Genomic DNA, 70337 nt, shown 5'->3' with positions numbered 1-70337 from the left:
CTGCAATAAACAATGCAGAGAGAGTGGGGCGAGACTTCAATAAAGAGTGCGGAGAGAGAGGGCGAGACTGCAGTAAAGAGCGTTAAGAGAGAAGAGTGAACCTCCAATTAATCGTCTGGAGAGAGAGGGTGAGACGTCAATAAAGAGAGAGACAGGCGACACTGCATTAAAGAGCGGAGAGAGAAGGGTGAGACTGCAATAACGAATGGGGAGAGAGAGGATAGAGGCTGCAATAAAGAGCGCGGAGAGGGGGGGTGTGACGTCAATAAAGAGCACGATGAAGAGAGGGGTGAGACTTCAATAAAAAGTGCGCAGCGAGTTGGCATGACGTGAATAAAACATAACGGACAGAAAGGGGCGGGACTGCAAGAAAGACTGCTTAACAACCTCCTTACCTTGCAGGTCAGCTGGGAGCGGGAGAGAGAGAGAGCCGGGACTTTGGAAACAGCGCGGGAGATTGAAAAAGCGCGGGAGCTGCGAGGCAGAGCGGACAGTTTAAAAGGTCGCGGCCTGGTTGAGGTAAGTGCTGCTTAACAACCTCCTTCCCTTGCAGGTCAGCTGGGAGCGGGAGAGAGAGAGAGCAGGGACTTTGGAAACAGCGCGGGAGATTGAAAAAGCGCGGGAGCTGCGAGGCAGAGCGGACAGTTTAAAAGGTCGCGGCCTGGGTGAGGTAAGTACTGCTTAACAACCTCCTTACCTTGCAGGTCAGTTGGGAGTGTAGAGAGAGAGAGAGAGCCGCGACTTTGGAAACAGCGCGGGAGATTGAAAAAGCGCGGGAGCTGCGAGGCAGAGCGGACAGTTTAAAAGGTCGCGGCCTGGGTGAGGTAAGTACTGCTTAACAATCTCCTTACCTTGCAGGTCAGCTGGGAGCGGGAGAGAGAGAGAGAGAGCCGGGGCTTTGGAAACAGCGCGGGAGATTGAAAAAGCGCGGGAGCTGCGAGGCAGAGCGGACAGTTTAAAAGGTCGCGGCCTGGTGAGGTAAGTACTGCTTAACAACTTCCTTACCTTGCAGGTCTGCTGTTAGTTTCGGGAGATCAGTTTCGGGAGCAGGCCTATTGGCTGACTGTAAATCAGGAAGGATACAAAGGGTGTGGCTTACGTGCCTTTAGAAACAGAGTGCTGGAGGCAAACAGAGTGTATCTGAGTTTGGGTAAGGCTGAGTTCGGGTAAGAGGTGAGTGAGGGCTGTGTTTTTTGGTGTTTGCGGGTGAGTTTCCAAAAAAAAAAATCCAATTAATTAAGTAAATTAATTAACTAGTTAATGGAATTTGGTGCTCATCTTAAGATGGTGCAGAGAAGCAGACCTGTGAAGGAGTCTCGGGAGCAATTACACCTCAGCCAGCAGGTAAGTGATTGGCTTGTGACTGGTAGGTGATTTCTCTCTCTTTGACTTTCTCCTAGCTGTGTAGTGTAGTTCAACTTTAACTTCAGGTTTAAGCCATGGCAGGAGAGCTCAGACCAGTGTCATGCTCCTCTTGTGAGATGTGGCAAGTCAGGGACCCTTCTGGTGTCCCTGACTCCTTCATCTGCAAGAAGTGTGTCCAACTGCAGCTCCTGTTAGACCGCTTGACGGCTCTGGAGCTCCGGATGGATTCACTTTGGAGCATCCACGATGCTGAGGAAGTTGTGGATAGCACATTCAGTGAGTTGGTCACACCGCAGATTAAAATTACTGAAGCAGATAGGGAATGGGTGACAGAGGAAGAGTAGGAAGGCAGTTCAGGGAACCCCTGCGGTCATCTCCCTCCAAAACAGATTTACCGTTTTGGAAACTGTTGGGGGAGATGGCTCACCAGGGGAAGGTGGCAGCAGCCAGGTTCATGGCACCGTGTCTGGCTCTGCTGCACAGAAGGGCGGGAAAAAGAGTGGCAGAGCTATAGTGATAGAGGATTCAATTGTAAGGGGAATAGACAGGCGTTTCTGCGGACGCAAACGAGAATCCAGGTGGGTATGTTGCTTCCCTGGTGCAAGGGTCAAGGATGTCTCGGAGCGGCTGCAGGGCATTCTGGAGGGGGAGGATGAACAGCCAGCTGTCGTGGTGCATATATGCACCAACGATATAGGTAAAAAACGGGATGAGGTCCTACAAGCTGAATTTCGGGAGTTAGGAGTTAAACTAAAAAGTAGGACCTCAAAGGTAGTAATCTCAGGATTGCTACCAGTGCCACGTGATAGTCAGAGTAGGAATGACAGGACTTCTAGGATGAATACGTGGCTTCAGAGATGGTGCAAGAGGGAGGGTTTCAAATTCCTGGGACAGAGGGACCGGTTCTGGGGGAGATGGGACCTGTACAAATCGGACGGTCTGCATCTGGGTGGGACCGGAACCAATGTTCTCGGGGGTGTGTTTGCTAGTGCAGTTGGGGAGGGTTTAAACTAATGTGGCAGGGGGATGGGAACCGATGTAGGAAGTCAGTGGGGACGGAAACAAAAGGCAGGAAGGGAGAGTGTGTAAAGCATGACCAGAGAATGCAGGGCAGAGAGCAAGGAAAGTCTACATTAAACTGTATTTATTTCAATGCAAGGGGCCTGATGAGCAAAGCGGGTGAACTCAGGGCATGGGGATGGGCACATGGGACTCTGATATTATAGCTATGACTGAAACATGGCTAAGGGAGGGACAGGACTGGCAGCTCAATGTTCCGGGGTACAGATGCTATAGAAAGGATAGAACAGAAGTTAAGAGAGGAGGGGGAGTGGCGTTTTTGATTAGGGAGAACATCACGGCAGTACTTAGAGGGGATATATCCGAGGGTTCGCCCACTGAGTCTATATGGGTGGAACTGAAAAATAAGAAGGGAGAGATCACCTTGATAGGTCTGTACTACAGGCCCCCAAATAGTCAGCGGGAAATTCAGGAGCAAATATGTAAGGAGATTACAGATAGCTGCAAGGAAAGTAGGGTGGTAATAGTAGGGGACTTTAACTTTCCCAACATTGACTGGGACAGCCATAGCATTAGGGGCTTGGATGGAGGGAAATGTGTTGAGTGTATTCAGGAGGTATTTCTCATTCAGTTTGTGGATGGACCTACTAGAGAGGGGGCAAAACTTGACCTCGTCTTGGGAAATAAGGAAGGGCAAGTGACAGAAGTGTTAGTGAGGGATCACTTTGGGACAAGTGGCCATAACTCCATTAGTTTTAAGATAGCTATGGAGAATGATAGGTCTGGCCCAAGAGTTAAAATTGTTAATTGGGGCAAGGCAAATTTTGATGGTATCAGACAGGAACTTTCAGAGGTAGATTGGTGGAGACTGTTGGCAGGCAAAGGGACGGCTGGTAAATGGGAGGCTTTTAAAAATGTGTTAACCAGGGTGCAGGGTAAGCACATTCCCTTTAGAGTGAAGGGCAAGGCTGGTAGAAGTAGGGAACCTGGATGACTCGAGATATTGAGACTCTGGTCAAAAAAAGAAGGAGGCATATGACGTACATAAACAACTGGGATCAACTGGATCCCTTGAAGAGTATAGAGATTGTCGAAATAGAGTTAAGAGGGAAATCAGGAGGGCAAAAAGGGGACATGAAATTGCTTTGGCAAATAATGCAAAGGAGAATCCAAAGAGATTCTACAGATACATAAAGGGGAAAAGAGTAACTAGGGACAGAGTAGGGCCTCTTAAGGATCAACAAGGACATCTATGTGCAGAGCCACAAGAGTTGGGTGAGATCCTGAATGAATATTTCTCATCGGTATTCACGGTGGAGAAAGGCATGGGTGTTAGGAAACTAAGGGAAATAAATAGTGATGTCTTGAGAAGTGTGCATATTACAGAGGAGGAGGTGCTAGAAGTCTTAAAGCGCATCAAGGTAGATAAATCCCCGGGTCCTGATGAGATGTATCCCAGGGTGTTGTGGGAGGCTAGGGAGGAAATTGCGGGTCCCCTAACAGAAATATTTGAATCATCGGCAGCCACAGGTGAGGTGCCTGAAGATTGGAGAGTGGCGAATGTTGTGCCCTTGTTTAAGGGCAGCAGGGAAAAGCCTGGGAACTACAGACCGGTGAGCCTAACGTCTGTAGTAGGTAAGTTGCTGGAAGGTATTCTGAGAGACAGGATCTACAAGCATTTAGAGAGACAAGGACTGATTCGGGGCAGTCAGCATGGCTTTGTGCGTGGAAAATCATGTCTCACAAATTTGATTGAGTTTTTTGAGGGGGTGACCAAGAAGGTAGATGAGGGCAGTGCAGTAGACGTTGTCTACATGGACTTTAGCAAAACCTTTGACAAGGTACCGCATGGTAGGTTGTTGCAGAAGGTTAAAGCTCACGGGATCCAGGGTGAGGTTGCCAATTGGATTCAAAATTGGCTGGACGACAGAAGACAGAGGGTGGTTGTAGAGGGTTGTTTTTCAAACTGGAGGCCCGTGACCAGTGGTGTGCCTCAGGGATCAGTGCTGGGTCCACTGTTATTTGTGATTTATATTAATGATTTGGATGAGAATTTAGGAGGCATAGTTAGTAAGTTTGCAGATGACACCAAGATTGGTGGCACAGTGGATAGTGAAGAAGGTTATCTCGGATTGCAACGGGATCTTGATCAATTAGGCCAGTGGGCCGACGAATGGCAGATGGAGTTTAATTTAGATAAATGTGAGGTGATGCATTTTGGCAGATCGAATCAGGCTCGGACCTACTCAGTTAATGGTATGGCGTTGGGGAGTGTTATAGAACAAAGATATCTAGGAGTACAGGTTCATGGCTCCTTGAAGGTGGAGTCACAGGTGGACAGGGTGGTGAAGAAGGCATTCGGCATGCTTGGTTTCATTGGTCAGAACATTGAATACAGGAGTTGGGACGTCTTGTTGAAGTTGTGCAAGACATTGGTACGGCCACACTTGGAATACTGTGTGCAGTTCTGGTCAACCGATTATAGAAAGGATATTATTAAATAGAAAGAGTGCAGAAAATATTTACTAGGATGTTGCCGGGACTTGATGGTTTGAGTTATAAGGAGAGGCTGGATAGATTGGGACTTTTTTCCTTGGAGCGTAGGAGGCTTAGGGGTGATCTTATAGAGGCCTATAAAATAATGAGGGGCATAGATCAGGTAGATAGTCAACATCTTTTCCCAAAGGTAGGGGAGTCTAAAGCTAGAGGGCATAGGTTTAAGGTGAGAGGGGAGAGTTCCAGAAGGGCCCATGGGGAAATTTCTTCACTCAGAGTGTATTGAGTGTCTGGAATGGGCTGCCGGAGGTAGTAGTAGAGGCGGGTACAATTCTGTATTTTAAAAAGCATTTAGATAGTTACATGGGTAAGATGGCTATAGAGGGTTATGGGCCAAGTGCGGGCAACTGGGACTAGCTTAATGGTAAAAATCTGGGCGGCATGGACTGGTTGGGCCGAAGGGCCTGTTTCCATGCTTTAAACTTCTATGATTCTATGATATAGAGAGGGGCGAGACTGCAATAAAGAGTGCGGATAGAGAGAGGCATGACGTCAATAAAGAGCACGATGAAGAGAGGGGTGAGACTGCAATAAAAAGTGCGGAGAGAGAGAGGCGAGACGTCAATAAAGAGCACGATGAAGAGAGGGGTGAGACTGCAATAAAAAGTGCGCAGAGAGTTGGCATGACGTGAATAAAACAGTACGGACAGAGAGGGGCGGGACTGCATAAAGACTGCCTATAGAGAGGGGCGAGACTGCAATAAAGAGTGCGGAGAGAGCCAGGCGAGACTGCAATAAAGAATGCTTACAGAGAGGGGCGAGACTGCAACAAATATCGCGGAGAGAGAGAGACGAGACTTCAATAAAAAAACGCGGAGCGAGGGAAGAGACTGCAATGAGGAGTGCGGAGAGAGAGTGGCGGGACTTCAATAAAGAGCGCGGAGAAAGAGAGGGCGGGGCTGCAGTATAGAGCCCGGAGGGAGAGGGGTGAGACTGCAATAAAGAGCGGAGAGAGGGGCGAGTCTGCAATAAAGTGTACGGAGAGAGAAAGGCGACACTGCAATATAAAGAGCGTGAGAGAGGGGCCAGATTGCAATTAAGAGCGCGGAGAGAGAGGGGCGTGTCTGCAATAAAGAATGAAGTGAGAGGGTAGAGACTGCAATAAAGAGCGCGGAAGGGGAAGGGCGAGACTTCAACCAAGAGCGCGGAGAGAGAAGGACGGGACTTTAATAAAAGCGCCGAGTGGGAGGGGCCAGATTGCAATAAAGAGTGTGGTGATAGACGGGCGCGATGTCAATAAAGAGCGCAGAGAGCGAGAGGGGCGAGACTTCAATAAAACTGCAGAGTGAGACGGATGAGACTGCAATAAACAGCGCGGAGAGAGAGGGTGAGACTTCAATAAAGAGCATGGAGAGAGAAAGAGCGAGACTTCAATAAAGAGCTTGGAGCGAGAGAGGGCGAGACTTCAATAAAGAGCGCGAAGGAAGAGTGGGCGTGACTTCAATAAAGAGTGCAGACAAAGAGAGGAGGGACTGCAACAAAGAGCGTGGAGAGAGTGGGGAAAGACTGTAATAAAGAGTGCAGAGAAAGAGAGGGCGGGACTTCAATTAAGAGCGGATAGAGAGTGGGGCGATACCTCAATAAAGAGTGCGGCGAGAGAGGGCCAAGCCTTCAATAAACGCGCGGAGAGGGAAAGGCCAGACTGCAATAAAGAGTGCTGAGAGCGAGAGGCGGGACTTCAATAAAACGTGCGGAAAGAGAGACGGCAAGACAGCAGTAAAGAGCGTGGAGATGGATGAGACTGCAATCAGGATTGCAGAGAGAGAGGGCAAGACTTCAATAAAGAGTGTGGAGAGAGAGGGGTGAGACTTCAATAAAGAGTGCGGAGAGAGAGGGGCGACACTTCAATAAAGAGTGCTGAGAGAGAGGGGTGAGACCGCAATCAAGTGCGCGCAGAAAGGTTGAGAGTTCAATCAGGAGTGCGGAGAGAGATGCGCGACTTCAACAAAGAGCGGTGAGAGGGACGTGGCTGCAATAAACATCGCACAGAGAGAGGTGCGAACCTGCAATAAAGAGTGCGGGGAGCGAGGGATGAGACTTCACTGAAGACTGTGGAGAGAGAGGGGTGTGACGTCAATAAAATGCACGGAGAGAGAGAGGAGCGAGACTTCAATGAAGAGTGCAGAGAGAGAGGGCAAGACTTCAATGAAGAGTGCAGAGAGAGAGGGATGAGACTTCAATAAAGAGTGCGGAGAGAGAGGGTGTGACTTAGATAGAGAGTGAGGACAGGGAGGGGCGGTATTGCAATAAAGAGTTCGGAGGGAGAGGGGCGAGACTGCAATAAAGAGGGCGGAGATAGAGGGCAGAGGCAGCAATAAAGAGTGCTGAGAGCGAGAGGCGGGACTTCAATAAAAAGTGCCGAGAGAGAGGGCGAGACTTCAATGAAGAGTGCGAAGAGAGAGTGGCGAGTGTTCAATTAAGAGTGGAGAGAGGGGCGGGAGTGCAATAAAGAGCGCGAGGGGAGCGGCGGGGGCACAGTGAAAGAGCGCGTGGAGAGCGGCAGATACACACGATAAAAGAGCGCAAAGAGAGCGGCGGAGACACAGTGAACGAGCGCGAGAAGAGCAGCGGAGACACAGTGAAAGAGCGCGAGGAGAGCGGCGGGGGCACAGTGAAAGAGCGCGAGAAGAACGGCGGGGACACAGTGAAAGAGCGCGAGGAGCTGCGGAGACACAAGATAAAGAGTGCGAGGAGAGCGGCGGGGACACAGCGGCAGGAGAAGCGGCCTTCAGATTTTAGGCGGGAGCAGGGTTTGTCGGGAAGGTAAGTTTACCTCTTTAAAACGTTTAAGAACTTACTTTGCGCAGTGACATCACAGCAAAGCAGTGGACTGATTGGCTGGTAAGTAAAGTGCTCCAATTGGCAGTAGCTCGGAGAAATTTAACTCTTCGTGTTTTGGTAAGTATTGTGATTGGTAAGTAAAATCTTTTTTCCTTTCACTTATTCATTATTTGATATTGTATTTGTAATCAGTTAAGGTAAAGTGTACAAATGGCAGGAGATCCCAGACCCGTGTTATGATCCTCGTGCTCAATGTGGGAGTTCAGGGACGCGGCCGATGCCCCTGACTCCTTCATGTGCGGGAAGTGTGTCCAGCTGCAGCTCCTGTTCGACCGAATGACGGCTCTGGAGCTGCGGATGGACTCACTTTGGATCATCCGCGATGCTGAGGAAGTCGTGGATAGCACGTTCAGTGAGTTGGTCACACCGCAGATTAGGATTGGTGAGGGAGACAGGGAATGGCTGACAAAAGGCAGAGAAAGAGCAGGAAGGCAGTGCAGGTGTCCCCTGCGGTCATCACCCTCCAAAACAGATATACAGGTTTGGATACTGTTGGGGCCGATGACTCATCAGGGGAAGGCAGCAGTAGCTAGGCTCATGGCTCCGTGGCTGGCTCTGCTGCACAGAAGGGCTGGAAAAAGACTGGCAGGGCTACAGTAATAGAGGATTCAGTCGTAAGGGGAGTAGACATGCGCTTCTGTGGTCGAAAACGAGACTCCAGAATGGCATGTTGCCTCCCAGGTGCACGAGTCAGGGATGTCTCAGATCGGCTGCAGGACATACTGAAGGGGAAGGGTGAACAGCCAGTTGTCGTGGTGCATTTAAGCACCAACGATATAGGTAAAAAACGGGATGAGGTCCTACAATCAGAATTTAGGGAGTTATGAGATAAGTTAAAATTAGGCCCTCAAAGGTAGTAATCTACAGGATAATCCCACGAGACAGTCAGAGTAGAAATGCAAGAATAGCCAAAATCAATACGTGGATTGAGAGAGGGTGCAGGAGGGAGGGGCCATTGCAAATCGGATGGTCTACACCTGGGCACGACTGGAACCAATGTCCTAGGGGGTGCTTTTGCTAACACTGTTGGGGAGGTTTTAAACTAATGTGGCAGGGGGGGGTGGGAACCAGATTAGGAAGGTGGAGGTCAGCAAAGAGGCATCAACTAAAGCCAGTAAGGTACTAGATAATAAACTCAATGTGACTAAGGGGAAGATTAGACAGGGAAGAGATGATGAACGCAAAGTGACAGGTGGTCTGAGGTGCATTTGATTTAATGCGAGAGCTGTAGCAGGTCAGGCAGATGACCTTAGGGCTTGGATTAGTACCTGGGAATATGATGTTATTGGTATTACTGAGAGTTGGTTGAGGGAAGGGCAAGACTGGCAACTAAATAGCCCAGGGTATGGAATGAATATGAAAACGCGTACTGTCACAAGAAGGCTTCAAATGAAGTTACTGTGAAAAGCCCCTAGTCGCCACATTCCGGCGCCTGATCGAGGAGGCTGGTACGGGTATAGATGGTTAGAGGTGGAGGTAAAAGGGGTGGAGGAGTTGCATTACTGGTCAGAGATTATATCACAGCTGTGATTAAGGAGGGCACGATGGAGGATTCGAGCACTGATGCAACATGGGTGGAGCTAATATAAAGGAATGGTGCAGTATCATTGTTGAAACATTACTACAGGCCTCGCAAAAGCGAGCGTGAAGTAGAGGTACAAATATGTAGACAGATTATGGAAAAATGTAGGAGCAATAGGGTGGTCGTGATGGGAGATTTTAATTTCCCCAACATTGAATGGGACTCATGTTGGAGGCGTAGATGCAGCAGAATTAGTAAGGAGCATCGAGTAGAGTTTTTTTAGAGCAGTACGTAAATAGTGCAACTCGGGAAGGGGGCCATACTGAACCTGGCATTGGGAAATGATCCCGGCCTGGTGGTTGAAGTTTCAGTCGGTGATTAGTTTGGGAATAGCGATCACAACTCCGTAAGTTTTAGAATACTCATGGACAGAGATCTATCCACATTTGGAAGAAAATAGACTTATCAGTGATAGGCAGCATGGTTTTGTCCAGGGAAGGTAATGTCTTACACACCTAATAGAATTATTTGAGGAGGTGACACAGTTAATTGATGAGGGAAGGCCTGTAGATGTCATATCCATGGGCTTCAGTAAGGCGTTTGATAAATCTTTACATGGCAGGTTGATGGAAAAAGTGAAGTCGTGTGGGGTTCAGGGTGTACGAGCTAAATGGATAAAGAACTGGCTGGGCAACAGGAGACAGAGAGTAGTGGTGGAAGGGAGTGTCTCAAAATGGAGAAAGGTGACCAGTGGTGTTCCACAGTAATCCGTGCTCGGACCACTGTCGTTTGTGATCTACATACATTATCTGGACGAAGGTATAGGTGGTCTGATTAGCAAGTTTGCAGATGAAACTAAGATTGGTGGAGTTGCAGAAAGCGAGAAGGACTGTCAGAGAATGCAGCAAAGTATAGATAGATTTGAGAGTTGGGCAGAGAAATGGCAGGTGGAGTTCAATCCAAGCAAATGCGAGATGAATGCATTTTGGAAGATCTAATTCAAGAGCGGACTATACGGTCAATTGAAGTGTCCTGGAGAAAATTGATGTACAGAGAGATGTGGGAGTTCAGGTCCATTGTACCCTGAAGGTGGCAACGCAGGTCGATAGAGTGGTCAAGAAGGCATACAGCATGCTTGCCTTCATCGATCGGGGTATTGAGTACAGGATTCGGCAGGCCATGTTACAGTTGTGTAGGACTTTGGTTCGGTCACATTTGGAACACTGCGTGCAGTTCTGGTCACCACATTAACAGAAGGATGTGGATGCTTTAGCGAGCGTGCAGAGGAGGTTCACCAGGGTGTTGCCTGGTATGGAGGGTGCTAGCTATGAAGAAAGGTTGAGTATATTATGATTGTTTTCATTTGAAAGACGCAGGACCTGTTTGAGGTCTACAAAATTATGAGTGGTATGGACAGGGTGGATTGCAACAAGCTTTTAACAAGAGTGGGGATGTCAATTACAAAGGGTCACGATTTAGAGGTGAGAGGGGGAATGTTTAAGGGATATGTGCGTGGTAAGTTTTTTATGCAGTGTGTAGTGGGTACCTGGAACGCTTTGCCAGCAGAGGTGGTAGAGGCGGGCACGAGAGCATCATTCAAGTTGCATCTAGACAGATATAGAAACTGGCGTGGGACAAAAAGAAGTAGATACTTAGAAAATAGGCGACAGGTTTAGATAAAGCCTCTGGATCATCGCAGGCTGGGTGGGCGGAAGGGCCTGTTCCAGTGCTGTAATTTTCTTTGTTCTTTTGTTCTTGCCGTAAAGAATACTAAGCGAAAGGGGCGCGACTGCAATAAACAATGCAGAGAGAGTGGGGCGAGACTTCAATAAAGAGTGCGGAGAGAGAGGGGCGAGACTGCAGTAAAGAGCGTTAAGAGAGAAGAGTGAACCTCCAATTAATCGTCTGGAGAGAGAGGGTGAGACGTCAATAAAGAGAGAGAAAGGCGACACTGCATTAAAGAGCGGAGAGAGAAGGGTGAGACTGCAATAACGAATGGGGAGAGAGAGGATAGAGGCTGCACTAAAGAGCGCGGAGAGGGGGGGCGTGACGTCAATAAAGAGCACGATGAAGAGAGGGGTGAGACTTCAATAAAAAGTGCGCAGCGAGTTGGCATGACGTGAATAAAACAGTACGGACAGAAAGGGGCGGGACTGCAATAAAGACTGCTTAACAACCTCCTTACCTTGCAGGTCAGCTGGGAGCGGGAGAGAGAGAGAGCCGGGACTTTGGAACCAGTGCGGGAGATTGAAAAAGCGCGGGAGCTGCGAGGCAGAGCGGACAGTTTAAAAGGTCGCTGCCTGGGTGAGGTAAGTACTGCTTAACAACCTCCTTACCTTCCAGGTCAGCTGGAAGCGGGAGACAGAGAGAGCCGGGACTTTGGAAACAGCGCGGGAAATTGAAAAAGCGCAGGAGCTGCGAGGCAGAGCGGACAGTTTAAAAGGTCGCGGCCTGGTGAGGTAAGTACTGCTTAACAACCTCCTTACCTTGCAGGTCAGCTGGGAGTGGGAGAGAGAGAGAGCCGGGACTTTGGAAACAGCGCGGGAGATTGAAAAAGCGCGGGAGCTGCGAGGCAGAGCGGACAGTTTAAAAGGTCGTGGCCTGGGTGAGGTAAATACTGCTTAACAACCTCCTTACCTTGCAGGTCAGCTGGGAGCGGGAGAGAGAGAGAGAGCCGGGACTTTGGAAACAGCGCGGGAGATAGAAAAAGCGCGGGAGCTGCGAGGCAGAGCGGACAGTTTAAAAGGTCGCGGCCTGGTGAGGTAAGTACTGCTTAACAACTTCCTTACCTTGCAGGTCTGCTGTTAATTTCGGGAGATCAGTTTCGGAAGCAGGCCTATTGGCTGACTGTAAATCAGGAAGGATACAAAGGGTGTGGCTTACGTGCCTTTAGAAACAGAGTGCTGGAGGCAAACAGAGTGTATCTGAGTTTGGGTAAGGCTGAGTTCGGGTAAGAGGTGAGTGAGGGCTGTGTTTTTTGGTGTTTGCGGGTGAGTTTCCGCCAAAACAAATCCAATTAATTAAGTAAATTAATTAACTAGTTAATGGAATTTGGTGCTCATCTTAAGGAGGTGCAGAGAAGCAGACCTGTGAAGGAGTCTCGGGAGCAATTACATCTCAGCCAGCAGGTAAGTGATTGGCTTGTGACTGGTAAGTGATTTCTCTCTCTTTGACTTTCTCTTAGCTGTGTAGTGCAGTTAAAATTTAACTTCAGGTTTAAGCCATGGCAGGAGAGCTCAGACCCGTGTCATGCTCCTCTTGTGAGATGTGGCAAGTCAGTGACCCTTCTGGTGTCCCTGACTCCTTCATCTGCAAGAAGTGTGTCCAACTGCAGCTCCTGTTAGACCGCTTGACGGCTCTGGAGCTGCGGATGGATTCACTTTGGAGCATCCACGATGCTGAGGAAGTTGTGGATAGCACATTCAGTGAGTTGGTCACACCGCAGATTAAAATTACTGAGGCAGATAGGGAATGGGCGACAGAGGAAGAGTAGGAAGGCAGTTCAGGGATCCCCTGCGGTCATCTCCCTCCAAAACAGATTTACCGTTTTGGAAACTGTTGGGGGAGATGGCTCACCAGGGGAAGGTGGCAGCAGCCAGGTTCATGGCACCGTGGCTGGCTCTGCCGCACAGAAGGGTGGGAAAAAGAGTGGCAGAGCTATAGTGATAGAGGATTCAATTGTAAGGGGAATAGACAGGCGTTTCTGCGACGCAAACGAGAATCCAGGTGGGTATGTTGCCTCCCTGGTGCAAGGGTCAATGATGTCTCGGAGCGGCTTCAGGGCATTCTGGAGGGGGAGGATGAACAGCCAGCTGTCGTGGTGCATATATGCACCAACGATATAGGTAAAAAACGGGATGAGGTCCTACAAGCTGAATTTCGGGAGTTAGGAGTTAAACTAAAAAGTAGGACCTCAAAGGTAGTAATCTCAGGATTGCTACCAGTGCCACGTGATAGTCAAAGTAGGAATGACAGGACAGCTAGGATGAATACGTGGCTTGAGAGATGGTGCAAGAGGGAGGGTTTCAAATTCCTGGGACAGAGGGACCGGTTCTGGGGGAGGTGGGACCTGTACAAATCGGACGGTCTGCATCTGGGTGGGACCGGAACCAATGTTCTCGGGGGTGTGTTTGCTAGTGCAGTTGGGGAGGGTTAAAACTAATGTGGCAGGGGGATGGGAACCGATGTAGGAAGTCAGTGGGGACGGAAACAAAAGGCAGGAAGGGAGAGTGTGTAAAGCATGACCAGAGAATGCAGGGCAGAGAGCAAGGAAAGTCTACATTAAACTGCATTTATTTCAATGCAAGGGGCCTGACGGGCAAAGCGGGTGAACTCAGGCCATGGATGGGCACATGGGACTGGGATATTATAGCTATGACTGAAACATGGCTAAGGGAGGGGCAGGACTGGCAGCTCAATGTTCCGGGGTACAGATGCTATAGAAAGGATAGAACAGGAGGTAAGAGAGGAGGGGGGGTGGCGTTTTTGATTAGGGAGAACATCACGGCAGTACTTAGAGGGGATATATCCGAGGGTTCGCCCACTGAGTCTATATGGGTGGAACTGAAAAATAAAAAGGGAGAGATCACCTTGATAGGACTGTACTACAGGCCCCCAAATAGTCAGCGGGAAATTCAGGAGCAAATATGTAAGGAGATTACAGATAGCTGCAAGAAAAATAGGGTGGTAATAGTGGGGGACTTTAACTTTCCCAACAGTGACTGGGACAGCCATAGCATTAGGGGGTTGGATGGAGGGAAATTTGTTGAGTGTATTCAGGACGTATTTCTCATTCAGTTTGTGGATGGACCTACTAGAGAGGGGACAAAACTTGACCCCGTCTTGGGAAATAAGGAAGGGCAAGTGACAGAAGTGTTAGTGAGGGATCACTTTGGGACAAGTGGCCATAACTCCATTAGTGTTAAAATAGCTATGGAGGATGATAGGTCTGGCCCAAGAGTTAAAATTGTTAATTGGGGCAAGGCAAATTTTGATGGTATCAGACAGGAACTTTCAGAGGTAGATTGGGGGAGACTGTTGGCAGGCAAAGGGACGGCTGGTAAATGGGAGGCTTTTAAAAATGTGTTAACCAGGGTGCAGGGTAAGCACATTCCCTTTAGAGTGAAGGGCAAGGCTGGTAGAAGTAGGGAACCTGGATGACTCGAGATATTGAGACTCTGGTCAAAAAAAGAAGGTGACATATGACGTATATAAACAACTGGGATCAACTGGATCCCTTGAAGAGTATTGACATTGTCGAAATAGAGTTAATAGGGAAATCAGGAGGGCAAAAAGGGGACATGAAATTGCTTTGGCAAATAATGCAAAGGAGAATCCAAAGAGATTCTACAGATACATAAAGGGGAAAAGAGTAACTAGGGACAGAGTAGGGCCTCTTAAGGATCAACAAGGACATCTATGTGCAGAGCCACAAGAGTTGGGTGAGATCCTGAATGAATATTTCTCATCGGTATTCACGGTGGAGAAAGGCATGGGTGTTAGGAAACTAAGGGAATTAAATAGTGATGTCTTGAGAAGTGTGCATTTTACAGGGGAGGAGGTGCTAGAAGTCTTAAAGCGCATCAAGGTAGATAAATCCCCGGGTCCTGATGAAATGTATCCCAGGGTGTTGTGGGAGGCTAGGGAGGAAATTGCGGGTCCCCTAACAGAAATATTTGAATCATCGGCAGCCACAGGTGAGGTGCCTGAAGATTGGAGAGTGGCGAATGTTGTGCCCTTGTTTAAGAAGGGCAGCAGGGAAAAGCCTGGGAACTACAGACCGGTGAGCCTAACGTCTGTAGTAGGTAAGTTGCTGGAAGGTATTCTGAGAGACAGGATCTACAAGCATTTAGAGAGACAAGGACTGATTCGGGGCAGTCCGCATGGCTTTGTGCGTGGAAAATCATGTCTCACAAATTTGATTGAGTTTTTTGAGGGGGTGACCAAGAAGGTAGATGAGGGCAGTGCAGTAGACGTTGTCTACATGGACTTTAGCAAAACCTTTGACAAGGTACCGCATGGTAGGTTCTTGCAGAAGGTTAAAGCTCACGGGATCCAGGGTGAGTTTGCCAATTGGATTCAAAATTGGCTGGACGACAGAAGACAGAGGGTGGTTGTAGAGGGTTGTTTTTCAAACTGGAGGCTCGTGACCAGTGGTGTGCCTCAGGGATCGGTGCTGGGTCCACTGTTATTTGTGATTTATATTAATGATTTGGATGAGAATTTAGGAGGCATAGTTAGTAAGTTTGCAGATGACACCAAGATTGGTGGCACAGTGGATAGTGAAGAAGGTTATCTAGGATTGCAACGGGATCTTGATCAATTAGGCCAGTGGGCCGACGAATGGCAGATGGAGTTTAATTTAGATAAATGTGAAGTGATGCATTTTGGCAGATCGAATCAGGCTAGGACCTACTCAGTTAATGGTATGGCGTTGGGGAGTGTTATAGAACAAAGATATCTAGGAGTACAGGTTCATAGCTCCTTGAAGGTGGAGTCGCAGGTGGACAGGGTGGTGAAGAAGGCATTCGGCATGCTTGGTTTCATTGGTCAGAACATTGAATACAGGAGTTGGGACGTCTTGTTAAAGTTGTACAAGACATTGGTACGGCCACACTTGGAATACTGTGTGCAGTTCTGGTCAACCGATTATAGAAAGGATATTATTAAACTAGAAAGAGTGCAGAAAATATTTACTAGGATGTTGCCGGGACTTGATGGTTTGAGTTATAAGGAGAGGCTGGATAGACTGGGACATTTTTCCTTTGAGCGTAGGAGGCTTAAGGGTGATCTTATAGAGGTCTATAAAATAATGAGGGGCATAGATAAGGTAGATAGTCAACATCTTTTCCCAAAGGTAGGGGAGTCTAAAACTAGAGGGCATAGGTTTAAGGTGAGAGGGGAGAGTTTCAGAAGGGCCCAGAGGGGCAATTTCTTCACTCAGAGTGTAGTGAGTGTCTGGGATGGGCTGCCAGAGGTAGTAGTAGAGGCGGGTACAATTCTGTCTTTTAAAAAGCATTTAGATAGTTACATGGGTAAGATGGGTATAGAGGGTTATGGGCCAAGTGCGGGCAACTGGGACTAGCTTAATGGTAAAAACTGGGCGGCATGGACTGGTTGGGCCGAAGGGCCTGTTTCCATTCTGTAAACTTCTATGATTCTATGATATAGAGAGGGGCGAGACTGCAATAAAGAGTGACGATAGAGAGAGGCGTGACGTCAATAAAGAGCACGATGAAGAGAAGGGTGAGACTGCAATAAAAAGTGCGCAGAGAGTTGGCATGACGTGAATAAAACAGTACGGACAGAGAGGAGCGGGACTGCAATAAAGACTGCAGATAGAGAGGGGCGAGACTGCAATAAAGAGTGCGGAGAGAGACAGGCGAGACTGCAATAAAGAATGCTTACAGAGAGGGGCGAGACTGCAACAAAGATCGCGGAGAGAGAGAGACGAGACTTCAATAAAAATACGCGGAGCGAGGGGAGAGACTGCAATGAAGAGTGCGGAGAGAGAGGGGCGGGACTTCAATAAAGAGCGCGGAGAAAGAGAGGGCGGGACTGCAGTATAGAGCCCGGAGGGAGAGGGGTGAGACTGCAATAAAGAGCGGAGAGAGGGGCGAGTCTGCAATAAAGTGTACGGAGAGAGAAAGGCGACACTGCAATAAAAAGAGCGTGAAAGAGGGGCCGGATTGCAATTAAGAGCGCGGAGAGAGAGGGGCGTGTCTGCAATAAGGAATGAAGTGAGAGGGTAGAGACTGTAATAAAGAGCGCGGAGAGGGAAGGGCGAGACTTCTACCAAGAGCGCGGAGAGAGAAGGACGGGACTTTAATAAAAGCGCCGAGAGGGAGGGGCCAGATTGCAATAAAGAGTGTGGTGATAGACGGGTGTGATGTCAATAAAGAGCGCAGAGAGCGAGAGGGGCGAGACTTCAATAAAACTGCAGAGTGAGAGGGATGAGACTGCAATAAACAGCGCGGAGAGAGAGGGTGAGACTTCAATAAAGAGCGTGGAGAGAGAAAGAGCGAGACTTCAATAAAGAGCGTTGAGCGAGAGAGGGCGAGACTCCAATAAAGAGCGCAGAGAGAGAGAGGCGGGACTTCATTAAAGGGCGCAAAGAGAGAGGGGCGAGGCTTCAATAAGGAGCGGAGAGAGAACGGCGGGACTTAATTAAAGAGGGAGGAGAGAGAGGCGAGACTTCAATAATGTTTGGCAAAACATAGTAAATGTTGACGCAAGCCGCTCTGAAAGGCAACAGCAAACTGCGGACAATGCTTAATTACCCGCGAAAATAACGTTTTATGCAAAATGAATGTTTGGCTAAAAGTAGTCAATGTTCATGCAAGACGCTCCGAAAAGCAACTGCAAATTACTCAAAATCCTTAACTCAGCGAAAAAAATAACTTTATTTCCAAAGTCAATGTTAGGCAAAAAGTAATATATTTTCATGCAAGGCGCTCTGAAAGCAAACGGCGAACTACTCAAAATGCTTTACTCGCAGAGTATAGGCCTCCGAAAAGTTCCAGAGATGTAGAGCAGAGGATTGCAAAGATGATTCTGGATAGGAGCAAAAGCAACAGGGTAGTTGTTATGGAGAACTTTAACTTTCCAAATATTGACTGGAAACGCTATAGCTCGAGTACATTAGATGGGTCCGTTTTTGTCTAAAGTGTGCAGGAGGGTTTCCTGACACAATATGTAGATAGGCCAACGAAAGACGAGGCCATATTGGATTTGGTACTGGGTAATGGACCAGGATAGGTGTTAGATTTGGAGGTAGGTGAGCACTTTGGTGATAGTGATTACGTTTACTTTAGTGATGGGAAGGGATAGGTGTATGCCGCAGGGCAAGAGTTATATCTGGGAGAAAGGCAATTATGATGCGATGAGGCAAGACGTCGGATACACCGGATGGAGAGGAAAACTGCATGGGATGGGCACAATGGAAATGTGGAGCGTGTTCAAGGAACAGCTACTGCGTGTCCTTGATAAGTATGTACCTGTCAGGCAGGGAAGAAGTGGTCGAGTAAGGGAACCGTGGTTTACTAAAGCAGTCGAAACACTTGTCAAGAGGAAAAAGAGACTTATGGAAAGATGAGACATGAAGGTTCAGTTAGGGCGCTCGAGAGTTACAAGTTAGTTAGGAAAGACGTAAAGAGAGAGCTAAGAAGAGCCAGGAGGGGACATAAGATGTATTTGGCAGGTAGGATCAAGGATAACCGTAAAGCTTTCTATAGATATGTCAGGAATAAAATAATGACTAGGGTAAGAGTATGGCCAGTAAAGGACAGTAGTGGGAAGTTGTGCTTGGAGTCCGATGAGATAGGAGAGGTGCTAATTGAATATTTTTCGTCAGTATTCACAGAGGAAAAAGACAATGTTGTCGAGGAGAATACTGAGATTCTGTTGTGGGACAAATCTTGGAAAGGTTTATAAGAGATAGGATGTATAATCATCTGGAAAGGAATAATTTGATTAGAGATAGTCAACACGGTTTTGTAAATGGTAGGCTCTGCCTCACACACCTTCTAGAGTTCATTAAGAAGGTGACAAACAGGTGGATCGGGGTAAAGCAGTTGATGTGGTGTATATGGATTTCAGTAAAGCGTTTGATAAGGTTCCCCATGGTAGGCTACTGCAGAAAGTACGGAGGCATGGGATTCAGGGTGATTTAGCAGCTTGGATCAGAAATTGGCTAGCTGGAAGGAGGCAAAGGGTGGTGGTTGATGGGAAATGTTCAGACTGGAGTCCAGTTACTAGTGGTGTACCACAAGGATCTGTTTTGGGGGCACTGCTGTTTGTCATTTTTATAAATGACCTGGAGGAGTGCGTAGAAGGATGGGTGAGTAAATTTGCAGATGACACTAAAGTCGGTGGAGTTGTGTACAGTGCGGAAGGATGTTACAAGTTACAGAGGGAAATAGATAAGCTGCAGCGCTGGGCTGCGAGGTGGCAAATTGAGTTTAATGCAGAAAAGTGTGAGGTGATTCATTTTGGAAGGAATAACAGGAAGACTGAATACTGGGCTAATGGTAAGATTCTTGGCAGTGTGGATGAGCAGAGAGTTTTCGGTGTCCATGTACATAGATCCCTGAAAGTTGCCACCCAGGTTGAGAGGGTTGTTAAGAAGGCGTACGGTGTTTTAGCTTTTATTGGTAGGGGGATTGTGTTTAGGAGCCATGAGGTCATGTTGCATCTGTACAACACTCTGTTGCGGCCGGATTTGGAGTATTGCGTGCAATTCTGGTCGCCGCATTATAGGAAGGATCTGGAAGCATTGGAAAGGGTGCAGACTAGATTTACTAGCATGTTACCTGGTATGGAGGGAACATCTTATGAGGAAAGGCTGAGGGACTTGAGGCTGTTTTCGTTAGAGAGAAGAAGGTTAAGAGGTGACTTAATTGAGGCATACAAGATGATCAGAGGATTGGATAGGGTGGACAGTGAGAGCCTTTTTCCTCGGATGGTGATGTCTAGCAAGAGGGGACATACCTTTAAATTGAGGGGATATAGATATAAGACAGATGTTAGAGGTAGGTTCTTTACTCAGAGAGTAGGAAGGGCGTGGAATGCCCTGCCTGCGACAGTCGTGGACTCGCCAACACTACGGACATTCAAATGGTCATTGGATAGACATATGGACAAAAAGGGAATAGTGTAGATGGGCTTTTGGGTGGTTTCGCAGGTCGGCGCAACATCGAGGGCCGAAGGGCCTGTACTGCGCTGTCATGTTCTATGTTCTAGATATTCGACTCTGGTGAGAGACCCTCATTCATTATAATTCTGCACTGACAGATGCTTTCAGTAATCCTTGTTTACTGCTGTCAGATATTCCACTCTGGTCGGAGACCCACACTCAGCACTATTCTGCACTGGCAGATACTTGCAGTAATATTGTTCACTGTTGTCAGATATTCCATTCTGTTTATGAGAACCACACTTAGTATAATTCTGCACCGACAGATGCTTCCAGTAATCCTTGTACTCTGAGGTCACATATTCCACTCTCGTTCGTGATCCACACTCGGCGTAATTGAATTTTTACCCACACTAAATCTTCGTTCAGAGAGATTGCCCTCATTGAGATCCAAACTAACATTTTACATGGTTCCACTAAATATAATGCCTTCATTAATCAGAGGTCCCGTGAGTTGAAAACATAGGTTTTAACAGTGGTAAATGAAGGGAAGAGGGGTATGGGGGAAGGAGGGGAATAGGGGAAGAGGGGAATGGTGGGAAGGGAGGGATTGGGGGAAGTAGGGGAAGGGGGAATGAGGGGTATAGTGGCAGGAGGGGAATGAGGGAAGGAGGGAATGGGGGAAGGATGCGATAGTGGTAGGTTGGGAAGGGGGAAGGAGGGAAATAGTTGGAGGTTGGGAATGGGCAAAGAGGAGAATGGGGGTGGAGGGGAATGGGGATATACGAGAAATGCGAAGGAGGGGAATGGGGGAAGGAGGGGAATGGCGAAGCAGGGGAATGGGGAAGGAGGGAAATGGGGAAGGAGGGGAATGGGGGAAGGAGGGGAAAGTCGGAGGGTAATTGGGGAAGGAGGGGAATGGGGGAAGGAGGGGAATGGGGAAGATAGGGAATGGGAGGAGGAGGTTAATGGGGGAGGAGTTGAATGGTGAAGGAGTGGAATTGTTCATGAGGAGAATGGGGGGCGGAGGGGAATGGGGAATGAGGGGTACGGGGAAGAAGGGGAATAGGGGAAGAGGGGGAATGAGGGGAAGGAGGGGAATGCGTGAAGGAGGGGAATGGGGGGAAGAGGGGAATGGGAGGAAGGAGGGGAATGGTGGAAGTAGGTGAATGGGGGAAGGAGGGGAATAGTGGCAGGAGGGAAATGGGAAATGAACGGAATGGACAAGGAGTGGAATGCGGGGGATGGAGGGGAATGGGAGAAGGAGGGGAAACGGGGAGGGGAAGGGAATGGAGATAGAGGGGAATGGGGCGAAGGAGGGGAATGGGAGGGGAAGACGGGAAAGGGGAGGGGAAATGTGGGAAGTAGGACTACGGGGGGAGTAGGAGAATGGGGGAAAAGTGGACTTGGTGGAGGAGGGGAATGGGGAATGAGGGGAATGGGGAAGGAGGGGAATGGTGGAAGGAGGGGATTTGGGGGAAGAAGGGGAATGGGGGAATGAGGGGAATGGGGAAGGAGGGGAATGGTGGAAGGAGGGGATTTGGGGGAAGGAGGGGAATGGGGAAGGAGGGGAATGGGGGCGGGGAATGGAGGGAGGAGGGGAATGGGGGGAAGGAGGGGAATGGGGTGGGGAGGGGAATGGGGGAAGTTGGGGAGGAGGGGTAGGTCAGAAGGAGAGGAATGGGGAAGGCGGGGAATGGTGAAGGAGTGGAATTGTTAAGGAGGGGAATGTGAGAAGGAGGGGAATGGGGGTGGAGGACGGGAATGGGGATGGATGGGAATGGGGAAGGAGGGGAATGTGGAAGGAGGGGAATGGTGGAACGAGGTGAATGGGGTAAGGAGGGGAATGGGGGAAGTTGGGGAGGAGGGGGAGGTCAGAAGGAGAGGAATGGGGAAGGAGGGAAATGGTGAACGAGTGGAATTGTTAAGGAGGGGAATTTGGGAAGGAGGGGAATGGAGGAGGATGGGAATGGGGAAGGAGGGGAATGGGGAGCGAGGGAATGGGGTAGGAAGAGAATGAGGGAAGGAGGGGAATAGGGAGGAGGGGAATGGGTGAGGAGCGGAATGGGGGGATGGAGGGCAATGGGGGTGGAGGAGAGGAATGGGGATGGAGGGGAATGGGAAAGGAGGGGAATGGGGGAAGGAGCGGAATGGGGACCGAGTGGAATGGGGATGGAGGGGAATGGGGGAAGGAGGTGAATGGGGAATGAAGGGAATGGGAAAGGAGGGGCATGATGGGAAGGAGTGGAATGGGGAGGAGGGGAATGGATGAGGATGGAATGGGGGATGGAGGGCAATGGGGGTGGAGGAGGAGAATGGTGATGGAGGAGAATGGGGAAGGAGGTTAATAGCGTGTGGATGGGAAATGGGGGTCGGAGGGAATTTGGGGAGGGGGAGGGGTATGGGGCGGGGAATGGTGAGGAGAGGAACGAGGACCGAGTGGAATGGGGATGGAGGTGAATGGGGCAAGGAGGTGAATGGGGAAGGAGGGTGATGTGGAAGGAGTGGAATTTGCGGAAGGGAATTAGGTAGGAGGGAACTGGGTCAGGAGGGGAATGGGGAGGAGGGGAATGGGGACGGAGCTAAAATGGGACGAAGGGGAATGGTGGGAAGGAGTGAAAAGGGGGAAGGAGGCGCATGGGGGAAGGAGGGGAATGGGAGAAGGAGGGGAATTGGGAAGGAGGGGAATATGGAAGGAGTTGAATTTGCGGAGGAGAATAAGCTAGGAGGGGAATGGGTCAGGAGGGGAAAGGGGAGGAGGGGAATGGGGAAGGAGGGGAATGGTGGAAGGAGGGGAATGGGGTGGAGGGATTTGGAGGAGTTGGTGAATAGTGGGAAAGAGAGGAATGAAGGACGAGGGGAATGGGGAGAGGAGGTGGGTTAGGAAATGGGTTAGGAAGGGAATGGGGATAGAGGGGAATAGGGCGAAGGATGGGAATGGGAGTGAAAGTCGGGAAAGGGGAGGGGAAATGTGGGAAGTAGGACAACGGGGGGAGTAGAGGAATGGGGAAGGAGTGGAATTGGTGGAGGAGGGGAATGGGGAATGAGGGGAATGGGGAACGAGGGGAATGGAGGAAGGAGGGGGATGGGGGAGCGGAATGGAGGGAGGAGGGGAATGGGGGGGAAGGAGGGGAATGAGGTAAGGAGGGGAATGGGGGAAGTTGGGGAGGAGGGGCAGGTCAGAAGGAGAGGAATTGGGAAGGCGGTGAATGGTGAAGGAGTGGAATTGTTAAGAAGGGAAATGTGGGAAGAGGGAAGGAGGCGCATGGGGCAAGGAGGGGAATGTGGGAAGGAGGGGAATTGGGAAGGAGGGGAATATGGAAGGAGTGGAATTTGCGGAGGAGAATTTGGTAGGAGGGGAATGGGTAAGGAGGGCCATGGAGATGAGGGGAATGGGGAAGGAGGGGAATGGTGGAAGGAGGGGAATGGGGTGGAGGGATTTGGAGGAGTTGGTGAATGGTGGGAAAGAGGGGAATGAAGGACGAGGGGAATGGTGAGAGGAGGTGAATGGGGGAAGGAGGGGAATGGGGGGAGGAGGGGAATGGGGGAAGGAGGGGAATGGAGGGAGGGGAATGGAGGGAGGAGGGGAATGGGGGAAGGAGTGGAATTGGGTAAGGAGGGGAATGGGGGAAATTGGGGAGGAGGGGGAGGTCAGAAGGGGAGGAATGGGGATGGCGGGGAATGGTGAAGAGTGGAATTGTTAAGGAGGTGAATGTTGGAAGGAGGGGAATGTGGGGGAGGAGGGGAATGGGGAAGGAGGGGATTGGGGAAGGAGGGAATGGGTTAGGAAGGGAATGAGGGAAGGAGGAGAATGGGGAGAAGGGGAATGGGTGAGGAGCGGAATGGGGAAGGAGGGGAATGGGGGAAGGAGGGGAATGGTAAGGAGGGGAATAGCGTGTGGAGGGGAAAGGGGGTAGGAGGGATTTTGGGGAGGTGGCGGGAATTGGGGCGGATAAGGGAGGAGGAGGGAAATTGAGTAATGAGGGAAAAGGGGACGGAGGGAATGGTGGGATAGAGTGAAAAGGGGGAAGGAGGCGGATGGGGGAAGGAGTGGAATGGGGAAGGAGGGGATGGGGAAGGAGGGAAATATGGAATGATTGGAATTTGCGGAGGGGAATTAGGTAGGAGGGGAATGGTAAAGGAGGGGAATGGGGATAAGGGGAATGGGGGAAGGAGGGAATGGTGGTAAGAGGGGAATTGGGAAAGAGGGGTGGGAAAGGAGGGAAATGGGGTAAGGAGGTGAATGGGGGAAGTTGGGGAGGAGCGGGAGGTCAGAAGGAGAGGAATGTGAACGCCTGGGAATGGTGAAGGAGTGGAATTGTTAAGGAGGGGATTGTAAGAAGGAGGAGAATGGGGGGAGGAGGGGAATGGGGGAAGGAGGGGAATGGGAATGGATGGGAATGGGGGAAGGAGGGGAAAGGGCGGAGTATAATTGGGGAAGGAGAGGAATGGGTGAAGGAGGGGAACGGGGAAGGAGGGGGATGGGGGAAGAAGGTGAAAGTGCGAAGGGTAACTGGGGAAGGATTGGGATGAGAGAAGGCGACGAATGGGGAAGATAGGGAATCGGTGGAGGATCTTAATGCGGGAGGAGGTGAAGGGTGAAGGAGTGGAATTGTTAATGAGGAGAATGAGGGCGGAGGGAATGGGGAATGAGAGGTATGGGGAAGAAGGTGAATGGGGGAAGAAGAGGAATGTGGGGAAGGAGGGGAATGGTTGAAGGAGGGGGATGGGGGAAGAGGGGAAAGTGAGGAAGGAGGGGAATAGTGGGAGAAGGGGAATTGGGGGAAGGAGGGGAATGGTAGAAGCAGGGGGATGGGGAAGGAGGGGAATAATGGCAGTAGGGGAATGGGAAATGAACGGAATGGACAAGGAGTGGAAAGCGGGGGATGGAGTGGAATGGGGGAAGGCGGGGAAACGGGGAGGGGAAGGGAATGGGGATAGAGGGGAATAGGGCGAAGGGTGGGAATGGGAGTGGAAGACGGGAAAGGGGAAGGGAAATGTGGGAAGTAGGACAACGGGGGAGTAGAGGAATGCGAAAGGAGTGGAATTGGTGGAGGAGGGGAATGGGGAATAGGGGAATGGGGAAGGAGGGGAATGGTGGAAGGAGGGGAATGGGGGGAGCGGAATGGAGGGAGGAGGGGAATGGTGGGAAGTAGGGGAATGGGGTAAGGAGGGGAATGGGGGAAGTTGTCGAGGAGGTGGAGGTCAGAAGGAGAGGAATGAGGAAGGCGTGGAATGGTGAAGGAGTGGAATTGTTAAGGAGGGGAATGTGGGTAGGAGGGGAATGGGGAGGAGGGGAATGGCGAAGGAGTGGAATGGGGAGGGAGGGAATGGGGTAGGAAGAGAATGAGGGAAGGAGTGGAATGGGGAGGTGGGGAGTGGGTGAGGAGCGGAATGGGGGGATGGAGGGCAATGGGGGTGGAGGAGGGGAATGGGGATGGAGGGGAATGTGGAAGGAGGGGAATGGGGAAGGAGGGGAATGGGTAAGGAGGGTAATAGCTTGTGGAGGGGGAATGGGGGAAGGAGGGGAATGGGGACCGAATGGAATGGGGATGCAGGGGAATGGGGGAAGGAGGTGAATGGGGAATTAAGGGAATGGGAAAGGAGGGGCATGATGGGTAGAAGGGGAATGGGGAGGAGGGGATTGGGTGAGGAGCGGAATTGGGGATGGAGGGCAATGGGGGTGGAGGAGGAGAATGGGGATGGAGGGGAATGGGGGAAGGAGGGGAAGGGGTAAGGAGGGTAATAGCGTGTTGATGGGAAATGGGGGTAGGAGGGAATTTGTGAAGGGGGAGGGGTATGGGGCGGGGAACGGGGAGGAGAGGAATGAGGACCGAGTGTTGAATGGGGATGGAGGGGAATGGGGGAAGGAGGTGAATGGGGAAAGAGGGGAATATGGAAGGAGTGGATTTTGCGGAGGGGAATTAGGTAGGAGGGTACTGGGTAAGGAGGGGAATGGGGAGGAGGGGAATGGGGAAGGAGGGAAAATGGGACAAAGGGGAATGGTGGGCAGGAGTGAAAATGGGGAAGGAGGCGCATGGGGGAAGGAGGGGAATGGGGAGGAGGGGAATGGGGAAGAAGGGGTAGGGAGGAGAAGGGGAATGGACGGAGGAGGGAAATAGTGGGAGGTTGGGAATGGGGGAATTAGGGGAATGGGGAAGGAGGAGAATGGGGCAGGAGGGGAATGGTGGAAGGAGGGGAATGTGGGGGTGAAGAGATTTGGAGGAGTTGGTGAATGGTAGGAAAGAGGGGAATGAAGGACGAGGGGAATGGGGAGAGGAGGTGAATGGGGGAAGAAGGGGAATGGGGGAGGAGGGGAATGGGGGAAGGAGGGGAATGGAGGGAGGGGAATGGAGGGAGGAGGGGAATGGGGGAAGGAGGGGAATTGGGTAAGGAGGGGAATGGGGGAAGTTGGGGAGGTGGGGGAGGTCAGAAGGAGAGGAATGGGGAAGGTGGGGAATGGTGAAGGAGTGGAATTGTTAAGGAGGTGAATGTTGGAAGGAGGGCAATGGGGGAGGAGGGGAGTGGGGAAGGAGGGTAGTGGGGAAGGAGGGAATGGGTTCGGAAGGGAATGATGGAAGGAGGAGAATGGGGTGGAGGGGAATGGGTGAGGAGCGGAATGGGGGGATGGAGGGTAATGGGGGTGGAGGAGGGAATGTGGATGGAGGGGAATGGGGAAGGAGGGGAATGGGTAAGGAGGGGAATAGCGTGTGGAGGGGAAAGGGGGTAGGAGGAATTTTGGCGAGGTGGCGGGAAATGGGGCGGGGAATGGAGGAGGAGGGAAATTGGGGAATGAGGGAAAAGGGGACGGAGGGGAATGGTGGGGAGGAGTGAAAAGGGGGAAGGAGGCGCATGGTGGATGGTGGGGAATGGGGAAGGAGGTGATGGGGAAGGAGGGGAATATGGAAGGAGTGGAATTTGCCGAGGGGAATTAGGTAGGAGGGGAATGGGAAAGGAGGGGATTGGGGACGAGGGGAATGGGGGAAGGAGGGAATGGTGGTAAGAGGGGAATGGAAAGGAGGGGTGGGAAAATAGGGAAATGGGGTACGGAGGGGAATGGGGGAAGTTGGGGAGGAGGGGGAGATCAGAAGGAGAGGAATGGGGAAGCCGGGGAATGGTGAAGGAGTGGAATTGTTAAGGAGGGGATTGTGGTAAGGAGGTGAATGGGGGAGGAGTGGAATGGGGGAAGGGGGGGAATGGGGATGGAGGGGAATGGGGGAAGGAGGGAAAAGGGCGGAGGGTAATTGGGGAAGGAGGGCAATGGGGGATGGAGGGGAATGGGGAAAGAGGGGAATGGGGAAGGAGGTTAATGGGGGAGGTGCTGAAGGGTGAAGGAGTGGAATTGTTAATGAGGAGAATGGGGGACGGAGGGGAACGGGGAATGAGGGGTATGGGGAAGAAGGGGAATGGGGGAAGAAGGGGAATGAGGGGAAGGAGGGGAATGGGTGAAGGAGGGGAATGGGGGAAGAGGGAAATGGGAGGAAGGGGGGAATAGTGGGAGCAGGGGAATGGGGGAAGGAGGGGAATGGTGGAAGTAGGGGAATGGGGGAAGGAGGGGAATAGTGGCAGGAGGGGAATGGGAAGTGAACGGAATGGACATGGAGTAGAAAGCGGGGGATGGAGGGGAATGGGGGAAGGCGGGGAAACGTGAAGGGGAAGGGAATGGGGATAGAGGGGATGGGGCGAATGAGGGGAATGGGAGGCTAAGACGGGATAGGGGAGGGGAAGTGTGGGAAGTTGGCCAACGGGGGGAGTAGGGGAATGGGGAAGGAGTGGAATTGCTGGAGGAGGGGAATGGGGAATGAGGGGAATGGGGAAGGAGGGGAATGGTGGAAGGAGGGAATGGGGGGAGCGGAATGGAGGGAGGAGGGGAATGGGGGAAGGAGGGGAATGGGGTAAGGAGGGGAATGGGGGAAGTAGGGAGGAGGGGCAGGTCAGAAGAAGAGGAATGGGGAAGGCGGGGAATGGGGAAGGAGTAGAAATGTTAAGGAGGCGAATGTGGGAAGGAGAGGAATAGGGGAGGAGGGGAATGGGGGGAGGAGTTGAATGGGGAGGGAGGGAATTGGGTAGGAAGAGAATGAGGGAAGGAGTGGAATGGGGAGGAGGGTAATGGGGGTGGAGTAGGGGAATGGGGTTGGAGGGGAATGGGGAAGGAGGGGAATGGGGGAAGGAGGGGAATGGGAAAGGAGGGTAATAGCGTGTGGAGGGTGAATGGGGGAAGGAGGGGAATGGGGACCGAGTGGAATGGGGATGGAGGGAATGGGGGAAGGAGGTGAATGGGTAATGATGGGAATGGGAAAGGAGGGGAATGATGGGAATGAGGGGAATGGGGAGGAGGGGAATGGGTGAGGAGGAGAATGGTGGGATGGAGGGCAATGGGTTGGAGGAGGGGAATGGGGATGGAGGGGAATGGGTAAGGAGGGTAATAGCGTGTGGCTGTGATAGGGGGTAGGAGGGGATTTGGGGAGGATGAGGGGAATGGAGCGGGCAATGGGGAGGAGAGGAATGACGACCGAGTACAATGGGGATGGAGGGGAATGGGGGAAGTTGAATGGGGAATGAAGGGAATGGGAAAGGAGTGGAATGGTGGGAAGGAGGGGAATGGGGTGATATGGGGAATGGAGGAGTAGGAGAATTGGGGAAGGAGGGGAAAGGGGGACGGAGGGAAATGGTGGGAAGGAGTGAAAAGCGGGAAGGAGGCGCATGGGGGAATGAGGGGAATGGGGGAAGGAGGGAAATGGTGAAGGACGGGAATATGGAAGGAGTGGAATTTGCGGAGGAGAATTAGGTACGAGGGGAATGGATAAGGAGGGGACGGGGGAGGAGGGGAATGGGGAAGGAGGGGTATGGAGGAGAAGGGGAATGGAGGAAGGAGGGGAATGGTGAAAGTATGGGAATGGGGGAATGAGGGGAATAGTGGCAGGAGGGGAATGGGAAGTGAACGGACTGGACAAGGAGTGGAAAGCGCGGGATGGAGGGGAAGGCGGGAAGGCGGGGAAACGGGGAGGGGAATGGAATGGGGATAGAGGGGAATGGGGCGAAGGAGGGGGATGGGAGGCTAAGACGGGAAAGGGGAGGGGAATTGTGGTAAGTTGGACAACGGGGGGAGTAGGGGAATGGGGAAGGACTGGAATTGGTGGAGGAGGGGAATGGGGAATGAGGGGAATGGGGAAGGAGGGCAATGGTAGAAGGAGGGGAATGGGGGGGGGGCGGAATGGAGGGAGGAGGGGAATGAGGGAAAGGAGGGGAATGGAGGAAGTTGGGAGGAGGGGCAGGTCAGAAGGAGAGGAATGGGGAAGGCGGGGAATGGTGAAGGAGTGGAATTGTTAAGGAGGTGAATGTGGGAAGGAGGGGAATAGGGGGAGGAGGGGAATGGGGGAAGGAGTGGAATGGGGAGGGAGGGAATGGCGTAGGAAGAGAATGAGGGAAGGAGGGGAATGGGGAGGAGGGGAATGGGTGAGGAGCGGAATGGGGGGATGGAGGGCAATGGGGGTGGATGAGGGGAATGGGGATGGAGGGGAATGTGGAAGGAGGGGAATGGGGAAGGAGGGGAATGGGTAAGGAGGGTAATAGCTTGTGGAGGGGGAATGGGGGAAGGAGGGGAATGGGGACCGAATGGAATGGGGATGCAGGGGAATGGGGGAAGGAGGTGAATGGGGAATTAAGGGAATGGGAAAGGAGGGGCATGATGGGTAGAAGGGGAATGGGGAGGAGGGGATTGGGTGAGGAGCGGAATTGGGGATGGAGGGCAATGGGGGAAGGAGGGGAAGGGGTAAGGAGGGTAATAGCGTGTTGATGGGAAATGGGGGTAGGAGGGAATTTGTGAAGGGGGAGGGGTATGGGGCGGGGAACGGGGAGGAGAGGAATGAGGACCGAGTGTTGAATGGGGATGGAGGGGATTGGGGGAAGGAGGTGAATGGGGAAAGAGGGGAATATGGAAGGAGTGGATTTTGCGGAGGGGAATTAGGTAGGAGGGTACTGGGTAAGGAGGGGAATGGGGAGGAGGGGAATGGGGAAGGAGGGAAAATGGGACGAAGGGGAAAGGTGGGCAGGAGTGAAAATGGGGAAGGAGGCGCATGGGGGAAGGAGGGGAATGGGGAGGAGGGGAATGGGGAAGAAGGGGTAGGGAGGAGAAGGGGAATGGACGGAGGAGGGAAATAGTGGGAGGTTGGGAATGGGGGAATTAGGGGAAGGGGGAAGGAGGGGAATGGGGCAGGAGGGGAATGGTGGAAGGAGGGGAATGTGGGGGTGAAGCGATTTGGAGGAGTTGGTGAATGGTAGGAAAGAGGGGAATGAAGGACGAGGGGAATGGGGAGAGGAGGTGAATGGGGGAAGAAGGGGAATGGGGGAGGAGGGGAATGGGGGAAGGAGGGGAATGGAGGGAGGGGAATGGAGGGAGGAGGGGAATGGGGGAAGGAGGGGAATTGGGTAAGGAGGGGAATGGGGGAAGTTGGGGAGGTGGGGGAGGTCAGAAGGAGAGGAATCGGGAAGGTGGGGAATGGTGAAGGAGTGGAATTGTTAAGGAGGTGAATGTTGGAAGGAGGGCAATGGGGGAGGAGGGGAGTGGGGAAGGAGGGTAGTGGGGAAGGAGGGAATGGGTTCGGAAGGGAATGATGGAAGGAGGAGAATGGGGTGGACGGGAATGGGTGAGGAGCGGAATGGGGGGATGGAGGGTAATGGGGGTGGAGGAGGGAATGTGGATGGAGGGGAATGGGGAAGGAGGGGAATGGGCAAGGAGGGTAATAGCGTGTGGATGTGATAGGGGATTTGGGGAGGAGGAGGGGAATGGAGCGGGCAATGGGGAGGAGAGGAATGACGACCGAGTACAATGGGGATGGAGGGGAATGGGGGAAGGAGTTGAATGGGGAATGAAGGGAATGGGAAAGGAGTGGAATGGTGGGAAGGAGGGGAATGGGGTGATATGGGGAATGGAGGAGTAGGAGAATTGGGGAAGGAGGGGAAAGGGGGACGGAGGGAAATGGTGGGAAGGAGTGAAAAGCGGGAAGGAGGCGCATGGGGGAATGAGGGGAATGGGGGAAGGAGGGAAATGGTGAAGGACGGGAATATGGAAGGAGTGGAATTTGCGGAGGAGAATTAGGTACGAGGGGAATGGGTAAGGAGGGGACGGGGGAGGAGGGGAATGGGGAAGGAGGGGTATGGAGGAGAAGGGGAATGGAGGAAGGAGGGGAATGGTGAAAGTATGGGAATGGGGGAATGAGGGGAATAGTGGCAGGAGGGGAATGGGAAGTGAACGGACTGGACAAGGAGTGGAAAGCGCGGGATGGAGGGGAATGCGGGAAGGCGGGGAAACGGGGAGGGGAATGGAATGGGGATAGAGGGGAATGGGGCGAAGGAGGGGGATGGGAGGCTAAGACGGGAAAGGGGAGGGGAATTGTGGTAAGTTGGACAACGGGGGGAGTAGGGGAATGGGGAAGGACTGGAATTGGTGGAGGAGGGGAATGGGGAATGAGGGGAATGGGGAAGGAGGGCAATGGTAGAAGGAGGGGAATGGGGGGGGGGCGGAATGGAGGGAGGAGGGGAATGAGGGAAAGGAGGGGAATGGAGGAAGTTGGGAGGAGGGGCAGGTCAGAAGGAGAGGAATGGGGAAGGCGGGGAATGGTGAAGGAGTGGAATTGTTAAGGAGGTGAATGTGGGAAGGAGGGGAATAGGGGGAGGAGGGGAATGGGGGAAGGAGTGGAATGGGGAGGGAGGGAATGGCGTAGGAAGAGAATGAGGGAAGGAGGGGAATGGGGAGGAGGGGAATGGGTGAGAAGCGGAATGGGGGGATGGAGGGCAATGGGGGTGGATGAGGGGAATGGGGATGGAGGGGAATGGGGAACGAGGGGAATGGGGGAAGGAGGGGAATGAGAAAGGAGGGTAATAGCGTGTGTTGGGGGAATGGGGGAAGGAGGGGAATGTGGACCGAGTGGAATGGGGATGGAGGGAATGGGAGAAGGAAGTGAATGGGGAATGAAGGGAATGGGATAGGAGGGGCATGATGGGAAGGAGGGGAATGGGGAGGAGGGGAATGGGTGAGGAGCGGAATGGGGGGATGGAGGGCAATGGGGTGGAGGAGGGGAATGGGGTTGGAGGGGAATGGGGAAGGAGGGGAATGGGGCAGGAGGGGAATAAGGGAAGGAGGGGAATGGGGGGGTGGAGGGGATTTGGAGGAGTTGGTGAATGGTGGGAAAGAGGGGAATGAAGGTCGAGGGGAATTGGCAGAGGAGGTGAATGGGCAGAGGGGAATTTGGAGGTAGTGAATGGGGAAGGAAGGGATTGGGGGAAGGAGGGGAATGCGGTGGATGGGAAAAGCGGAAGGAGGGTAATGTGGAAGGAAGGGCATGGGGTTGGAGGGGAATGGGGGGAAGGAGGGGAAAGGGGGAAGGAGGGGAATGCGGAGGATGGGAATAGCGGAAGGCGGGTAAAGTGGAAGGAAGGGAATGGGGTTGGAGGGGAATGGAGAAGGAGGTGAATGGGGAATGAAGGGAATGGGAAAGGAGGGGAAGTGGGAAGGAGGGGAATGGGGTGAAATGGGGAATGGAGGAGGAGGGGATTTGGGGAAGGAGGGAAAAGGGGACGGAGGGGAATGGTGGGAAGGGGTGAAAAGGGGGAAGGAGGCGCATGGGGGAAGGGAATGGGGGAGGAGGGGAATATGGAAGGAGTGGAATTTGCGGAGGGGAATTAGGTAGGAGGGGAATGGGTAAGGAGGGGAATGGGGAGGAGGGGAATGGTGAAGGAGGGGTATAGAGGAGAAGGGGAATGGAGGAAGGAGGGAAATAATGGGAGGTTGGGAATGGGGTAAGGAGGGGAATGGGGAAGGAGGGGAATGGGGCAGGAGGGAATCGGTTTGGAGGGGAATGGGTGGAAGGAGGGTAACGGGGTGAAGGAGGGGAATTGGGGAGGAGACGAATGGGGGAATGAGGGGAATGGGGAAGGAGGGAAATGGGGGGGTGGAGGGTATTTGGAGGAGTTGGTGAATGGTGGGAAAGAGGGGAATGAAGGACGAGGGGAATGGGGAGTGGAGGTGAATGGGGGCGGAGGGGAATGTGGTAGTAGAGAATGTGGAAGGAAGGGAATGGGTTTGGAGGGGAATGGAGGGAAGGAGGGTAACGGGGCGAAGGAGGGTAATGAGGGAAGGTGGGGCCTAGGGGTTTGAGGGGATTGGCGTTAGAAGTGGAATGGAGGAAGGAGGGGGATTGGGTTGGAGACGAATGGGCGAATGAGGGGAAATGGGGAAGGAGGGAAATGGGGAAAGGAGGGGTATGAGTGTAAGAGGGGAATGGGCGAGGCGGGGAATGGGGCAGGAGGGAAATGGGGGAAGGAGAGGAATGGGGGTGTGGAGGTGATTTGGAAGTGTTGGGGAATAGTGGGAAAGAGGGAATGAAGGATGAGGGGAATGGGGAGAGGAGGTGAATGGGGTCGGAGGGGAATGTGGAAGTAGAGAATGGGGAAGGAAGGGAATGGGGAAGGAGGGGAATGGTGTGAAGGAGGGGAATGGGGGTTTGAGGTGCCTGGGAGGTAGAATGGGAATGGGGGTTAGGAGGGGAATGGGGGAAGGAGGGAAATGGGGGAAGGAGGGGAATGGGGGGTGGAGGGAAATGGGGAGGAGGGAAAGGGGGAAGAGGTGAATGGGGAAGGAAGGGGGTGGGGAAGGAGGGAAATTGGGGAAGGAGGGGAACGGGGAAAGTTGCGGAGGAGGGGGAGGTCAGAAGGAGAGCAATGGGGAAGGCGGGGAATGGTGAAGGAGTTGAATTGTTAAGGCGGGGAATGTGGGAAAGAGGGGAATGGGGGAGGAGGGGAATGGGGGAAGAGGGGAATGGGGAAAGACGGAATGGGTTAGGAAGGGAATGAGGGAAGGACGAAAATGGGGAGGAGCGGAATGGCTGTGGAGCGGAATGGGGGGATGGAGCGCAATGGGGTGGAGGAGGGGAATGAGGATGTAGGGGAATGGGGAAGGACGGTAATAGCGTGTGGCGGGGTAAGGGGGTAGGAGGGAATTTGGGGAGGTGGGGGGGGGGAAATGGGGCGGGGAGTGGGGAGGAGAGGAATGAGTGCCGAGTGGAATGGGGATGGAGGGGAATGGGGAAGGAGGTGAATGGGGAATGAAGGGAATGGGAAAGGAGGGGAAGTGGGAAGGAGGGGAATGTGGTGAGATGGGGAATGGAGGAGGAGGGGATAGGGGAAGGAGGGAAAAGGGGACGGAGGGGAATGGTGGGAAGGGGTGAAACGGGGGAAGGAGGCGCATGGGGGAAGGAGGGGAATGGGGGAGGAGGGGAATATGGAAGGAGTGGAATTTGCGGAGGGGAATTAGGTAGGAGGGGAATGGGTCAGGAGGGGAATGGGGAGAAGGGGAATGGTGAAGGAGGGGTACAGAGGAGAAGGGGAATGGAGGTAGGAGGAAAGTAATGGGAGGTTGGGAATGGGGTAAGGAGGGGAATGGGGAAGGAGGGGAATGGGGCAGGAGGGAATCGGGTTGGAGGGGAATGGGGGAAGGAGGTTAACGGGGTGAAGGAGGGGAATTGGGGAGGAGACGAATGGGGGAATGAGGGGAATGGGGAAGGAGAGAAATGGGGGAAGGAGGGAATGGGGGTAAGAGGGAAATGGAGAAGGAGGGCTGGGTATAGGAGAGAAATGGGGTAAGGACGGGAATGGGGGAAGTTGGGGAGGAGGGGGAGGTCAGAACGAGAGGAATGGGGAAGGCGGGGAATGGTGAAGGAGTAGAATTGTTAAGGAGGGGAATGTGGGAAGGAGGGGAATGGGGGGAGGAGGGGATTAGGGGAAGGAGGGGAATGGGGATGGAGGGCATGAGTGAGGATAGGAATGGGGGGATGCAGGGCAATGGGGGTTGAGGACGGAATAGGAGAGGAGCGGAATTTGCGGAGGGGAATGAGTTAGGATTGGAATGGGTAAAGAGGGGAATGGGGAGGCGGGAAATGGGGAGTTTGGGAATGGGGGAAGGAGGTGAATGGGGAAGTTGGGGAGGAGGGGGAGGTCAGAAGGAGAGCAATGGGGTAGGCGGTGAATGGTGAAGGAGAGGAATTGTTAAGGAGGGGAATGGAGGAAGGAGGGGAATGGGGGGATGAGGGGAATGTGGGAAGGAGGGGAATGGGGAAGGAGGGAATGGGGTTGGAAGAGAATGAGGGAAGGAGGAGAATGGGGAGGAGGGGAATGGGTGAGGAGCGGAATGGGGGGATGTAGGTCAATGGGGGTGGATGAGGGGAATGGGGATGGAGAGGAATGGGCAAGGAGGGGATTGGGGAAGGAGGGGTATGGGTAAGGAGGATAATAGCGTGTGAAGGGGGAAGGGTGGTAGGAGGGAATTTGGGGAGTGGGAGGGATATGGGCCGGGGAATGGGGAGGAGAGGAATGAGGACCGAGTGAAATGGGGATAAAGGGAAATGGGAGAAGGAGGTGAATGGGAAATGAAGGGAATGGAAAAGGAGGGTAATGGTGGGAAGGAGGGGAGTGGGGTGAGATGGGGAATAGAGGAGGAGGGGAATTGGGGAAGTAGGTAAAAGGGGACGGAGGGGAATGGTGGGAAGGAATGAAAAGGGGGAAGGAGGCGCATGGGGGAAGGAGGGGAATGGGGGAGGAGGGGAATATGGAAGGAGTGGAATTTGCGGAGGGGAATTAGGTAGGAGGGGAATGGGTAAGGAGGGGAATGGGGAGGAGGGGAATGGTGAAGGAGGGGTATAGAGGAGAAGGGGAATGGAGGAAGGAGGGAAATAATGGGAGGTTGGGAATGGGGTAAGGAGGGGAATGGGGAAGGAGGGGAATGGGGCAGGAGGGAATCGGGTTGGAGCGGAATGGGTGGAAGGAGGGTAACGGGGTGAAGGAGGGGAATTGGGGAGGAGACGAATGGGGGAATGAGGGGAATGGGGAAGGAGGGAAATGGGGGGTGGAGGGTATTTGGAGGAGTTGGTGAATGGTGGGAAAGAGGGGAATGAAGGACGAGGGGAATGGGGAGTGGAGGTGAATGGGGGCGGAGGGGAATGTGGTAGGAGAGTATGTGGAAGGAAGGGAATGGGTTTGGAGGGGAATGAGGCGAAGGAGGGTAACGGGGCGAAGGAGGGTAATGAGGGAAGGTGGGGCCTAGGGGTTTGAGGGGATTGGGGGTTAGAAGTGGAATGGAGGAAGGAGGGGGATTGGGTTGGAGACGAATGGGCGAATGAGGGGAAATGGGGAAGGAGGGAAATGGGGAAAGTAGGGGAATGAGGGTAAGAGGGGAATGGGCGAGGCGGGGAATGGGGCAGGAGGGAAATGGGGGAAGGAGCGGAATGGGTGTGTGGAGGTGATTTGGAAGTGTTGGGGAATAGTGGGATAGAGGGAATGAAGGATGAGGGGAATGGGGATAGGAGGTGAATGGGGTCGGAGGGGAATGTGGAAGTAGAGAATGGGGAAGGAAGGGAATGGGGGAAGGAGGGAAATGGGGGAAGGAGGGGAATGGGGGGGGTGGAGGGGAATGGGGAGGAGGGAAAGGGGGAAGAGGTGAATGGGGAAGGAGGGGGTGGGGAAGGAGGGAAATTGGGGAAGAAGGGGAACGGGGGAAGTTGCGGAGAAGGGGGAGGTCAGAAGGAGAGCAATGGGGAAGGCGGGGAATGATGAAGGAGTTGAATTGTTAAGGCGGGGAATGTGGGAAAGAGGGGAATGGGGGAGGAGGGGAATGGGGAAGAGGGGAATGGGGAAAGACGGAATGGGTTAGGAAGGGAAAGAGGGAAGGACGAAAATGGGGAGGAGCGGAATGGCTGTGGAGCGGAATGGGGGGATGGAGCGCAATGGGGTGGAGGAGGGGAATGGGGATGGAGGGGAATGGGGAAGAACGGTAACAGCGTGTGGCTGGGTAAGGGGGTAGGAGGGAATTTGGGGAGGTGGGGGGGGGGCGAAATGGGGCGAGGAGTGGGGAGGGGAGGAATGAGTGCCGAGTGGAATGGGGATGGAGGGGAATGGGGAAGGAGGTGAATGGGGAATGAAGGGAATGGGAAAGGAGGGGAAGTGGGAAGGAGGGGAATGGGGTGAGATGGGGAATGGAGGAGGAGGGGATAGGGGAAGGAGGGAAAAGGGGACGGAGGGGAATGGTGGGAAGGGGTGAAACGGGGGAAGGAGGCGCATGGGGGACGGAGGGGAATGGGGGAGGAGGGGAATATGGAAGGAGTGGAATTTGCGGAGGGGAATTAGGTAGGAGGGGAATGGGTAAGGAGGGGAATGGGGCGAAGGGGAATGGTGAAGGAGGGGTACAGAGGAGAAGGGGAATGGAGGTAGGAGGGAAATAATGGGAGGTTGGGAATGGGGTAAGGAGGGGAATGGGGAAGGAGGGGAATGGGGCAGGAGGGAATCGGGTTGGAGGGGAATGGGGGAAGGAGGGTAACGGGGTGAAGGAGGGGAATTGGGGAGGAGACGAATGGGGGAATGAGGGGAATGGGGAAGGAGGGAAATGGGGTAAGGACGGGAATGGGGGAAGTTGGGGAGGAGGGGGAGGTCAGAACGAGAGGAATGGGGAAGGCGGGGAATGGTGAAGGAGTGGAATTGTTAAGGAGGGGAATGTGGGAAGGACGGGAATGGGGGGGAGGGGATTAGGGGAAGGAGGGGAATGGGGATGGAGGGAATGGGTGAGGAGAGGAATGGGGGGATGGAGTGCAATGGGGGTTGAGGACGGAATAGGAGAGGAGCGGAATTTGCGGAGGGGAATGAGTTAGAAGTGGAATGGGTAAAGAGGGGAATGGGGAGGCGGGAAATGGGGAGTTTGGGAATGGGGGAAGGAGGTGAATGGGGAAGTTGGGGAGGAGGGGGAGGTCAGAAGGAGAGCAATGGGGTAGGCGGTGAATGGTGAAGGAGAGGAATTGTTAAGGAGGGGAATGGGGGAAGGAGGGGAATGGGGGGATGAGGGGAATGAGGGAAGGAGGAGAATGGGGAGGAGGGGAATGGGTGAGGAGCGGAATGGGGGGATGTAGGTCAATGGGGGTGGATGAGGGGAATGGGGATGGAGAGGAATGGGCAAGGAGGGGATTGGGGAAGGAGGGGTATGGGTAAGGACGGTAATAGCGTGTGGCGGGGTAAGGGGGTAGGAGGGAATTTGGGGAGGTGGGGGGGAATGGGGCGGGCAGTGGGGAGGAGAGGAATGAGTGCCGAGTGGAATGGGGATGGAGGGGAATGGGGAAGGGGGTGAATGGGGAATGAAGGGAATTGGAAAGGAGGGGAAGTGGGAAGGAGGGGAATGGGGTGAGATGGGGAATGGAGGAGGAGGGGATAGGGGAAGGAGGGAAAAGGGGACGGAGGGGAATGGTGGGAAGGGGTAAAACGGGGGGAAGGAGGCGCATGGGGGAAGGAGGGGAATGGGGGAGGAGGGGAATATGGAAGGAGTGGAATTTGCGAAGGGGAATTAGGTAGGAGGGGAATGGGTAAGGAGGGGAATGGGGAGAAGGGGAATGGTGAAGGAGGGGTACAGAGGAGAAGGGGAATGGAGGAAGGAGGGAAATAATGGGAGGTTGGGAATGGGGTAAGGAGGGGAATGGGGAAGGAGGGGAATGGGGCAGGAGGGAATCGGGTTGGAGGGGAATGGGTGGAAGGAGGGTAACGGGGTGAAGGAGGGGAATTGGGGAGGAGACGAATGGGGGAATGAGGGGAATGGGGGAAGGAGGGAAATGGGTGGTGGAGGGTATTTGGAGGAGTTGGTGAATGGTGGGAAAGAGGGGAATGAAGGACGAGGGGAATGGGGAGTGGAGGTGAATGGGGGCGGAGGGGAATGTGGTAGTAGAGAATGTGGAAGGAAGGGAATGGGTTTGGAGGGGAATGGGGGAAGGAGGGTAACGGGGCGAAGGAGGGTAATGAGGGAAGGTGGGGCCTAGGGGTTTGAGGGGATTGGGGGTTAGAAGTGCAATGGAGGAAGGAGGGGGATTGGGTTGGAGACGAATGGGCGAATGAGGGGAAATGGGGATGGAGGGAAATGGGGAAAGGAGGGGAATGAGGGTAAGAGAGGAATGGGCGAGGCGGGGAATGGGGCAGGAGGGAAATGGGGGAAGGAGCGGAATGGGGGTGTGGAGGTGATTTGGAAGTGTTGGGGAATAGTGGGATAGAGGGAATGAAGGATGAGGGGAATGGGGATAGGAGGTGAATGGGGTCGGAGGGGAATGTGGAAGTAGAGAATGGGGAAGGAAGGGAATGGGGGAAGGAGGGAAATGGGGGAAGGAGGGGAATGGGGGGGTGGAGGGGAATGGGGAGGAGGGAAAGGGGGAAGAGGTGAATGGGGAAGGAGGGGGGTGGGGAAGGAGGGAAATTGGGGAAGAAGGGGGACGGGGGAAGTTGCGGAGAAGGGGGGGTCAGAAGGAGAGCAATGGGGAAGGCGGGGATTGATGAAGGAGTTGAATTGTTAAGGCGGGGAATGTGGGAAAGAGGGGAATGGGGGAGGAGGGGAATGGGGAAGAGGGGAATGGGGAAAGACGGAATGGGTTAGGAAGGGAATGAGGGAAGGACGAGAATGGGGAGGAGCGGAATGGCTGTGGAGCGGAATGGGGGGATGGAGCGCAATGGAGTGGAGGAGGGGAATGGGGATGGAGTGGAATGGGGAAGGACGGTAATAGCGTGTGGCGGGGTAAGGTGGTAGGAGGGAATTTGGGGAGGTGGGGGGGGGAAATGGGGCGGGGAGTGGGGAGGAGAGGAATGAGTGCCGAGTGGAATGGGGATGGAGGGGAATGGGGAAGGAGATGAATGGGGAATGAAGGGAATTGGAAAGGAGGGGAAGTGGGAAGGAGGGGAATGGGATAAGATGGGGAATGGAGGAGGAGGGGATAGGGGAAGGAGGGAAAAGGGGACGGAGGGGAATGGTGGGAAGGGGTAAACGGAGGAAGGAGGCGCATGGGGGAAGGAGGGGAATGGGGGAGGAGGGGAATATGGAAGGAGTGGAATTTGCGGAGGGGAATTAGGTAGGAGTGGAATGGGTAAGGAGGGGAATGGGGAGAAGGGGAATGGTGAAGGAGGGGTACAGAGGAGAAGGGGAATGGAGGTAGGAGGGAAATAATGGGAGGTTGGGAATGGGGTAAGGAGGGGAATGGGGAAGGAGGGTAATGGGGCAGGAGGGAATCGGGTTGGAGGGGAATGGGGGAAGGAGGGTAACGGGGTGAAGGAGGGGAATTGGGCAGGAGACGAATGGGGGAATGAGGGGAAGGATAGAAATGGGGGAAGGAGGGAATGGGGGTAAGAGGGAAATGGAGAAGGAGGGCTGGGTATAGGAGAGAAATGGGGTAAGGACGGGAATGGGGGAAGTTGGGGAGGAGGGGGAGTTCAGAACGAGAGGAATGGGGAAGGCGGGGAATGGTGAAGGAGTAGAATTGTTAAGGTGGGGAATGTGGGAAGGAGGGGAATGGGGGGAGGAGGGGATTAGGGGAAGGAGGGGAATGGGGATGGAGGGAATGGGTGAGGAGAGGAATGGGGGGATGGAGGGCAATGGGGGTTGAGGACGGAATAGGAGAGGAGCGGAATTTGCGGAGGGGAATGAGTTAGGAGTGGAATGGGTAAAGAGGGGAATGGGGAGGCGGGAAATAGGGAGTTTGGGAATAGGGGAAGGAGGTGAATGGGGAAGTTGGGGAGGAGGGGGAGGTCAGAAGGAGAGCAATGGGGTAGGCGGTGAATGGTGAAGGAGAGGAATTGTTAAGGAGGGGAATGGGGGAAGGAGGGGAATGGCGGGATCAGGGGAATGTGGGAAGGAGGGGAATGGGGAAGGAGGGAATGGGGTTGGAAGAGAATGAAGGAAGGAGGAGAATGGGGAGGAGGGGAATGGGTGAGGAGCGGAATGGGGGGATGTAGGTCAATGGTGGTGGATGAGGTGAATGGGGATGGAGAGGAATGGGCAAGGAGGGGATTGGGGAAGGTGGGGTATGGGTAAGGAGGATAATAGCGTGTGAAGGGGGAAGGGTTGTAGGAGGGAATTTGGGGAGTGGGAGGGATATGGGCCGGGGAATGGGGAGGAGAGGAATGAGGACCGAGTGAAATGGGGATGAAGGGAAATGGGGGAAGGAGGTGAATGGGAAATGAAGGGAATGGAAAAGGAGGGGAATGGTGGGAAGGAGGGGAGTGGGGTAAGATGGGGAATAGAGGAGGAGGGGAATTGGGGAAGTAGGTAAAAGGGGACGGAGGGGAATGGTGGGAAGGAATGAAAAGGGGGAAGGAGGCGCGTGGGGGAAGGAGGAGAATGGGGGAAGGAGGGGAATGGGGAAGGAGGGGTATATGGAAGGAGTGGAATTTGCGGAGGGGAATTAGGTAGCAGGGGAATGGGTAAGGAGGGGAATGGGGAGGAGGGGAATGTGGAAGGAGTGGTATGGAGGAGAAGAGGAATGGAGGAAGGAGGGGAATAATGGGAGGTTGGGAATGGGGGAAGGACGGGAATGGGGAAGGAGGGGAATGGGGCAGGAGGGGATTGGGGGAAGGAGGGGAATGGGGGTGCAGGGGATTTTGAGGAGTTGGTGAATGGTGGGAAAGAGGGGAATGAAGTACGAGGGGAATTGGCAGAGGAGGTGAATGGGACGGAGGGGAATTTGGAAGTAGTGAATGGGGAAGGAAGGGATTGGGGGAAGGAGGGGAATGCGGTGGATGGGAATAGCGGAAGGAGCGTAATGTGGAAGGACGGGAATGGGGTTGGAGGGGAATGGGGGAAGGAGGGGAAAGGGGGAAGGAGGGGAATGCGGTGGATGGGAATAGCGGAAGGAGGGTAATGTGGAAGGAAGGGAATAGGGTTGGAGGGGAATGGGGGAAGGAGGAGAAAGGGGGAAGGAGGGGAATTGGGGAGCAGTCGAATGAGGGAATGAGGGGAATGGGGGAAGGAGGGAAATGGTGGGGGGTGGAGGGTATTTGGAGGAGTTGGTGAATGATGGGAAAGAGGGGACTGAAGGATGAGGGGAATGGGGAGAGGAGGTGAATGGGGGCGGAGGGGAATGTGGTAGTAGAGAATGTGGAAGGAAGGGAATGGGTCTGGAGGGGAATGGGGGGAAGGAGGGTAACGGGGTGAAGGAGGGTACTGAGGGAAGGTGGGGCCTAGGGGTTTGAGGGGATTGGGGGTTAGAAGTGGAATGGAGGAAGGAGGTGGATTGGGTTGGAGACGAATGGGGGAATGAGGGGAATGGGGGAAGGAGGGAAATGGCGGAAGGAGGGGAATGAGGGTAAGAGGGGAATGGGCGAGTCGGGGAATGGGGATGGAGGGGAATGGGGAAGGACGGTAATAGCGTGTGGCGGGGTAAGGGGGTAGGAGGGAATTTGGGGAGGTGGGGGGGGGGGAATGGGGCGGGGAGTGGGGAGGAGAGGAATGAGTGCCGAGTGGAATGGGGATGGAGGGGAATGGGGAAGGAGGTGAATGGGGAATGAAGGGAATTGGAAAGGAGGGGAAGTGGGAAGGAGGGGAATGGGGTGAGATGGGGAATGGAGGAGGAGGGGATAGGGGAAGGAGGGAAAAGGGGACGGAGGGGAATGGTGGGAAGGGGTAAAACGGGGGAAGGAGGCGCATGGGGGAAGGAGGGGAATGGGGGAGGAGGGGAATATGGAAGGAGTTAAATTTGCGGAGGGGAATTAGGTAGGAGGGGAATGGGTAAGGAGGGGAATGGGGAGAAGGGGAATGGTGAAGGAGGGGTACAGAGGAGAAGGGGAATGGAGGTAGGAGGGAAATAATGGGAGGTTGGGAATGGGGTAAGGAGGGGAATGGGGAAGGAGGGGAATGGGGCAGGAGGGAATCAGGTTGGAGGGGAATGGGGGAAGGAGGGTAACGGGGTGAAGGAGGGGAATTGGGGAGGAGACGAATGGGGGAATGGGGAAGGAGAGAAATGGGGGAAGGAGGGAATGGGGGTAAGAGGGAAATGGAAAAGGAGGGCTGGGTATAGGAGAGAAATGGGGTAAGGACGGGAATGGGGGAAGTTGGGGAGGAGGGGGAGGTCAGAACGAGAGGAATGGGGAAGGCGGGGAATGGTGAAGGAGTGGAATTGTTAAGAAAGGGAATGTGGGAAGGAGGGGAATGGGGGGAGGAGGGGATTAGGGGAAGGAGGGGAATGGGGATGGAGGGAATGGGTGAGGAGAGGAATGGGGGGATGGACGGCAATGGGGGTTGAGGACGGAATAGGAGAGGAGCGGAATTTGCGGAGGGGAATGAGTTAGGAGTGGAATGGGTAAAGAGGGGAATGGGGAGGCGGGAACTGGGGAGTTTGGGAATGGGGGAAGGAGGTGAATGGGGAAGTTGGGGAGGAGGGGGAGGTCAGAAGGAGAGCAATGGGGTAGGCGGTGAATGGTGAAGGAGAGGAATTGTTAAGGAGGGGAATGAGGGAAGGAGGGGAATGGGGGGATGAGGGGAATGTGGGAAGGAGGGGAATGGGGAAGGAGGGAATGGGGTTGGAAGAGAATGAGGGAAGGAGGAGAATGGGGAGGAGGGGAATGGGTGAGGAGCGGAATGGGGGGATGTAGGTCAAAAGGGTGGATGAGGGGAATGGGGATGGAGAGGAATGGGCAAGGAGGGGATTGGGGAAGGAGGGGTATGGGTAAGGAGGATAATAGCGTGTGAAGGGGGAAGGGTGGTAGGAGGGAATTTGGGGAGTGGGAGGGATATGGGCCGGGGAATGGGGAGGAGAGGAATGAGGACCGAGTGAAATGGGGATGAAGGGAAATGGGGGAAAGAGGTGAATGGGAAATGAAGGGAATGGAAAGGAAGGGAATGGTGGGAAGGAGGGGAGTGTGGTGAGATGGGGAATAGAGGAGGAGGGGAATTGGGGAAGTAGGTTAAAGGGGACGGAGGGGAATGGTGGGAAGGAATGAAAAGTGGGAAGGAGGCGCATGGGGGAAGGAGGTGAATGGGGGAAGGAGGGGAATGGGGAAGGAGGGGTATATGGAAGGAGTGGAATTTGCGGAGGGGAATTAGGTAGCAGGGGAATGGGTAAGGAGGGGAATGGGGAGGAGGGGAATGTGGTAGGAGTGGTATGGAGGAGAAGGGGAATGGAGGAAGGAGGGGAATAATGGGAGGTTGGGAATGGGGGAAGGACGGGAATGGGGAAGGAGGGGAATGGGGCAGGAGGGGATTGGGGGAAGGAGGGGAATGGGGGGTGGACGGGATTTGGAGGAGTTGGTGAATGGTGGGAAAGAGGGGAATGAAGGACGAGGGGAATTGGCAGAGGAGGTGAATGGGGCGGAGGGGAATTTGGAAGTAGTGAATGGGGAAGGAAGGGATTGGGGAAGGAGGGGAATGCGGTGGATGGGAATAGCGGAAGGAGCGTAATGTGGAAGGACGGGAATGGGGTTGGAGGGGAATGGGGGAAGGACGGGAAAGGGGGAAGGAGGGGAATGCGGTGGATGGGAATAGCGGAAGGAGGGTAATGTGGAAGGAAGGGAATGGGGTTGGAGGGGAATGGGGGAAGGAGGAGAAAGGGGGAAGGAGGGGAATTGGGGAGGAGTCGAATGAGGGAATGAGGGGAATGGGGGAAGGAGGGAAATTGGGAGGGTGGAGGGTATTTGGAGGAGTTGGTGAATGGTGGGAAAGAGGGGACTGAAGGAAGAGGGGAATGAGGAGAGGAGGTGAATGGGGGCGGAGGGGAATGTGGTAGTAGAGAATGTGGAAGGAAGGGAATGGGTCTGGAGGGGAATGGGGGGAAGGAGGGTAACGGGGTGAAGGAGGGTACTGAGGGAAGGTGGGGCCTAGGGGTTTGAGGGGATTGGGGGTTAGAAGTGGAATGGAGGAATGAGGGGGATTGGGTTGGAGACGAATGGGGGAATGAGGGGAATGGGGGAAGGAGGGAAATGGCGGAAGGAGGGGAATGAGGGTAAGAGGGGAATGGGCGAGTCGGGGAATGGGGCAGGCGGGGAATGGGGGAAGGAGGGGAATGGGGGGGTGGAGGTGATTTGGAAGTGTTGGGGAATGGTGGGAAAGAGGGAATGAAGGACGAGGGGAATGGGGAGAGGAGGTGAATGGGGGCGGAGGGGAATGTGTTGGATGGGATTAGCGGAAGGAGGGGAATATGGAAGGAAGGGAATGGGGGTTGAAGGGGAATGGGGGAAGGAGGGTAATGGTGTGAAGGAGGGGAGTGGGGGTTTGAGGTGCCTGGGAGGTTGGATGGGAATGGGGGTTAGGAGGGGAATGGGGGAAGGAGGTGAATGGGGAAGGAGAGGAATGGAGTGAAGGAGAGGAATGGGGAAGGAGGGAAATGTGGGAAGGAGGGGAATGGGGAGGTGGAGGGGAATGGGGAGGAGGGAAAGGGGGAAGAGGTGAATGGGGACGGAGGGGGTTTGGAAGGAGGGAAATAGGGGAAGGAGGGGAACGGGGGAAGTTGGGGAGGAGGGTGAGGTCAGAAGGAGAGCAATGGGGAAGGCGGGGAATGGTGAAGGAGTTGAATTGTTAAGGCGGGGGATGTGGGAAAGAGGGGAATGGGGGAGGAGGGGAATGGGGGAGGAGGGGAATGGGAAAGAACGGAATGGGTTTGGAAGGGAATGAGGGAAGGAGGAGAAACGGGAGGAGGGGAATGGGTGAGGAGCGGAATGGGGTTGAAGGGCAATGGGGGTTGATGAGGGGAATGGGGTTGGAGAGGAATGGGCAAGGAGGGGATTGGGGAAGGAGGGGTATGTGGAAGGAGGATAATAGCGTGTGAAGGGGGAAGGGTGGTAGGAGGGAATTTGGGGAGGGGGAGGGAAACGGGCCGGGGAATGGGGAGGAGAGGAATGAGGACCGAGTGGAATGGGGATGGAGGGGAATGGGGGAAGGAGGTGAATGGGGAAGGAGGTGAATGGGTGGAGGAGGGGAAATGCGAAGGAGGTGATTGGGGGAAGGCAGGGAAAGGCGAAGGAGGAGAATGGGCGGTAGGCGTGAAAAAGGGGGCGGAGCGGCATCGGGGAAGGAGGTGAATAGTGGGAGGAGAGGAATTTGGGAAGGAGGATAGAAAATAGAACATAGAACAATACAGCGCAGTACAGGCCCTTTGGCCCACGATGTTGCACCGAAACAAAAGCCATCTAACCTACACTATGCCATTATCATCCATATGTTTATCCAATAAACTTTTAAATGCCCTCAATATTGGCGAGTTCACTACTGTAGCAGGTAGGGCATTCCACGGCCTCACTACTCTTTGCGTAAAGAACCTACCTCTGACCTCTGTCCTATATCTATTGCCCCTCAGTTTAAAGTTCTGTACCCTCATGCCAGCCATATCCATCCGCGGGAGAAGGCTCTCACTGTCCACCCTATCCAACCCCCTGATCATTTTGTATGCCTCTATTAAGTCTCCTCTTAACCTTCTTCTCTCCAACGAAAACAACCTCAAGTCCATCAGCCTTTCCTCATAAGATTTTCCCTCCATACCAGGCAACATCCTGGTAAATCTCTTCTGCACCCATTCCAAAGCCTCCACGTCCTTCCTATAATGCGGTGACCAGAACCGTACGCAATACTCCAAATGCGGCCGTACCAGAGTTCTGTACAGCTGCAACATGACCTCCCGACTCCGGATCTCAATCCCTCTACCAATAACGGCCAACACTCCATAGGACTTCTTCACAACCCTATCAACCTGGGTGGCAACTTTCAGGGATCTATGTACATGGACACCTAGATCCCTCTGCTCATCCACACTTTCAAGAACTTTACCATTCGCCAAATATTCTGCATTCCTGTTATTCCTTCCAAAGTGAATCACCTCACACTTCTCTACATTAAACTCCATTTGCCACCTCTCAGCCCAGCTCTGCAGCTTATCTATATCCCTCTGTAACCTGCTACATTCTTCCACACTATCGACAACACCACCGACTTTAGTATCGTCTGCAAATTTACTCACCCACCCGTCTGCGTCTTTCTCTAGGTCATTGATAAAAATGACAAACAGCAACGGCCCCAGAACAGATCCTTGTGGTACTCCACTTGTGACTGAACTCCATTCTGAACATTTCCCATCTACTACCACCCTCTGTCTTCTATCAGCTACATAATTTCTGATCCACATCTCTAAATCAACCTCAATCCCCAGCCTCCGTATTTTCTGCAATAGCCTACCGTGGGGAACCTTATCAAACGCTTTGCTGAAATCCATATACACATCATCAACTGCTCTACCCTCGTCTACCTGTTCAGTCACCTTCTCAAAGAACTCAATAAGGTTTGTGAGGCATGACCTACCCTTCACAAAGCCATGCTGACTATCCCTGATCATATTATTCCTATCTAGATGATTATAAATCTTGTCTCTTATAATCCCCTCCAAGACTCTACCCACTACAGACGTGAGGCTCACCGGTCTATAGTTGCCGGGGTTGTCTCTGCTCCCCTTTTTGAATAAAGGGACCACATTTGCTGTCCTCCAGTCCTCTGGCACTATTCCTGTAGCCAATGATGACATAAAAATCAAAGCCAAAGGTTCAGCAATCTCTTCCCTGGCCTCCCAGAGAATCCTAGGATAAATCCCATCAGGTCCCGGGGACTTATCTATTTTCAGCCTGTCCAGAATTGCCAACACCTCTTCCCTACGTACCTCAATGCCATCTATTCTATTAGCCTGGGGCTCAGCATTCTCCTCCACAACATTATCTTTTTCCTGAGTGAATACTGACGAAAAATATTCATGTAGTATCTCGCCTATCTCTTCAGACTCCACACACAATTTCCCATCCCTGTCCTTGACTGGTCCTACTCTTTCCCTAGTCATTCGCTTATTCCTGACATACCTATAGAAAGCTTTTGGGTTTTCCTTGATCCTTCCTGCCAAATACTTCTCATGTCCCCTCCTTGCTCGTCTTAGCTCTCTCTTTCGATCCTTCCTCGCTACCTTGTAACTATCCATCGCCCCAACCGAAACTTCACACAGGATAATGGGGGAATGAGGGGAATGGGGGTGGAGTAGAATGGGGAAGGAGGGGAATGGGGAAGATGGGGAATGAAGGGCATGGGAAAGGAGTGGAATGGTGGGAAGGATGGGAAATGTGGGAAGGAGGGGAATGGGAATGAAGGGAATGGGGAAGGAGTGGAATGGGGGAAGGAGCGGAATGGTGGGAAGGATGGAAATGGGGGAAGGAGGGAAAGGAGGAGAATTGGGGAACGAGGAGATAGGCGAAGGTGGGCAATGGGGAAACGGGAGAAATGTGGGACGGAGTTGAATGGGGGGAAGTAGGGAAAAGGTGGAAGGAGGGGAATTGGCGAAGGAGGGGAATAGTGGGAGAAGGGGAATGGCGGAAGGAGGGGAATGGGAGGAAGGAGGGGAATGGACGAAGGAGGGGAATGGTGGAAGGAGGGGAATGGGGCAGGAAGGGAATGGGGGAAGGAGGTGAATGGGGAAGGAGGAGAATGGAGGGTAGGAGGGGAATGGCGGGAAGGAGGGCAATGGGGAAGGAGGGAAATGGGTAAAGGAGAGGGATGTTGGAAGGAGGGGAATGGGAAGGAAGTGAATGGGGGAAGGAGGGGAATGCCGGGAAGGAGAGCAATGGGGAGGGGGAAGTAGCGGGTGGAGGGGAATGGGGGGAAGAGTGAGAAGAGTGACGGAGGGGAATAGGGTGAAAGAGGGGAAGGCGGAAAGTAGGGGAATGGGGGAGGTTGTGGAATGGGGAGGTGGGGAATAGTGGGAGGAGGGGAATGGGGGAAGGAGTGGATTGGGGGAGAAGATGAATGGACGAGGAGACGAATGGTGGAATGAAGGGAATGGGGGTAGGAGGGGAATGGGGAAGGAGGGGAATGGGGGGTGGAGGGGAATGGAGAGGGGAGGGAAACGGGGGACTGAGGAAATGGGGAATTAAGGGAATGGGTGGATGAGGGGAAATGCGAAGCAGTGGAATGGGAGGACGGAGGTACAAGTGGAACGCAGGGGTATGGGGGGAAAGTTAGAAAATGGGGGAGGGGCATGGGGAAAGGAGGGGAATGGGGACGGAGGGGACTGGGGAAGGGGAATGGAGGGAAGGAGGGGAATAGGCAGAAGGAGGGGAATTTGGGGAGGAGGGGAATGGAGGAAGGAGGGGAATGGGGAAAGGAGGGGAATGGAGGGAAGGAGGAGAATGGGAGAAGGAGGGGAAATGGGAGAGGTGCAATGGGGGAAGTAGGGGAATGGGGGATGGAGAGGAATGGCGGTGAAGGAGGGGCATGGGGAAGGAGAGTTTGGGGAAGGAGGGCAATGGTATGAAGGAGGGAAACTGAGGGAAGGCGTGAAATTGTGGGAGATTGGAAATGGGGCGGGGGAGGAGGAGAATGGGGAAGGAGGGGAATGGGTGGAGGAGGGGAAATGCAAAGGAGGTGATTGAGGGAAGGAGGGGAATTGGGGGAAGGATGGAAATTGTGGGAGGGTGGAAATGGGGGGAGGAGGAGAATGGGGTAAGGAGAGGAATGGGGAAGGAGGGGTTGGGGAGGAGGGAAATGGGGGGAAGGATGGGAATCGGGGGAAGGAGGGAAATTGTGGGAGGTTGGGAATGGGGGATGAGGAGAATGGGGGGAAGTAGGGAAAAGGGGTAGGAGGGGAATTGGCGAAGGAGGGGAATAGTGGGAGAAGGGGAATGGCGGAATGAGGGGAATGGGAGGAAGGAGCGTAATGGACGGAAGGAGGAGAATGGGGGAAGGAGGAGAAAGGAGGGTAGGGGGGAAAAGAGGGAAGGAGGGCAATGGGGAAGGAGGGCAATGGGTGAAGGAGGGGGATGTGGGAAGTAGGGGAATGGGAAGGAAGGGATTGGGGAAAGGAGGGGAATGGCGGGAAGGAGAGTAATGGGGAGGGGGAAGTAGCGGGTGGAGGGGAATGGGGGAAGATTAGAATGGGGGAAGGCGGAATGGGGGAAGGAGGGGATAAGTGGAGGGGAAATGCGGAAAGAGGGGATTGGGGGAAGGAGGGGAATGGGGAAGGAGGGGATTGGGGGAAGGAGTGGAGTGTGGTGATGGAGGGTAATGGGGAAGGAGGGGAAAGGGGGAGGAGGTGAATGGGGGAGGAGACGAATGGTGGAAGGAAGGGAATGGGGGAAGGAGGGGAATGGGGAGGAGGGGAATGGGGGGTGGAGGGCCATGGGGAGAGGAGGGAAACGGGTGACTAAGGGAATGGGGAATGAATGGAATGGGTGGATGAGGGGAAATGCGAGCGAGTGGAATTGGGGGAAGGAGGTAAAAGGGGGACGGAGGGGTATGGGGGAAAGTGAGAAAGGGGGAGGGACATGGGGGAAGGAGGGGAATGGGGGAAGGAGGGGAAGGGGAAGGCGAATGGAGGGAAGGAGGGGAATAGGCTGAAGGAGGGGAATGGGGGCAAGGAGGGGAATGGGGGAAGGTGGGGAAATGGGGGAGGTGGAATGGGGAAGTAGGGAAATGGGGGAAGGAGGGGAATGGTGGGGAAGGAGGGGAATGGGGAAGGAGAGTTTGGGGAAGGAGGGCAATGGGGTGAAGGAGGGAAATTGAGGGAAGGCGTGAAATTGTGGGAGTTTGGAAATGGGGGAGGAGGAGAATGGGGGGAGGAGGGGAATGGGTGGAAGAGGGGAAATGCGGGGGAGGTGATTGGTGGAAGGAGGGGAATTGGGGGAAGAATGGCAATTGTGGGAGGTTGGAAATGGGGAAAGGAGCAGGATGGGGAAGGAGGGGGACGCGGAAGGAAGGGAATAGCGTGTGGATGGGAGTGGGAGGTAGAAGAGAATTGAGGGGACAGGAGGGGAATGTGGAGGGGAATTGGGAGGAGGGGAATGGGGGAAGGAGTGGAATGGAGGATGAGGGGATTGTGGGAATGCGGGGATTGGGGGAAGATGGGGAATGGGGGATGAGGGGAATGGAGAAGGCGGGGAATTGGGGGAAAGAAGAGAAAGGGAGAAGGAGGCGGATTGGGGAAGGTGCGGTTAGGCGAAGGTGGGGAACGGGAGGATGGAGGGAAATGGGGACGGAGGGGAATGGGGGAAGGAGGGAAAAGGGGAAAGTAGGGGCAAGGGGGAAGGAGGGGATTGAGGGAAGGAGGGGAATGGAGGAAGAGGGGAATGGGGAAAGGAGGGGAATGGGGGAATGGGGGGGGAAAAGGGGGAAGGAGGGGAATCAGGGGAAGGAGCGGAACTGGGGGCGGAGGAATTGTCGAAGGTGTGGAATGGGGAAGGAGGGGAATGTGAGGAAGAGGTGAATGGGGGCAGAAGGGGAAAAGGGAGTGGAAATCCGGAAAGAGGATAATGGGGGATGGAGGCGAATGGGGGAAGGAGGGGCATGGGGGAAGGAGGGGAATGGGGAAGGAGGGGAATGGGGAAGGAGGTGAATGGGGAATGAAGGGAATTGGAAAGGAGGGGAAGTGGGAAGGAGGGGAATGGGGTGAGATGGGGAATGGAGGAGGAGGGGATAGGGGAAGGAGGGAAAAGGGGACGGAGGGGAATGGTGGGAAGGGGTAAAACGGGGGAAGGAGGCGCATGGGGGAAGGAGGGGAATGGGGGAGGAGGGGAATATGGAAGGAGTGGAATTTGCGGAGGGGAATTAGGTAGGAGGGGAATGGGTAAGGAGGGGAATGGGGAGAAGGGGAATGGTGAAGGAGGGGTACAGAGGAGAAGGGGAATGGAGGAAGGAGGGAAATAATGGGAGGTTGGGAATGGGGTAAGGAGGGGAATGGGGAAGGAGGGGAATGGGGCAGGAGGGAATCGGGTTGGAGGGGAATGGGTGGAAGGAGGGTAACGGGGTGAAGGAGGGGAATTGGGGAGGAGACGAATGGGGGAATGAGGGGAATGGGGGAAGGAGGGAAATGGGTGGTGGAGGGTATTTGGAGGAGTTGGTGAATGGTGGGAAAGAGGGGAATGAAGGACGAGGGGAATGGGGAGTGGAGGTGAATGGGGGCGGAGGGGAATGTGGTAGTAGAGAATGTGGAAGGAAGGGAATGGGTTTGGAGGGGAATGGGGGAAGGAGGGTAACGGGGCGAAGGAAGGTAATGAGGGAAGGTGGGGCCTAGGGGTTTGAGGGGATTGGGGGTTAGAAGTGCAATGGAGGAAGGAGGGGGATTGGGTTGGAGACGAATGGGCGAATGAGGGGAAATGGGGAAGGAGGGAAATGGGGAAAGGAGGGGAATGAGGGTAAGAGGGGAATGGGCGAGGCGGGGAATGGGGCAGGAGGGAAATGGGGGAAGGAGCGGAATGGGGGTGTGGAGGTGATTTGGAAGTGTTGGGGAATAGTGGGATAGAGGGAATGAAGGATGAGGGGAATGGGGATAGGAGGTGAATGGGGTCGGAGGGGAATGTGGAAGTAGAGAATGGGGAAGGAAGGGAATGGGGGAAGGAGCGAAATGGGGGAAGGAGGGGAATGGGGGGGTGGAGGGGAATGGGGAGGAGAGAAAGGGGGAAGAGGTGAATGGGGAAGGAGGGGGGTGGGGAAGGAGGGAAATTGGGGAAGAAGGGGAACGGGGGAAGTTGCGGAGAAGGGGGAGGTCAGAAGGAGAGCAATGGGGAAGGCGGGGAATGATGAAGGAGTTGAATTGTTAAGGCGGGGAATGTGGGAAAGAGGGGAATGGGGGAGGAGGGGAATGGGGAAGAGGGGAATGGGGAAAGACGGAATGGGTTAGGAAGGGAATGAGGGAAGGACGAGAATGGGGAGGAGCGGAATGGCTGTGGAGCGGAATGGGGGGATGGAGCGCAATGGAGTGGAGGAGGGGAATGGGGATGGAGTGGAATGGGGAAGGACGGTAATAGCGTGTGGCGGGGTAAGGGGGTAGGAGGGCATTTGGGGAGGTGGGGGGGGGGAAATGGGGCGGGGAGTGGGGAGGAGAGGAATGAGTGCCGAGTGGAATGGGGATGGAGGGGAATGGGGAAGGAGATGAATGGGGAATGAAGGGAATTGGAAAGGAGGGGAAGTGGGAAGGAGGGGAATGGGGTCAGATGGGGAATGGAGGAGGAGGGGATAGGGGAAGGAGGGAAAAGGGGACGGAGGGGAATGGTGGGAAGGGGTAAAACGGAGGAAGGAGGCGCATGGGGGAAGGAGGGGAATGGGGGAGGAGGGGAATATGGAAGGAGTGGAATTTGCGGAGGGGAATTAGGTAGGAGTGGAATGGGTAAGGAGGCGAATGGGGAGAAGGGGAATGGTGAAGGAGGGGTACAGAGGAGAAGGGGAATGGAGGTAGGAGGGAAATAATGGGAGGTTGGGAATGGGGTAAGGAGGGGAATGGGGAAGGAGGGTAATGGGGCAGGAGGGAATCGGGTTGGAGGGGAATGGGGGAAGGAGGGTAACGGGGTGAAGGAGGGGAATTGGGGAGGAGGCGAATGGGGGAATGAGGGGAAGGAGAGAAATGGGGGAAGGAGGGAATGGGGGTAAGAGGGAAATGGAGAAGGAGGGCTGGGTATAGGAGAGAAATGGGGTAAGGACGGGAATGGGGGAAGTTGGGGAGGAGGGGGAGTTCAGAACGAGAGGAATGGGGAAGGCGGGGAATGGTGAAGGAGTAGAATTGTTAAGGAGGGGAATGTGGGAAGGAGGGGAATGGGGGAGGAGGGGATTAGGGGAAGGAGGGGAATGGGGATGGAGGGAATGGGTGAGGAGAGGAATGGGGGGATGGAGGGCAATGGGGGTTGAGGACGGAATAGGAGAGGAGCGGAATTTGCGGAGGGGAATGAGTTAGGAGTGGAATGGGTAAAGAGGGGAATGGGGAGGCGGGAAATAGGGAGTTTGGGAATAGGGGAAGGAGGTGAATGGGGAAGTTGGGGAGGAGGGGGAGGTCAGAAGGAGAGCAATGGGGTAGGCGGTGAATGGTGAAGGAGAGGAATTGTTAAGGAGGGGAATGGGGGAAGGAGGGGAATGGCGGGATGAGGGGAATGTGGGAAGGAGGGGAATGGGGAAGGAGGGAATGGGGTTGGAAGAGAATGAAGGAAGGAGGAGAATGGGGAGGAGGGGAATGGGTGAGGAGCGGAATGGGGGGATGTAGGTCAATGGGGGTGGATGAGGTGAATGGGGATGGAGAGGAATGGGCAAGGAGGGGATTGGGGAAGGTGGGGTATGGGTAAGGAGGATAATAGCGTGTGAAGGGGGAAGGGTTGTAGGAGGGAATTTGGGGAGTGGGAGGGATATGGGCCGGGGAATGGGGAGGAGAGGAATGAGGACCGAGTGAAATGGGGATGAAGGGAAATGGGGGAAGGAGGTGAATGGGAAATGAAGGGAATGGAAAAGGAGGGGAATGGTGGGAAGGAGGGGAGTGGGGTGAGATGGGGAATAGAGGAGGAGGGGAATTGGGGAAGTAGGTAAAAGGGGACGGAGGGGAATGTTGGGAAGGAATGAAAAGGGGGAAGGAGGCGCATGGGGGAAGGAGGAGAATGGGGGAAGGAGGGGAATGGGGAAGGAGGGGTATATGGAAGGAGTGGAATTTGCGGAGGGGAATTAGGTAGCAGGGGAATGGGTAAGGAGGGGAATGGGGAGGAGGGGAATGTGGAAGGAGTGGTATGGAGGAGAAGAGGAATGGAGGAAGGAGGGGAATAATGGGAGGTTGGGAATGGGGGAAGGACGGGAATGGGGAAGGAGGGGAATGGGGCAGGAGGGGATTGGGGGAAGGAGGGGAATGGGGGTGGAGGGGATTTGGAGGAGTTGGTGAATGGTGGGAAAGAGGGGAATGAAGTACGAGGGGAATTGGCAGAGGAGGTGAATGGGACGGAGGGGAATTTGGAAGTAGTGAATGGGGAAGGAAGGGATTGGGGGAAGGAGGGGAATGCGGTGGATGGGAATAGCGGAAGGAGCGTAATGTGGAAGGACGGGAATGGTGTTGGAGGGGAATGGGGGAAGGAGGGGAAAGGGGGAAGGAGGGGAATGCGGTGGATGGGAATAGCGGAAGGAGGGTAATGTGGAAGGAAGGGAATGGGGTTGGAGGGGAATGGGGGAAGGAGGAGAAAGGGGGAAGGAGGGGAATTGGGGAGGAGTCGAATGAGGGGAATGGGGGAAGGAGGGAAATGGGGGGGTGGAGGGTATTTGGAGGAGTTGGTGAATGATGGGAAAGAGGGGACTGAAGGATGAGGGGAATGGGGAGAGGAGGTGAATGGGGGCGGAGGGGAATGTGGTAGTAGAGAATGTGGAAGGAAGGGAATGGGTCTGGAGGGGAATGGGGGGAAGGAGGGTAACGGGGAGAAGGAGGGTACTGAGGGAAGGTGGGGCCTAGGGGTTTGAGGGGATTGGGGGTTAGAAGTGGAATGGAGGAAGGAGGGGGATTGGGTTGGAGACGAATGGGGGAATGAGGGGAATGGGGGAAGGAGGGAAATGGCGGAAGGAGGGGAATGAGGGTAAGAGGGGAATGGGCGAGTCGGGGAATGGGGATGGAGGGGAATGGGGAAGGACGGTAATAGCGTGTGGCGGGGTAAGGGGGTAGGAGGGAATTTGGGGAGGTGGGGGGGGGGAATGGGGCGGGGAGTGGGGAGGAGAGGAATGAGTGCCGATTGGAATGGGGATGGAGGGGAATGGGGAAGGAGGTGAATGGGGAATGAAGGGAATTGGAAAGGAGGGGAAGTGGGAAGGAGGGGAATGGGGTGAGATGGGGAATGGAGGAGGAGGGGATAGGGGAGGAGGGAAAAGGGGACGGAGGGGAATGGTGGGAAGGGGTAAAACGGGGGAAGGAGGCGCATGGTGGAAGGAGGGGAATGGGGGAGGAGGGGAATATGGAAGGAGTGGAATTTGCGGAGGGGAATTAGGTAGGAGGGGAATGGGTAAGGAGGGGAATGGGGAGAAGGGGAATGGTGAAGGAGGGGTACAGAGGAGAAGGGGAATGGAGGTAGGAGGGAAATAATGGGAGGTTGGGAATGGGGTAAGGAGGGGAATGGGGAAGGAGGGGAATGGGGCAGGAGGGAATCAGGTTGGAGGGGAATGGGGGAAGGAGGGTAACGGGGTGAAGGAGGGGAATTGGGGAGGAGACGAATGGGGGAATGGGGAAGGAGAGAAATGGGGGAAGGAGGGAATGGGGGTAAGAGGGAAATGGAAAAGGAGGGCTGGGTATAGGAGAGGAATGGGGTAAGGACGGGAATGGGGGAAGTTGGGGAGGAGGGGGAGGTCAGAACGAGAGGAATGGGGAAGGCGGGGAATGGTGAAGGAGTGGAATTGTTAAGGAGGGGAATGTGGGAAGGAGGGGAATGGGGGGAGGAGGGGATTAGGGGAAGGAGGGGAATGGGGATGGAGGGAATGGGTGAGGAGAGGAATGGGGGGATGGACGGCAATGGGGGTTGAGGACGGAATAGGAGAGGAGCGGAATTTGCGGAGGGGAATGAGTTAGGAGTGGAATGGGTAAAGAGGGGAATGGGGAGGCGGGAACTGGGGAGTTTGGGAATGGGGGAAGGAGGTGAATGGAGAAGTTGGGGAGGAGGGGGAGGTCAGAAGGAGAGCAATGGGGTAGGCGGTGAATGGTGAAGGAGAGGAATTGTTAAGGAGGGGAATGGGGGAAGGAGGGGAATGGGGGGATGAGGGGAATGTGGGAAGGAGGGGAATGGGGAAGGAGGGAATGGGGTTGGAAGTGAATGAGGGAAGGAGGAGAATGGGGAGGAGGGGAATGGGTGAGGAGCGGAATGGGGGGACGTAGGTCAATGGGGGTGGATGAGGGGAATGGGGATGGAGAGGAATGGGCAAGGAGGGGATTGGGGAAGGAGGGGTATGGATAAGGAGGATAATAGCGTGTGAAGGGGGAAGGGTGGTAGGAGGGAATTTGGGGAGTGGGAGGGATATGGGCCGGGGAATGGGGAGGAGAGGAATGAGGACCGAGTGAAATGGGGATGAAGGGAAATGGGGGAAAGAGGTGAATGGGAAATGAAGGGAATGGAACGGAGGGGAATGGTGGGAAGGAGGGGAGTGTGGTGAGATGGGGAATAGAGGAGGAGGGGAATTGGGGAAGTAGGCTAAAGGGGACGGAGGGGAATGGTGGGAAGGAATGAAAAGTGGGAAGGAGGCGCATGGGGGAAGGAGGAGAATGGGGGAAGGAGGGGAATGGGGAAGGAGGGGTATATGGAAGGAGTGGAATTTGCGGAGGGGAATTAGGTAGCAGGGGAATGCGTAAGGAGGGGAATGGGGAGGAGGGGAATGTGGTAGGAGTGGTATGGAGGAGAAGGGGAATGGAGGAAGGAGGGGAATAATGGGAGGTTGGGAATGGGGGAAGGACGGGAATGGGGAAGGAGGGGAATGGGGCAGGAGGGGATTGGGGGAAGGAGGGGAATGGGGGGTGGACGGGATTTGGAGGAGTTGGTGAATGGTGGGAAAGAGGGGAATGAAGGACGAGGGGAATTGGCAGAGGAGGTGAATGGGGCGGAGGGGAATTTGGAAGTAGTGAATGGGGAAGGAAGGGATTGGGGAAGGAGGGGAATGCGGTGGATGGGAATAGCGGAAGGAGCGTAATGTGGAAGGACGGGAATGGGGTTGGAGGGGAATGGGGGAAGGAGGGGGAAGGGGGAAGGAGGGGAATGCGGTGGATGGGAATAGCGGAAGGAGGGTAATGTGGAAGGAAGGGAATGGGGTTGGAGGGGAATGGGGGAAGGAGGAGAAAGGGGGAAGGAGGGGAATTGGGGAGGAGTCGAATGAGGGAATGAGGGGAATGGGGGAAGGAGGGAAATGGGGGGGTGGAGGGTATTTGGAGGAGTTGGTGAATGGTGGGAAAGAGGGGACTGAAGGACGAGGAGAATGGGGAGAAGAGGTGAATGGGGGCGGAGGGGAATGTGGTAGTAGAGAATGTGGAAGGAAGGGAATGGGTCTGGAGGGGAATGGGGGGAAGGAGGGTAACGGGGTGAAGGAGGGTACTGAGGGAAGGTGGGACCTAGGGGTTTGAGGGGATTGGGGGTTAGAAGTGGAATGGAGGAATGAGGGGGATTGGGTTGGAGACGAATGGGGGAATGAGGGGAATGGGGGAAGGAGGGAAATGGCGGAAGGAGGGGAATGAGGGTAAGAGGGGAATGGGCGAGTCGGGGAATGCGGCAGGCGGGGAATGGGGGAAGGAGGGGAATGGGGGGGTGGAGGTGATTTGGAAGTGTTGGGGAATGGTGGGAAAGAGGGAATGAAGGACGAGGGGAATGGGGAGAGGAGGTGAATGGGGGCGGAGGGGAATGCGTTGGATGGGATTAGCGGAAGGAGGGGAATGTGGAAGGAAGGGAATGGGGGTTGAAGGGGAATGGGGGAAGGAGGATAATGGTGTGAAGGAGGGGAGTGGGGGTTTGAGATGCCTGGGAGGTTGGATGGGAATGGGGGTTAGGAGGGGAATGGGGGAAGGAGGTGAATGGGGAAGGAGAGGAATGGAGTGAAGGAGAGGAATGGGGGAAGGAGGGAAATGTGGGAAGGAGGGGAATGGTGGAGGTGGAGGGGAATGGGGAGGAGGGAAAGGGGGAAGAGGTGAATGGGGAAGGAGGGGGTTTGGAAGGAGGGAAATAGGGGAAGGAGGGGAACGGGGGAAGTTGGGGAGGAGGGTGAGGTCAGAAGGAGAGCAATGGGGAAGGCGGGGAATGGTGAAGGAGTTGAATTGTTAAGGCGGGGGATGTGAGAAAGAGTGGAATGGGGGAGGAGGGGAATGGGGGAGGAGGGGAATGGGAAAGAACGGAATGGGTTTGGAAGGGAATGAGGGAAGGAGGAGAAACGGGAGGAGGGGAATGGGTGAGGAGCGGAATGGGGTTGAAGGGCAATGGGGGTTGATGAGGGGAATGAGGATGGAGAGGAATGGGCAAGGAGGGGATTGGGGAAGGAGGGGTATGTGGAAGGAGGATAATAGCGTGTGAAGGGGGAAGGGTGGTAGGATGGAATTTGGGGAGGGGGAGGGAAACGGGCCGGGGAATGGGGAGGAGAGGAATGAGGACCGAGTGGAATGGGGATGGAGGGGAATGGGGGAAGGAGGTGAATGGGGAAGGAGGTGAATGGGTGGAGGAGGGGAAATGCGAAGGAGGTGATTGGGGGAAGGCAGGGAAAGGCGAAGGAGGGGAATGGGCGGTAGGCGTGAAAAAGGGGGCGGAGCGGCATCGGGGAAGGAGGTGAATAGTGGGAGGAGAGGAATTTGGGAAGGAGGATAGAAAATAGAACATAGAACAATACAGCGCAGTACAGGCCCTTTGGCCCACGATGTTGCACCGAAACAAAAGCCATCTAACCTACACTATGCCATTATCATCCATATGTTTATCCAATAAACTTTTAAATGCCCTCAATGTTGGCGAGTTCACTACTGTAGCAGGTAGGGTATTCCACGGCCTCACTACTCTTTGCGTAAAGAACCTACCTCTGACCTCTGTCCTATATCTATTGCCCCTCAGTTTAAAGTTCTGTACCCTCATGCCAGCCATATCCATCCGCGGGAGAAGGCTCTCACTGTCCACCCTATCCAACCCCCTGATCATTTTGTATGCCTCTATTAAGTCTCCTCTTAACCTTCTTCTCTCCAACGAAAACAACCTCAAGTCCATCAGCCTTTCCTCATAAGATTTTCCCTCCATACCAGGCAACATCCTGGTAAATCTCCTCTGCACCCGCTCCAAAGCCTCCACGTCCTTCCTATAATGCGGTGACCAGAACCGTACGCAATACTCCAAATGCGGCCGTACCAGAGTTCTGTACAGCTGCAACATGACCTCCCGACTCCGGATCTCAATCCCTCTACCAATAACGGCCAACACTCCATAGGACTTCTTCACAACCCTATCAACCTGGGTGGCAACTTTCAGGGATCTATGTACATGGACACCTAGATCCCTCTGCTCATCCACACTTTCAAGAACTTTACCATTCGCCAAATATTCTGCATTCCTGTTATTCCTTCCAAAGTGAATCACCTCACACTTCTCTACATTAAACTCCATTTGCCACCTCTCAGCCCAGCTCTGCAGCTTATCTATATCCCTCTGTAACCTGCTACATTCTTCCACACTATCGACAACACCACCGACTTTAGTATCGTCTGCAAATTTACTCACCCACCCGTCTGCGTCTTTCTCTAGGTCATTGATAAAAATGACAAACAGCAACGGCCCCAGAACAGATCCTTGTGGTACTCCACTTGTGACTGAACTCCATTCTGAACATTTCCCATCTACTACCACCCTCTGTCTTCTATCAGCTACATAATTTCTGATCCACATCTCTAAATCAACCTCAATCCCCAGCCTCCGTATTTTCTGCAATAGCCTACCGTGGGGAACCTTATCAAACGCTTTGCTGAAATCCATATACACATCATCAACTGCTCTACCCTCGTCTACCTGTTCAGTCACCTTCTCAAAGAACTCAATAAGGTTTGTGAGGCATGACCTACCCTTCACAAAGCCATGCTGACTATCCTGATCATATTATTCCTATCTAGATGATTATAAATCTTGTCTCTTATAATCCCCTCCAAGACTCTACCCACTACAGACGTGAGGCTCACCGGTCTATAGTTGCCGGGGTTGTCTCTGCTCCCCTTTTTGAACAAAGGGACCACATTTGCTGTCCTCCAGTCCTCTGGCACTATTCCTGTAGCCAATGATGACATAAAAATCAAAGCCAAAGGTTCAGCAATCTCTTCCCTGGCCTCCCAGAGAATCCTAGGATAAATCCCATCAGGTCCCGGGGACTTATCTGTTTTCACCCTGTCCAGAATTGCCAACACCTCTTCCCTACGTACCTCAATGCCATCTATTCTATTAGCCTGGGGCTCAGCATTCTCCTCCACAACATTATCTTTTTCCTGAGTGAATACTGACGAAAAATATTCATGTAGTATCTCGCCTATCTCTTCAGACTCCACACACAATTTCCCATCCCTGTCCTTGACTGGTCCTACTCTTTCCCTAGTCATTCGCTTATTCCTGACATACCTATAGAAAGCTTTTGGGTTTTCCTTGATCCTTCCTGCCAAATACTTCTCATGTCCCCTCCTTGATCGTCTTAGCTCTCTCTTTCGATCCTTCCTCGCTACCTTGTAACTACCCATCGCCCCAACCGAAACTTCACACAGGATAATGGGGGAATGAGGGGAATGGGGGTGGAGTGGAATGGGGAAGGAGGGGAATGGGGAAGATGGGGAATGAAGGGCATGGGAAAGGAGTGGAATGGTGGGAAGGATGGGAAATGTGGGAAGGAGGGGAATGGGAATGAAGGGAATGGGGAAGGAGTGGAATGGGGGAAGGAGCGGAATGGTGGGAAGGATGGAAATGGGGGAAGGAGGGAAAGGATGAGAATTGGGGAACGAGGAGATAGGCGAAGGTGGGCAATGGGGAAACGGGAGAAATGTGGGACGGAGTTGAATGGGGGGAAGTAGGGAAAAGGTGGAAGGAGGGGAATTGGCGAAGGAGGGGAATAGTGGGAGAAGGGGAATGGCGGAAGGAGGGGAATGGGAGGAAGGAGGGGAATGGACGAAGGAGGGGAATGGTGGAAGGAGGGGAATGGGGCAGGAAGGGAATGGGGGAAGGAGGTGAATGGGGAAGGAGGAGAATGGAGGGTAGGAGGGGAATGGCGGGAAGGAGGGCAATGGGGAAGGAGGGAAATGGGTAAAGGAGAGGGATGTTGGAAGGAGGGGAATGGGAAGGAAGTGAATGGGGGAAGGAGGGGAATGCCGGGAAGGAGAGCAATGGGGAGGGGGAAGTAGCGGGTGGAGGGGAATGGGGGGGAAGAGTGAGAAGAGTGACGGAGGGGAATAGGGTGAAAGAGGGGAAGGCGGAAAGTAGGGGAATGGGGGAAGTTGTGGAATGGGGAGGTGGGGAATAGTGGGAGGAGGGGAATGGGGGAAGGAGTGGATTGGGGGAGAAGATGAATGGACGAGGAGACGAATGGTGGAATGAAGGGAATGGGGGTAGGAGGGGAATGGGGAAGGAGGGGAATGGGGGGGTGGAGGGGAATGGAGAGGGGAGGGAAACGGGGGACTGAGGAAATGGGGAATTAAGGGAATGGGTGGATGAGGGGAAATGCGAAGCAGTGGAATGGGAGGACGGAGGTACAAGTGGGACGCAGGGGTATGGGGGGAAAGTTAGAAAATGGGGGAGGGGCATGGGGAAAGGAGGGGAATGGGGACGGAGGGGACTGGGGAAGGGGAATGGAGGGAAGGAGGGGAATAGGCAGAAGGAGGGGAATTTGGGGAGGAGGGGAATGGAGGAAGGAGGGGAATGGGGAAAGGAGGGGAATGGAGGGAAGGAGGGGAATGGGAGAAGGAGGGGAAATGGGAGAGGTGCAATGGGGAAGTAGGGGAATGGGGGATGGAGAGGAATGGCGGTGAAGGAGGGGCATGGGGAAGGAGAGTTTGGGGAAGGAGGGCAATGGTATGAAGGAGGGAAACTGAGGGAAGGCGTGAAATTGTGGGAGATTGGAAATGGGGCGGGGGAGGAGGAGAATGGGGAAGGAGGGTAATGGGTGGAGGAGGGGAAATGCAAAGGAGGTGATTGAGGGAAGGAGGGGAATTGGGGGAAGGATGGAAATTGTGGGAGGGTGGAAATGGGGGGAGGAGGAGAATGGGGTAAGGAGAGGAATGGGGAAGGAGGGGTTGGGGAGGAGGGAAATGGGGGGAAGGATGGGAATCGGGGGAAGGAGGGAAATTGTGGGAGGTTGGGAATGGGGGATGAGGAGAATGGGGGGAAGTAGGGAAAAGGGGTAGGAGGGGAATTGGCGAAGGAGGGGAATAGTGGGAGAAGGGGAATGGCGGAAGGAGGGGAATGGGAGGAAGGAGCGTAATGGACGGAAGGAGGAGAATGGGGGAAGGAGGAGAAAGGAGGGTAGGGGGGAAAAGAGGGAAGGAGGGCAATGGGGAAGGAGGGCAATGGGTGAAGGAGGGGGATGTGGGAAGTAGGGGAATGGGAAGGAAGGGATTGGGGAAAGGAGGGGAATGGCGGGAAGGAGAGTAATGGGGAGGGGGAAGTAGCGGGTGGAGGGGAATGGGGGAAGATTAGAATGGGGGAAGGCGGAATGGGGGAAGGAGGGGATAAGTGGAGGGGAAATGCGGAAAGAGGGGATTGGGGGAAGGAGGGGAATGGGGAAGGAGGGGATTGGGGGAAGGAGTGGAGTGTGGTGATGGAGGGTAATGGGGAAGGAGGGGAAAGGGGGAGGAGGTGAATGGGGGAGGAGACGAATGGTGGAAGGAAGGGAATGGGGGAAGGAGGGGAATGGGGAGGAGGGGAATGGGGGGTGGAGGGCCATGAGGAGAGGAGGGAAACGGGTGACTAAGGGAATGGGGAATGAATGGAATGGGTGGATGAGGGGAAATGCGAGCGAGTGGAATTGGGGGAAGGAGGTAAAAGGGGGACGGAGGGGTATGGGGGAAAGTGAGAAAGGGGGAGGGACATGGGGGAAGGAGGGGAATGGGGGAAGGAGGGGAAAGGGGGGAAGGAGGAGAATGGAGGGAAGGAGGGGAATGGGGGCAAGGAGGGGAATGGGGGAAGGTGGGGAAATGGGGGAGGTGGAATGGGGAAGTAGGGAAATGGGGGAAGGAGGGGAATGGTGGGGAAGGAGGGGAATGGGGAAGGAGAGTTTGCGGAAGGAGGGCAATGGGGTGAAGGAGGGAAATTGAGAGAAGGCGTGAAATTGTGGGAGTTTGGAAATGGGGGAGGAGGAGAATGGGGGGAGGAGGGGAATGGGTGGAAGAGGGGAAATGCGGGGGAGGTGATTGGAGGAAGGAGGGGAATTGGGGGAAGAATGGCAATTGTGGGAGGTTACAAATGGGGGAAGGAGCAAGATGGGGAAGGAGGGGGACGCGGAAGGAAGGGAATAGCGTGTGGACGGGAGTGGGAGGTAGAAGAGAATTGAGGGGACAGGAGGGGAATGTGGAGGGGAATTGGGAGGAGGGGAATGGGGGAAGGAGTGGAATGGAGGATGAGGGGATTGTGGGAATGCGGGGATTGGGGGAAGATGGGGAATGGGGGATGAGGGGAATGGAGAAGGCGGGGAATTGGGGGAAAGAAGAGAAAGGGAGAAGGAGGCGGATTGGGGAAGGTGCGGTTAGGCGAAGGTGGGGAACGGGAGGATGGAGGGAACTGGGGACGGAGGGGAATGGGGGAAGGAGGGAAAAGGGGAAAGTAGGGGCAAGGGGGAAGGAGGGGATTGGGGGAAGGAGGGGAATGGAGGAAGAGGGGAATGGGGAAAGGAGGGGAATGGGGGAATGGGGGGAAAGGGGGCAGGAGGGGAATCAGGGGAAGGAGCGGAACTGGGGGCGGAGGAATTGTCGAAGGTGTGGAATGGGGAAAGAGGGGAATGTGAGGAAGAGGTGAATGGGGGCAGAAGGGGAAAAGGGAGTGGAAATCCGGAAAGAGGATAATGGGGGATGGGGGTGAATGGGGGAAGGAGGGGCATGGGGGAAGGAGGGGAATGGGGAAGGAGGGGAATTGAGGGAAGGAGGGGAATTGGGGAGGTAGGGAATTGGGGGAGGAGGAGAATCGGGGGAGAAGGGGAATGGGAGAAGGAGGTGAATAGTGGGAGGAGGGGAATGGGGGAAGGAGTGGAATGGGAGAAGGAGGGGAATGGAGAAGGAATGGACTGGGGGAAGGATTAAAATTGTGGGAGGTTGGGAATGGGGGAGGAGGAGAATTGGTGGAGGAGGGGTATGGGGGAAGGAGGTGAATAGTGGGAGGAGGGGAATGGGAGAAGGAGTAGAATGGGAGAAGGAGGGGGATGGGGGAAGGAGGGGATGGGGAAGGAGGGCAATGGGGAAGGAGGGCAATGGAGAAGGAGTGGAACGGGGGGAAGCAGGGGAATGGTGAAAGAAGGAAAAGTGTTGAAGAAGGGGTATGGGTAAGGAGGAATGTGGGAGGAAGGGAATAAGGGAAGGAGGGGAATGGGGAGGAGCGAAATGGGTGAGGAAGGGAATGCGTAAGGATCGGAATGGGGGTTGGAGGACAATGGGGGAAGGACGGGAAAGGTGGAAGGAGGGGGCTGGGAAAGGAGGGGGATGAGGAAGTAGCGGAATGGTGGGTGGAGGGTAGTCGGGGGTAGGAGAGAATTGGGGACAGGAGGGAAATGGGGAGGGGGATTGGGAGGAAGAGACTGGGGGTAGGAGTGGAATTATGGAATGAGGGGAATGGAGAAGGAGGGGAATGGGGGGAAATAAGAGACTGGGAGAAGGAGGCGAATTGGGGAAGGAGGAGATAGGCGAAGGTGGGGAATGGGAAGAAGGAGGAAAAAGAGGGACGGAGGAGAATGGGGGGGAAGGACGAAAAAGGGGAAGGAGGGGCAAGGGGGGAGGACAGGATTGTTGAAAGAGTGGAATGGGGGAAGGAGGGGAATGGGGGAAGGAGGGAAATGGGGTGAAGGAGGGGAATGAGGGGGGGAAGAGGGGCATGGGAAGGAGGGGGAAGGGTAGGGGAAATCCTGAAAGAGGGGAATGGGGAATGCAGTGGAATGGGGGAAGGAGGGGAATGCATGGAGGAGGGGAAATGCGTCGGAGGTGATTGGGGGAAGGCGGGGAAAGGTGAAGGAGGAGAATGGGCGGTAGGCGTCAAAAGGGGGACGGAGTGGCATCGGCGAAGGAGGAGAATAGTGGGAGGAGGGGAATTTGGGGAGGAGGGGAATGGGGAATGAGGGGTTTGGGTGATCATAGTATCATAGAATTTACAGTGCAGAAGGAGGCCATTCGGCCCATCGAGTCTGCACCGGCTCTTGGAAAGAGCACCCTACCCAAGGTCCACACCTCCACCCTATCCCCATAACCCAGTAACCCCACCCTACACTAAGGGCAATTTTGGACACTATGGGCAATTTAGCATGGCCAATCCACCTAACCCGCACATCTTTGGACTGTGGGAGGAAACCGGAGCACCCGGAGGAAACCCACGCACACACAGGGAGGATGTGCAGACTCCGCACAGACAGTGACCCAAGCCGGAATCGAACCTGGGACCCTGGAGCTGTGAAGCATTTGTGCCATCCACAATGCTACCGTGCTGCCCCTCCACAATGCTACCGTGGGGGGAAGGAGGGAATGGGGGTGGGCGGAATGGGGGTAGGAGGTAAATGGCGGCAGATGGGGAGTTGGGAAGGAGCGGAATAGGGATGGAGAGGAAGGGGGAAGGTAGGAAAAGGGGGCAGGAGGGGTATGGACAAGGAGGGGAATGGGAGGGGGATGGGAATGTGGGGAAAAGGGGAACGGGTTAGTAGGGGATTAGGGGGAAGAGGCTAATGGGGGAACGAATGGCATGGGGAAGTTGGGGAATGGGGAATTAATGGAATAGGAAGGAGGGGAATGGTGGGAAGGAGGGGAATGGGACTGAAGGGAATGGGGAAGGAGGATAATAAGGGAAGGAGGGGAATGAGGGAAGGAGGGGAATGGGGGAAGGAGGGGAATGGTGAATGAAGGGAATGGGGAAGGAGGGGAATGGTGGGAAGGAGGGAAATGGGCGAAGGAGGGGAATTGGGGAACGAGGAGATAGAAGAAGGTGGGGAGTGGGGAAAGGAGAGAAAAGGGGGACGGAGAGAATGGGGTAAGGAGGGAAAACGGGAAAGGAGGGGCATGGGGGAAGGAGGAAAATTGGGAAGGAGGGGAAATGGTTAAGAGGGGAACGGAGGGATGGAGGGGGATGGAGGGAAGGGGGGAATGGCGGGAAGGAAGAGAATGGGGATGGAGGGGACTGGGGCAGGTGGGGAATGGGGAAGGAGCGGAATGGGGCAAGGATGGGACTGGGGAAGGAGGGGAATGGAGGGAAGGAGGGGAATGGAGGGAAGGGGGAATGGCTGGAAGGGTGGAATGGGGAAGGAGGGGAATGGAAAGGAGGGGAATGGGAGATGGGGGTGAATGGGGGAAGGAGCGGAATGGCGGGAAGGAGGGGAACGGGGGAAGAAGGGGAATGGGAAGGAGGGGAATGGCGGGAAGGAGGGGAATGGAAAAGGAAGGGTATGGGGTTGGAGTGAAAAGCGTGTCGGGGGAAGGAGGGGCATGGAGGGAAGGGGGAGAATGGCAGGAAGGAGGGGAATGGGGGTAGGAGGGGAATGGGAAGGAGGGGAGGGGAAAGTGGAGAATGGCTGAAAGGAGCGGAATGGCGGGAAGGAAGGGAATGGGGGAAGGAGGGGAATGGCGGGACGTAGGAGACTAGGGGGAAGGAGGGGAATGGAAAACGAAGTGTATGGGGTTGGAGTGAAAAGGGTGACGAAGGGGAATGGGGTGAAGGAGGGGGACGGGGGCATTAGGGGAATGGGGAGGAGGGGAATGGGGGGGGTGGAGGGGCATGGGGAGAGGAGGGAAACGTGTGACTAAGGAAATGGGGTATGAAGGGAATGGGTGGATGAGGGCAAATGCGAACGAGTGGAATGGGGGAAGGGGGTAAAAGGGGGACGGAGGGATATGGGGGGAAAGTGAGATAGGGGGAGGGACATGGGGAAAGGAGGGGAATGAGGGAAGGAGGGAATGGGGAAGGGGAATAGAGGGAAGGAGGGGAATAGGCTGAAGGAGGGGAATTGGGGACGGAGGGGAACGGAGGAAGGAGGGGAATGGGGAAAGGAGGGGAATGGAGGGAAGGAGGGGAATGGGGGCAAGGAGGGGAATGGGGGAAGGAGGGGAAATGGGGGAGGTGCAATGGGGAAGTAGGGAAATGGGGCAAGGAGGGGAATGGCGGGGATGGAGGGGAATGGGGAAGGAGAGTTTTGGGAAGGAGGGCAATGGGGTGAAGGAGGGAAATTGAGGAACGGCGTGAAATTGTGGGAGGTTGGGAATGGGGGGGGAGGAGGAGAATGGGGGGAGGAGGGTAATGGGTGGAGGAGGGGAAATGCGAGGGAGGTCATTGGTGGAAGGAGGGGAATTGGGGGAAGAATGGCAATTGTGGGAGGTTGGGAATGGGGGAGGAGGAGAATGGGGGAAGGAGAGGAATGGGGAAGGAGGGGAATGCGGCAGGAGGGGAATGGGGAAGGAGCGGAATGGGGCAAGGATGGGACTGGAAAAGGAGGGGAATTGGGGGAAGGAGGGGAATGGAGGGAAGGGGGGAATGGCGGGAAGGGGGAATGGGGAAGGAGGGGAATGGAAAGGAGTGGAATGGGAGATGGGGGTGAATGGGGGAAGGAGCGGAATGGCGGGAAGGAGGGGAACGCGGGAAGAAGGGGAATGGGAAGGAGGGGAATGGCGGGAAGGAGGGGAATGGAAAAGGAAGGGTATGGGGTTGGCGTGAAAAGGGTGACGGGGGGAAGGAGGGGCATGGAGGGAAGGGGGAGAACGGCAGGAAGGAGGGGAATGGGTGTAGGAGGGGAATGGGAAGGAGTGGAGGGGAAAGGGGAGAATGGCTGAAAGGAGCGGAATGGCGGGAAGGAAGGGAATGGGGTAAGGAGGGGAATGGCGGGACGTAGGAGACTTGGGGAAGGAGGGGAATGGAAAACGAAGGGTATGGGATTGGAGTGAAAAGGGTGACGAAGGGGAATGGGGTGAAGGAGGGGGACGGGGGAAGTAGGGGAATGGGGTGGAGGGGAATGGTGGTGGAGGGGCATGGGGAGAGGAGTGAAACGTGTGACTAAGGAAATGGGGTATCAAGGGAATGGGTGGATGAGGGCAAATACGAACGAGTGGAATGGGGGGAAGTGGGTAAAAGGGGGACGGAGGGATATGGAGGAAGGTGAGAAAGGGGGAGGGACATGGGGAAAGGAGGGGAATGAGGGAAGGAGGGAATGGGGAAGGGGAATAGAGGTAAGGAGGGGAATAGGCTGAAGGAGGGGAATTGGGGGAAGGAGGGGAATGGAGGAAGGAGGGGAATGGGGAAAGGAGGGGAATGGAGGGAAGGAGGGGAATGGGGGCAAGGAGGGGAATGGGGGATGGAGGGGAATGGGGAAGGAGAGTTTTGGGATGGAGGGCAATGGGGTGAAGAAGGGAAATTGAGGGAAGGCGTGAAATTGTGGGAGGTTGGAAATGGGGGGAGTAGGAGAATGGGGGGAGGAGGGGAATGGGTGGAGGAGGGGAAATGCGAGGGAGGTGATTGGTGGAAGGAGGGGAATTGTGGGAAGAATGGCAATTGTGGGAGGTTGGGAATGTGGTAGGAGGAGAATGGGGGACGGAGAGGGATGGGGAAGGAGGGGTTGGGGAGAAGGCAATGGGGGAAGGACGGGAATTGGGGGAAGGAGGGAAATTGTGGGAGGTTGTGAATGGAGGAGGAGGAGAATGGGGAAGAGGGGAATGGGGAAGGAAGGGAATAGTGGGAAGAGGGGCATGGGGAGGAGGGGTTGGGAAGGAGGGGAATGGGAGGAGGAGGTCAATGGGGGAAGGAGGGGGATGGGGGAAGGAGGGGAATGGGGAAGGAGAGGAATGGAGAAGCAGTGGAATTTAGGGAAGCAGGGGAACGGTGAAAGAAGGAAAAGTGGGGAAGGAGGGGTATGGGTAAGGAGGAAAGGGGAGGGAAGGGAATAAGGGAAGGTGGGGAAGGGGAGGAAGGGAATGGGTGAGGAGGGAAATGGGTAAGGTGCGGAATGAGGGGATGGAGGGCAATGGGGGAAGGAGTGAACAGGGCGAAGGGGCGGGATGGGGAAGGAGGGGGACGCGAAAGGAAGGGAATAGCGCGTGGACGGGAGTGGGGGGTAGGAGAGAATTGGGGGACAGGAGGGGAATGGGGAGGCGAATTGGGAGGAGGGAAATGGGGGAAGGAGTGGAATGGAGGATGAGGGGATTGCGGGAATGAGGGTATTGGGGAAGATGGGGGATGAGGGGAATGGAGAAGGAGGGGAATTGGGGGAAAGAAGGGAAAGGGAGAAGGAGGCGGATTGGGGAAGTAGCGGATAGGCGAAGGTGGGGAACGGGAGGATGGAGGGAAACGGGGAACGGACGGGAATGGGTGGAAGGAGGGAAAAGGGGGAAGTAGGGGCAAGGGGGAAGGCGGGATTGGGGGAAGGAGGGGAATGGAGGAAGAGGCGAATGGGGGAAGGAGGGGAATGCGGGAAGGAGGGGAAAGGGAGAAGGAGGGGAATCGGGGGAAGGAGGGGAACTGGGGGCGTAGGAATTGTCGAGGTGTGGAAAGGGGAAGGAGGGGAATGTGAGGAAGAGGTGAATCGGGGAAGAAGGGGAAAATGTAGTGGAAATCCGGAAAGAGGGTAATGGGGGATGGATGTGAATGGGGGAAGGAGGGTCATGGGGGAAGGAGGGGAATGGGGAAGGATGGAATTGGGGGAAGGAGGGGAATTGGGAATTGGGGGAGGAGGAGAATCGTGGGAGAAGGGGAATGGGGGAAGGAGGGGAATAGTGGGAGGAGGGGAATGGTGGAAGGAGTGGAATGGGAGAAGGAGGGGAATGGAGAAGGAATGGAATGGGGTAAGGATTAAAATTGTGGGAGGTTGGGAATGGGGGAGGAGGAGAATCGGTGGAGGAGGGGGCATTGTGAAGGAGGGGAATAGTGGGAGGAGGGGAATGGGGGAAGGAGTAGAATGGGAGAAGAAGGGGGATGGGGAAGGAATGGATGGGGAAGGAGGGGAATGGGGAAGGAGGGCAACGGAGAAGGAGTGGAACGGGAGGAAGCAGGGGAATGGTGAAAGAAGGAAAAGTGGGGAAGAAGGGGTATGGGTAAGGAGGAATGTGGGAGGAAGTGAATAAGGGAAGGAGCGGAATGGAGATGAGCGAAATGGGTGAGGAGGGGAATGAGTAAGGATCGGAATGGGGGTTGGAG

This window comes from Scyliorhinus torazame, chromosome 26 (genome assembly GCF_047496885.1).
Source record: "Scyliorhinus torazame isolate Kashiwa2021f chromosome 26, sScyTor2.1, whole genome shotgun sequence".
NCBI lineage: Eukaryota > Metazoa > Chordata > Chondrichthyes > Carcharhiniformes > Scyliorhinidae > Scyliorhinus > Scyliorhinus torazame.
This window is presented reverse-complemented; position numbering follows the sequence as displayed.